Source organism: Bidens hawaiensis, unplaced genomic scaffold (assembly GCF_021521415.1).
Source record: "Bidens hawaiensis isolate Kalapana, Puna unplaced genomic scaffold, B.hawaiensis_p1.1 tig00002572_1, whole genome shotgun sequence".
NCBI classification, from domain to species: Eukaryota; Viridiplantae; Streptophyta; class Magnoliopsida; order Asterales; family Asteraceae; genus Bidens; species Bidens hawaiensis.
This window is the reverse complement of record NW_027491140.1, coordinates 2,592,563-2,664,651: the sequence shown is the minus strand read 5'-3', so window position 1 is coordinate 2,664,651 and position 72,089 is coordinate 2,592,563. Positions and strand designations below refer to the sequence as shown.

At 36.9% G+C, this 72,089-nt stretch overlaps 2 protein-coding genes, 1 non-coding gene and 1 pseudogene across 4 annotated transcripts in view; all 4 read left to right on the top strand.

Annotated features, from left to right (window-relative positions):
• Positions 1-2,477, top strand: part of LOC143620491 (diacylglycerol kinase 1-like) — a 4,055-nt pseudogene extending 1,578 nt beyond the window's left edge. Inside the window, exons 6-13 of the transcript XR_013151343.1 lie at positions 1-66; positions 170-218; positions 325-407; positions 508-575; positions 697-771; positions 1,258-1,345; positions 1,487-1,603; positions 2,148-2,477. The exon at positions 1-66 is cut by the window's left edge and continues 61 nt beyond it. The product of XR_013151343.1 is annotated as a diacylglycerol kinase 1-like (transcript). The remainder of the gene's footprint in view (positions 67-169; positions 219-324; positions 408-507; positions 576-696; positions 772-1,257; positions 1,346-1,486; positions 1,604-2,147) is intronic.
• Positions 2,478-30,450: 27,973 nt separating this feature from the next.
• On the top strand, positions 30,451-32,188 carry LOC143620440 (chlorophyll a-b binding protein 13, chloroplastic-like). Its single transcript, XM_077092142.1, has 3 exons — positions 30,451-30,603; positions 30,735-30,896; positions 31,604-32,188. The coding sequence occupies exons 1-3, from the start codon at positions 30,487-30,489 to the stop codon at positions 32,111-32,113; spliced, it is 789 nt and encodes a 262-aa protein (XP_076948257.1). The 5' UTR covers positions 30,451-30,486; the 3' UTR covers positions 32,114-32,188.
• Positions 32,189-34,808: 2,620 nt separating this feature from the next.
• On the top strand, positions 34,809-34,881 carry TRNAF-GAA (transfer RNA phenylalanine (anticodon GAA)). Its single transcript has one exon. It is a non-coding gene; the product is annotated as a tRNA-Phe (tRNA).
• Positions 34,882-44,438: 9,557 nt separating this feature from the next.
• On the top strand, positions 44,439-45,707 carry LOC143620439 (chlorophyll a-b binding protein 13, chloroplastic-like). The gene is made up of 3 exons (XM_077092141.1): positions 44,439-44,555; positions 44,847-45,008; positions 45,175-45,707. The coding sequence occupies exons 1-3, from the start codon at positions 44,454-44,456 to the stop codon at positions 45,682-45,684; spliced, it is 774 nt and encodes a 257-aa protein (XP_076948256.1). The 5' UTR covers positions 44,439-44,453; the 3' UTR covers positions 45,685-45,707.
• Positions 45,708-72,089: the final 26,382 nt, after the last annotated feature.

Sequence of the window (72,089 nt, the reverse complement as noted above, 5' to 3'; positions counted from 1 at the left end):
CCATTGGAGCTGCCACACTCGTTGCATGAGGTCCAGTGTGTGTCCCAATCAGATGCATTAGATGAGGTGTTTAATGTTTATACTTGTTTTATGACAACAGTGGGAATTTGGTATTTGCTATTTAAGCATTCGATAACTTGCTTTTTTTGTTTTGTTTCTTTTTTTACAGGAAGGTTACCGCACATTTCATGGAGGATTTTGGAACTACTTTAGCATGGGTAAGTGTTTTAAGTTTTTACCGTCTTTGTTTCTTTGCCTCTATTTACTATTCACAAATTCTTGGAATCACTTTCGGCTTCTCTAATAATATTGTTATTTCTGTAGGTATGGATGCACAAGTTTCATACGGGTTTCATAAAGAAAGAAAACTGCACCCTGAAAAATTCAAAAATCAGGCAGCTAACCAGGTGCTGGTTTACTATCATTATTTGTTAAATTCAATAACTTCTTCTGTCTTTTAAGTCATTTACTTACTTTTTTTTTTTGGCATCACTTGTTCATAATCAGAGTGCTTATGCAAAGCTTACATGGTCACAAGGATGGTTTTGGGCTTCACTTTCGCATCCATCTTCATCGTAAGGATTCAAACTAAATGATTTTATTGAAACAGTGAAAGTCTGACTTTTTGTAATAACTGTTTAAAGCTATTTTAAAGATTGGATTTCTTGTATTTAACACTATGCGGCTTTATGACAGGAATATAGCACAACTGGCAAAGATTTGGATCATGAAAAAGCCAGGTCAATGGGAAGTCCTCTCTGTACCTCCCACGTAAGTTCAATAGCATCTTATATGTGCCTTTAATTTGATACTTTTTTTTTAAATGCAATCACAGTTAAGTTGCAGCGTGTCTAAATCAAGTGAAGCACCTAAAGAGGTGGTAAAAATGTTGAATTGGTTTCAGCGCGTGTCTAAATCAAGTGCTTTTAATGGCATTTGCTTTGCTGATTGTGTTGACCCAATACACTTTTTTTGTCAAAAGAATGTTGCCTTTGTTATAAATAATTAGTGTGTCAAATATGATTTCAAAATACAGTATTTCAAAAATAATCTTTTTTTTGTGAATAAAATAATTTTGAAGATTTAAGGTATTAAAAATACACCTTGGTTGACTTCAACCCGTTGGATCTGTTTTTTTGTCAGTTTCTATTTGTATACTTTTTACATGTTTGACCCATTAGAGATCAAATATAACCCAAATTAAACCATACATAATTTTGACTCATTTGATTAACATCTTTGTGATTGTTTATGCAGCATTCGGTCAATTATTTGCCTCAACTTGCCTAGTTTTTCTGGTGGACTCAATCCATGGGGCATACCAACCAAAAGAAGACTTAGTGTGGTTAGTCTTTGACCTTTTGACATTTTTTTCTACAATCATAATGAAATACATACTTTGTTGACCTTTTCAGACACCATGGCTCATAACTAAACTTTATTGTAATCGCTTATGTATGCATATATACTTATTTATATTTAACAGAAAGAATGGACTTGTTCATATGTCGATGATGGATTTCTTGAAGTTGTTGGATTCCGAAACGCTTGGCACGGTGCGGTTTTATATGCTCCAAGTGGACATGGGACCCGTCTTGCACAGGTGGCAGTTTGATACTTATTTAAAATTTTTATAACGAAACTAAAAAGTGGCGTTGCAATATTGACCCACTTACTTATGGGTTGACTCATAATATTTCATTAGTGGTATAAATTTCTGACACGACATGAACCTAACATGGAATTCACGGGTTTGTGTTTGCTACAAACGGGTTTAAGTTAGTTTCAGGTCGAGCAAGCGAGCCCGTTTAGCTGAACTGGTCATGTTCATGTCAACCTGGTGGGTTCGCGGGTTGACCTGTTTAACCCATATTTTTTTTAAATGTGTTTTATGTAATAAATTAAATTGGCTGGGTATTTTACGACAAAATTTGTAACTAAAGTGTAATTGTTTTATATAAATTTTTAATTTTTACTGTAAATATAAAGTATTAATATGTGATAAATAATAAAAAATGAAAAACTTTTGGGTCAAATGGATCTTGTCAGGTTGGACCTGCTAATACGACTTGTTTAGCACCCCTAATTTCATCCATAACATGTTAAACGGGTTATAAATATTTAAAAGAAATGAAAATGGGTTGCAGGCAAGAGGGATCCGATTTGAATTCCAAAAGAGTACAACCGAGCATACATTCATGAGGATGGATGGGGAGCCGTGGAAACAACCACTGCCTAAAGAAAGCGACACTGTTATTATTGAGATTTCATGTTCTGGTCAAGTCAACATGCTAGTGACCGAAAACCACCATTCCAAAAGTGTAAATGATCCTTCTACCCCTCGAACTCCCAAGGATACCGAGAGTGATACTGATGAGGAAGAGGTTGTTGAAGAATTATCTGAAGAAAGAAAAAAGTTTGGTGCTTCTTCTAGTTTACGGTTACTCAAAGACTTTCACATATCTCGAGTTTGTTAGTTGGTTAGTTATATTATCAGTTTCTGTTTTGCTATTCTCGGCGTCCAAATGCTAGTATATTAAAAGTACTGTAAATCACTAGTAAAACTTTTAGCTTATTTAATATTGTGTTAGTACTTTTTAATTCGGACTAATAACTTATGCCTTGCTTAAAACTGGCTTAAGCTAATTTCGAGTTGAAGTGAGCTCGTTCGTTATACCATACTAGCTGGGTGCCCACTTGATGCAACAAGGTGCCCAAGCAACTCGACAGTGAACGCATAATTAGTGTTGGTACATGTGTGGCCTGATGACAGTGCGCACGTAACCCGAAATTCGACGTGTAACTCATGCAAAGCCAGTACACGTGTAACAAAAGATTGAACACGTGTAACCGGCACTGGAATGCACGTTACTGACATTAAACATGCTTAATTGAGTAATTTACGCCGAATACCGGTGTGGGACGCTGGGTTGCAAGCTTAACCAAATTATCCTTTTTTTTTATCAACTCCTTCCAACCCTAATCTGGTTTTGCACATGACCCAAGCTCGCCCGACTAGACCTGCTGGCGTTGGTTGTGTTAACTGGTAATCACGTAACGTGTAAAATATTTAAAACTAAAAAGGTATGGCAATGTCATACTCAAATTAAAGAGAATAAAATGCTCGTTTTTTATGGTTTAATTATTTTTTAAATATTAATGTTTTATAAAAATTATGGCCATTAAAAAGTCATGAGCAGTTGGTTTTGAATTATGGGATATATGTGTAACTATTTTTTAAATTAACAAAAAATAAGTAAAGTTGAGAGACCAAAGTTTTAACTGTATTTTGAAAGAATAAAAAAATTATATAAACTTATAAGTAAAAGACTTAATTACCCCTAAATTATATCCTTGGATACATCATCTGTTGTACCTAAAGCAATGAGTTTAGAAGCTCTTAAAAATTAGGAGGTCCAAACTCTTTGATTTATATATACTGATAAAGATGAATAATTATATAGCATAGACACAAGCACATGACCAAACCTTTAATTACTCATTGTTACTTTTGGGTCTCAAACTTGATTCTCTTAATAATGATCTTATTCATTGTTCTAGTTCTGAGTCGGTCTACAATGAACATTAGAGGTAAAGGTATGATACATTTAAATGGGTAAAATAGAAAGGATCTTACCTATAATGTAAGTGAAAGTCCCTTAATACGAAAATGTATTCATTCACAACTTACATGTGCGTATATTTTTAATAGGGGTGACAAATGTGACCAATGGGTTGAATGAGTTATTATAAAATGTATATAATTGGTCAGAATTGGCCAAATAAAAAAAAGAAAAGGATTGAAATGAGTCAAAATGGGTTGACGTTTTGAGTTTTTTTTTGTTTGGAACGAGAGAAACGAAGGAAACTTTTTAATTTTTTTTTTACTTTTTTAGTTTTTAATTTATATTTTGATTTATGATTTTTTTAATTAGTTTTTTGAATATTTTAGTGATGAGTTTCTGAAATCTCAACCCATTTTGACCAATTTCAAAAATTGCTTATTAAAAAATTCAAAAAAAATAATTAAAAAATCATAACTCAAAATATAAATCAAAAACTAAAAAAGTAAAAAAAAAACTAAAAAATTTCCTCTGTTCTTTTCGTTCCATTAAAAGAAAAGGGGGCATTTACATATTTTCCTTTTCTAAACTTTGAAATTACATATTTCCCCAAACCATGCTTAAAGAGCATTGTACATTTTGCATTAAAAACTTGCATTTTAGGGAAATATGTAATTTCAAAGGGTTAGGAAGGGAAAATATGTAAAAATCCCAAAGAAAAAAACCTCATGAAATGTCAACATATTTTGACCAGTTTCAATTATTTTCTTTTTTTAGCTTAACTCATCCTGACTCATTATATATATTTTATTGCAGCCCATGAGTCACATTTACCACATCTTATTTTTAATGTGGTTATGAATAGTTATCGGTTCTTGTCAAGATAACATGATAAACAAATAAAAATAAATAAATATATATGAGTTGCATTTTGTTGTTTCTTCTATTTTCCACACCACTAGTTTAAGTACCTTTTACGGTTTTATGGCCGTCACATAGATTCCGTTAGATGCTAGCTACGTTAGGTATTTTTTCTTCTTTGTTTCGTATGATGAGTTGTAGGTAAGCTACCTCTAGAAAAATATTTTTTTGTTAATTGTTTTCTCATGATAAAAATTTTGCTTCTTTAAAACCTTTATTTTTTTTAAATTAACCCAATTCAAGCATCATATTATATATATATATATATATATAGGTTTAAGTTCATAAGAGAAATGAAATCACTATGAGAAGTATGATAAATGAATATGGACCATTAGTTTTATGTTAGATTTTAAATGTTTAAAAATAAATGAAAAAAATATAAATGCAACTATAAATGCATTATCTCTTTTCAATTAATACAACTAATATAACCATAATAAATCACTCTCTAATTATGGATATGCATATCCTATACGTGTGTAGGTTATATGTTTTTCGTGTGTAGGTAATATGTTTTCTTATTCTTAGAACAGGTGTATTTTATATGTTTTTGTTTGGGTTACATATTTTTTATTGACATTTAATGCTAACACATGTTAGATAATTTTTTGTATTATTCATCACAATGTACCTACGTGTTGATTGATATTGATATATTGAGTTGGAAGAAATTAGTTTCGGATAGAAAAAAAATTAATATATGAATAAATTGTACTTGTGTAGGATAAAATTTTCGAGTGTAGGTTATATATTTTTCCTGTGTAGGTTATACGTTTTGGTGTGCGTGTGTAGTTTATTGATGCTGAATTTTGTGTGTCGGTTATATGTTTTTCGTGTGTAGGTTATATGTTTTCTTATTATTAGAACAAGTGTAGGTTATATGTTTTTGTGTAGGTTGTGTACTTTTTTGTTGATATTTAATGCAAACACATGTAATATAGTTTTTGTACTATTCATCACAATGTAACTACGTGTTGATGGATATTAATATATTGAGTTGGAAGAAATTGGTTTTGGATAGATAGAAATTTTAATGTATGAATAAATTGTACTTGTGTAGGATAAAAATTCAATAGGAAAAATTAAGTTATAAAAATAAATGAATTCTTATTATTTTTCAATTATAATAATCTGATTAGTTATATTAATTGAATAAATAATTATTATATTTATTAGTTATATTAATTGAAGAGAGAGCATGCATTAATACTTTTCTCATTTATCTTTAAGCATTTAAAACATAAAATAAAACTAGTGGTCCATATTCATTTCTCACAGTAATCTCATTTCTCTCTTGAACCATCCCATATATATATATATATATATATATATATATATATATATATATATATATATATATATATATATAGGGTTAGGTTAGAATAAAAACGCACTTGAGTTGTGAAAACTCTAGAAGCTCATTCTCAACCACATGTTTTTAATTAAAGATTAAATCTTGTAGTCCACAATTCAAGTTAATAAAAAATGTTAAAGTTTTCTTACACTTTCTCTCTCCTGAAAACATATATATAACTTACTAAATAAATGTAAAAAAAATAGCAATACATTTTTTTTATGTTTTCGATGTTTTGTATTAAATGTAACAACATATATTGCTTGTTACAAAAAAAAATGACGTTACATAGGGTTTTCACGAGTTTTCTCAACTCAAAAGGGTTTTCAAACTATACTTCTCCTATATATATATATATATATATATATATATATATATATATGGGTTAGTGGGGGGTGCAAAAAACCGAAAAAATCGATCCGAAACCCAAAAAACCGAATAATCCAAACCAAAAAAACGAACCGTAAACAAAAACCGACGGTTTAGTTTTATATTTTCGTAAAAAACGCACTAACGGTCCGGTTTTGGTTTTGCATGTAAAAAACCTAAAAACCAAACCGAACCGAATTCCTAAATTTTTTGTTTTTTAATATTTTATATTAAGTAATTTATAAGACTTAATAAATATGTAACTCCAATATTTTTGATCAAATAATTGTCTATTATTGTACAATTAACAAAAATTATTTACATAAATTCATTATTTTTTGCCAACTTTTTTTTCGGCCTAGAATTTCCAAGCTCAAATGAAATCGAAAAAACCAAAACCGAACCAAAACCAAAACGAAAACCGAAAAACCGAAATCGTAAAAACTAAAACCTAAAAGTTTCAGAAACTCCAAAAAACAAAGTTTTGGTTTTCGATTTGGTTTTAGCTCAAAATCGCACCGAACCGCACCATGCACACCCCTAAGGGTTGGTATCATTTCAGAACTCCAAAAATATTAAGAAGCTTTAGGAACTCATAACAACCAAACATTTTTTTAAGTTTTTTTCATAAATTAATATTGTTTTAGACTAGTTTTACCATATTTTATATATAACTTTTTGATTACATATATAAATCACAAGTTTACATATGTGTAAAATTTATGTAATAACCAGTTTACATATATGTAAAAAAATTTAGATATGTGTAAAAACTAATTTTTAGATATGTAATATTAAAAATACATATAAAAAGCGATAAAACTATACTCAAATAACGTTAACATTAACCAGTTATATTTATATTTACATTTTTTATTAACTTTAATTGTGAACCATAAGTTTTAAACTTTAATTAAATACATGTGGTTGAGAATGAGTTTATAGAGTTTTCACACCTCAAGTAGGTTTTTATTTTAACCTTACCATATATATATATATATATATAAATATAGAGAGAGAGAGAGATATAGCAAGGTTAGAATAAGAAGTGGTTTTTTCCTAGAAAGTGTAAGAAGTGATATAGACCATTGGACGAAACATAACAAAGGAGGATAGGATGGTTCATAGGTATTTTATTGTTTTTGGAATTAATTTAGGATTTAATATATTTATATTATATATTATATATATCCTTTTGTTCTATCTTTCTGCTATTTATCATTGACGAAGGAGGAGCATCACCGTCATCGTCATCATATCTCTTCTTCCCATCTTCGTTTGGTTCGTCAATAGCTGCAAACCGGTATGTTTTCGTGTATTTGTATTTGAGGTGAAAGGGTTCTATATCGGTAGGAAACAGAGAGATGAATATGCAAGTGGATGATTGAGATCCCGGATAATCGCTCCTTTCTATAGTCCATGCAACCTCCTGACATTTTCTTTCTGTATTCTTGATGATGAAATTGATTGCTAGCGACGGTGTTCAGAGGCGCCAGCGAGGGTGTTTAGATGCGTCGGCGGCGGTGTTCAATGTCATTTTCTTTCTGTCTTCAATGAGAGGATACAGAAGTGATTGTGATATGAGCCTTGGTTGCTGGAAACGTAGGGTTTGAGGGCGGCGGCGGACTGGCTTGGAGACAGGGGAGAATTTTTCAGCCATTGAATGATTTCTTTGGTTGCCAGAAACGTACGGTTTGAGGGCGGCGGTGGCGGACGGGCTTGTAGCCAGGGAGAATTGTTCAGCCATTGAAGGATTTCTTTGGTTGCTGGAAACGGACGGTTTGAGGGCGGCGATGGAGGCGGACAGGCTTGGAGGCAATGTTGCTATTAAAGGTATGTTATTATTTTACAAGTTAGAATATTTTTTTTTATATAAATATTCTAACTTCGGTTTTTTATTTGTTGACAGTTATGCTCCGATGGTGGAATGGATTCGGATTTTGAAGCACGACCTTATTCTTCTAGAAATTGTTTTTTATACTTTTATTTACTTCTTATTTAAGCGAAAAAAGACGGACAAAGATGGCTCCAAGAATCCAAAGAAAGGTGTTGTTTCATCGCCGGAGAACATTGAAGACATGATCGGTTGCTCGGATCGTTGTGTTTTAGTTAATCTCTTTTGTAATCTCAATGTATAGTTATTATGTGTTTAATACTGGTGTGTTTTTTGTTAATGAAAGTGTGTTTTTGTTCTTGTTATTCTTGATGTTGTGTTTTTAATTTGGAAAAAAATCTGGTGTTTTTTTTTTAAATTTTGACTGTTTTGATTTAAAACACACTATTATATATTTTGTTTGTTCTTGGTTGTTGTGTTTTATATTTTGATTAAAAAATGATAATTATGGATTGATAATTTTCCATATATAATATAACACACTTGACGATTATGCCCCTGGAGTGTTATAAAGCAAGTATTAAAATAAAACACACCGCCTAAAAAACACACTTTCCATCTAGACCATCAGATCATCAAATCTAACGCACTAGATTACTTCTTACACTTTTTATAGACACTCCACTTCTTATTGTAATTCCATCCTATACACACACACACACACACACACATATATATATATATATATAGGTGTGATCTAGTGAAAACTCCTCTTAAAAAGAAAATTTAAAAACTCCTAAAAAACTACTTTTAACTTTTTTAATTTTTTTTTTAGTTTCAAATATCCATTAAATGCATCTAAGGTTTACTGATTCAAGTTTTAGGTTTACCGATTCAAGAAAATCGGATGTTGCAGAGGTGCATAACGGAAGTTACGGGTGGCGGCGGCGATGGCAGAGGGTGGGACAGAGGTTGCAGGTGGCGGCGGTGGGCAGCATAGGTGGTTAACGGAGGTTGCAAGTGCTAACGTAGAAGAAAGCTTGAAGGTGAGGCGGTGGCGGCATGGAAGATCTATTGTAGCGACGGTGGTGGTGGAAAGTCTAGTGTGGGGCGGTGGCGGAAAGTCTGGTGTGGCGGCGGAGGCCGGTGGTGGAAGTGGGTGGCCGTGAAGTAAAAAATGTAGAGGAGTTGCAGATGGTGGAGGTAAGGAGATGATGGATTTATTGAGATCTAGGGTGCTACTCCTGCTTATGTTGTTGGGGTTACCACCTAAGCTGCCACACAAACAATTTTTTGACAACTAGGCACGCCACGTCAGCAATCACTAACGGAGTTAGTCATCCGTTAGTTGCGGCTTGTTAAAAACAAACACACCAATAGTGTCAGGACTGAGAGTCAGGTGCACACCTTAGAAAGGTTGACAAGAACACACAGACTCAATAACCTAAAGGCCTATTGAATATCCCTGCGGAATCAGGATATCCAATGGATGGGAATGAAGGTGTGATATAATAATAAATGAAACAATAAAGGATAATAAGATAAGAACAAATATAAAGACAACGATTCACTGTATTAAATGCATCATTCAATGAAACAGTAAATGGAATGTCTAGGGTTTCGTGACGACGGCGGCGGTACGAGGAAACAAAAGGAAATATTCTTTTTGGAATGTTTTCTCGTAATCCGTGTATCGCGTCATTATCCGTGCCCTAAATGGAATCCTAGGACCCTATTTATAGACCCTGACATTTCTTCTAGAATCCCTAAATATTACATAATGAAAGACAAAAACAAATACAAGTGTAAGAGTCTTCGAAAATGATAAGTATCTTGCTCGAGCAAACTCACTATGCTAGGTATGCTCGATGAGTGTCTTCGAGCATACTTTACTTAGAATATCTTCAGTGAAGATATTCTCCTCCAGCAAGCTTCATTCCTCTTGACCAATCCTTGCTTTGCTCGAACTAGTCCATCGATCAATCTCGTTCTTCTTGATGTCTTCAGTCTTGTCTAAAGAGACTTATTGAACAATCTTTAGCATGCTCGGATGTAAATCTTGCTCGGGGGACTGAACCATGCTCGAAGTCCTTGCTTTGAACATATGACATCTTCTTATTGCGTCCATGCTAGTCACCATGTGCTCGAACATCCTGTGCTCGGAATCACTTAGTTGTAACTTGAATGATCAAGTTGTTTGCTTGATTGGCAATCCATACTCGATAGAAGAACACTCTTGCTCATTGAAGTGTAGCTTGCTCGAAGCCTTAACACTTAGAAGAATTAACCACCAAAGGTTCTGAAGACCTTGCTCGAGGTAGTAAACCATGCTTGATCGCCCAAGCTTGCTCGAAATCCATACTTAGCTGATTTCTTGAGGAGGTTGAGAAGATTCCAATCTTCCTTATCAAAAATCCGACTCAACAAATAGTTGGGACTGTCAGAAGGCAAGTATAAAATTGGGACTGATATTTACCAATAGGCCATAGTTGGGATTATTTAAAACCAATATTCCTTTTAGGAAATGATATAACTGATAGATATCCTTAATTGTGTAGATCTGATTTAGGAAAATATATATTGCATCTTTTAACTAGCCACCGCCACCATCCATGTCAACCACCGCTGTTTAACCAGCCACCACTACTAACCATGTCGACCACCGCCATCCAGCCACCAACCCGTTCTGGCACCAACAAACTCCGCCCATATGAAACCACAACACTCCAATTTAGATCCCTACATTGTTGGCTGCAACCGCCTCCTTTTTCTACTTATTACCAGCGGTCACCACTATATATTCCGACCACCGTCTTCAATCGTGATTCTGGCTCACCACGCCCCAACGGTTCCAACAATAACCCACCAAAGCACGCAAAAACCGCTCTGGTAGGGAAGGTGGTGGCGGGCGGAGGTGGTGGACGACTAGAGAAATGGCGGCCGAAGACGGTGGAACCGGTTTCCGGGTTGAATAAAGAGATATCTTAACTTTGACGAGTTCTGGCGGTGGTGATGGTGGTTTCTGGTGGTGGTGAGGTGGCTGCCATGGGGATAAAGAAGATATTGGGTGGGGATGGGGTTATGGTTTATTAGGGGTAGGGGTGTTCACGGTCCGGTTTTTACGGTTTTTAGGTTAAACCGTGAGCCAAACCATTAGTAACGGTTTTTATTATCGAAAACCAAAACCGAACCGTCGAAAATTAAAACCGAACCGTTACTATCGGTTTGGTTTCACGGTTTGGGATTGCCAAGCGTTTAGAAAATATGAAATTAAAAGCTTATTCAAAATGGACTTAATGTATAAAAGTAGAAGAACAATATATAAATGTGTATGTATATGTTAACAGGTAGATGAAGTTTTGGAATTAATAAGCGAAATGATATTAATATTCAGATGTTACATTACTGTGAAACAGTGAAAGTATATGCAGAAATGGTATCAATAAATTTTTATACGAAACTGGAAGTAGATTAAAAAAGTTCATAGAATATAGAATTAGATAAGATTGGAAGCCCATAAATACTTTTATTAAAAGCTTCAATACATATTCTAAAATATTGTTATATATATATATATATATATATATATATATATATATATAAAAGACTAAAATATATAGTGTCAAATCTTACGGTATGAGAACCGAGCCCCGGTGCGTAAGCGTGAATAATTGTCGTTATTAATGGTGGAGCTCGGATCTGAGCTAGGATCGAATCGTATTCGCTCTTGAAATGGGGGGTTTTGGACGGATGAGTGGTGTTTGGGAGAGAGCCTGAATCGATTACAATGAACAATAGACTGGATGAACAAACATATGCAATCGATTCACAAAGATAAAGAGGTGGCAATATGATTTCATTAACCAAAAGATTGTCATATAAAGCACTCATACATACATGCATACATACAGTAAAGATCAGTCACCTCCAGGAGAGCTCATCCTGGAGGCGGCGGCTCTCTCTAAGAGATAAAACCCTATATCTCACACAATACACTCACGCTAGAAAAATTAACAAACACATCTATTTATACTAGTCTAGCATGTCTTGGTCTTCAAGCCATCCACCCTTGGTTGAGACCAAAAATATTAATTATTTTTGACCCACAATAATAATAATTCGATGCGTCGGTCTAAAATATAAGTCCCAACAATCTCCCCCTTAGACCGATGCCATCGAATTTTCTTCCAAGACCACCTCAAAAACTCGTTGTCTTTCGTTGAAATTCTCCCCCTCACATTAAGCTTCTCCTGTTGTTCATTTTAGATCATTTCTCCTATATCACATTCGGATACATTTGTATGGGCATATGAACGAGGTTTTGAACTTCGAAGATCAACTTCAAGTAACAAGGTCATCACAAAAAGAAATAAAATCAATGTGATCATCAAATAATCTTCCATTCTTCAAATATGTTTCTTCCCTTGTAAATCATCTTCAAACCATTCCCTGAATCAATATAGCATTCAAGTCAACCATAACCCGTTCTTGATTGTCAAGTGACTGTTTTCATAGGAGGTTAAACTCTACTGATCATCCGTTCACCATGTTACTAGTGATGACTCTATCTTCTCAACCGTACTAGGAAATCTGAAGACTCACAAGCAATGAAACATCTCTAAAGAATCTTGGATTATTGATCTTGATCAACTTTTCCTTAACTTGAGTCTTTTCACTTGATTTGAAGCAAGCAATTTGCAATGAAATTCAAGAATTTTTACTCCCCCAATTTCGTTGCAATTGTCTTTGAAAATTGCGTCTTCAAATCAAGTATGGGTGAAACAACCTTGACCATCCTTATCAAGATTGTTGATTCTGTAATAAACAAGGATAAACAAAACATTATGTTGGTTGACACTCATAAGGGATGAAATCCGTAAGCTTGGTCAACACTTGTTCTTGTAAAGCTCTTTGATGAAGTTTGTGAAAAATTGATTAGGCTTTGATTTCCTTTTGCTTGTTGATGATTGGATAAAATTTACCAAAATACCCATGGTATATATCTTCCGTAAAGATCAGCTTGGTCAAACGGTCAACGGCACCAAAAATCTCAAGTGTAATTCATTTACGAGCATGGATTCAGTCCACGAGCACACATAAGTCAAAGTCCATTCACGAGCATACTCAGTTTTTACTCAAGCATGCTTGAAAACACTTGTGTTTTTTTTTCATTGAGCATGCTGGGGAGCTTGCTCGAGGGCTTACTCGAAAACACGTGTTTTTCTTTCATCGAGCATGCTTGAGGGCTTGCTCGAAACCTTGCTCGAGAAAATACTTAGTGTTTCTGTGTTGAGCATGCTGGAGAGCATGCTGGAGGGCTTGCTCGAGGCCCTTGCTCGAGAAAACACTTGTATTTTTCTGTTGTTACTCGAGCATGCTTCTGTCTTTACTCGAGCTTGCTCGAGACCTTGCTCGAAAATTACTTAGTTTTTCTTTTCTTTTCCTGAGCATGCACAAAAGCAAAGTGTGCTCGAAGAAGGTTTGCTTGAGTGGAACAAAGTGTGCTCGAGACCAAAAGATAGATTTTGAGATAAACCAGGATGTGCTCGGGGTTCATGTGCTCGAAACCAAACTTGATGTGCTCGATATAAGATATGCTTGAGATAAGTTGTGCTCGAAGCAACACTTAGTCATTTTACATACTTGAGACCATTCTTATCATGCTCGAGACATCCAGACTTCTTTTCTGCATCATCAATCAATGATTTACCAATACAGAACCTGCTTGAATATTCCCTTTGCATCTTCCATCTGCTGCTACAAACAATGATTAGATTGCTCCTGGTACCTGTTCATTCTTGACTTCTGCATATCAGATTGTACCAGCAGCAATGTTCTTCAATATTCCCTTTACTGTTTAAGCAGCACACTCATATCAGAAACAGTCACAAGCACATAAAACCCTAATTTTCAGATCAAGAACCAAGCTTCTACATCTGAAATTAATCGCTGTAGCAATATCACAGTCCTCGATATCAACCATCTATCTTCAATCTATCAACAGCCGTTACAGATCTGAAAATCATCTTCAATAACAGTTTTGCCCCAAAACGAGCTAAAAACACTGTTACATCAGATCTGGACCGATATGACCAAATAAACATGAAATTGATGTTGAATCTCCGAACGAATCATCAACCCAAACATCAATCCACATAAATGTTACCCAAATCATCAAATAATTTCAAAACCCTACAAAATTTTCAAAAAACCTCATCGGTTTAACGTCCATGGTGGATTCAAGAGCGAGATGAATCAGATTCAGCGGTTAGTCTGAATGATTCGGCAACCTGGCTCTGATACCAATTGTGAGAACCGAGCCCCGGTGCGAAAGCGTGAATAATTGTCATTATTAACGGTGGAGCTCGGATCTGAGCTAGGATCGAATCGTATTCGCTCTTGAAAGGGGGTTTTGGACGGATGAGTGGTGTTTGGGAGAGAGCCTGAATCGATTACAATGAACAATAGACTGGATGAACAAACATATGCAATCGATTCACAAAGATAAAGAGGTGGCAGTATGATTTCATTAACCAAAAGATTATCATACAAAGCACTCATACATACACGCATACATACAGTAAAGATCAGCCACCTCCAGGAGAGCTCATCCTGGAGGCGGCGGCTCTCTCTAAGAGATAAAACCCTAGATCTCACACAATACACTCATGCTAGAAATTAACAAACACATCTATTTATACTAGTCTAGCATGTCTTGGTCTTCAAGCCATCCACCCTTGGTTGAGACCAAAAATATTAATTATTTTTCACCCACAATAATAATTCGTTGCGTCGGTCTAAAATATAAGTCCCAACATACGGTCCGGTTCGGTTTTATATGGCTAGTTTTCGGTATAAACCGTAAACCAAACCGTTCGCTACGGTTTGAAATTTTTGAAACCGACCGACCAGAAGCTAAAGAAAAAAACCGACCATGAAACCAAACCGATAACCGGTTTGGACGGTTTCACGGTTTGAAACCTAACCGTGAACACCCCTAACTGGGGGAATGGGTTGAAGAAGATGAAATAAATTGTATTTTATTCATTAGTGTGTTTTAGTTCTTGGTGGTGTGTTTTAAATTTGGATTAAAATATGGTGTTTTTTTTTTAATTTTGATGATTTTGATTTAAAACACACTGTTATATATCTTGTTATGTTATCGGTGGTGCGTTTTAAAATTTGATTAAAAATGGATAATTATAGATTGATAATGTTTCTATATATAATATGGAGTGAACTGTGGTTTTCGTCCTTGTGGTTTGTCCAAATATGCGGTTTTAGCCCAATAGTTTCAAATTTGCGATTTTCGTCCCTATGGTTTCATTTCACTAGCAATTAAACCCGAATTCACTAATCCTGTTAAGTTTGGTCGTTAAATCCATCCGCATGTTCTTCATGTGAGGGGCAGTTTTGTACTCCCCCCCAAAAAAATACACCCCACCCCTCACGTGGGGGGTTTGCAAATTAGGACTGGGCTCATTGAGGGAGAAAAAGGACAAAACTGCCCCTCATGTGAAGGACACGCTGATGGGTCTAACGATCAGATTTAACGAAATTAGTGAATTCGGGTTTAATTGCAAGTGAAATGAAACCACATGGACGAAAATCGCAAATTTGAAACTATTGGACTAAAACCACATATTTGAACAAACCATATGGACGAAAACCACAGTATACTCTATAATATAACACACTAGATGATTATGCCCCTAGAGTGTTATAAAACAAGTATTAAAATAAAACACACAGTCTAAAAAACACACTTTCTATCTAGACGATCAGATCATCAAATCTAACGCACCAGATTACTTCTTAAAGCATTCTCATCCAACCCCTCATTTTTTGTGAGGGGTGTTTTTATAGTTTATAGAGTGATTCAGGTGTTGTGAAAAAAGAGTTTTTATATTTTAGAAAAAGTAGTGATTTTTTTGTATATTTGAAAAGTTACTGTTCATCCCCTATAATTTTTTAATATATTTTAAAAGTGGTTGTGAGTGAAGGAAAGAGAAAAAGTAATGATAAAAGGTATAAAAAGTATTATTTAATTGAAATAAATAGAGAAAATAAAGTGGTTTTAGTGTAATTTTTTGTTTGGAGACAGGGGATGGGATGAGAATGCTCTTACACTTTTTAGACACTCCACCTTATATATATACAAAGGCTAAACTTTTATACTCTATATGGTTTAAACCTACAATTTCCTATTTCACACCTTAACCACCTTATAGCATATGATATCCCAACCCTCGGGGAAGTATACTTTACTCGTTATATGAATATCAAACAATACAATAGTAATATTAATAGGGCGTTTAAGATTGCTTATTTAACTTCAAAAATGTTTTTTGCTAAAAGTGATTACTGACTTATGACATTTTTTAAAAGGAATAACAAAAAAAAAAAATGTTTGGATTAGTTTTTATGGTAGTAAAAGCCAATAAGTTAATAAATTGTTTTTTCTTTAAAAAGTGTTTCACTTAGTTTATTTATGTAAAATGACAAAAAAATGACAAATATTTTAAGGGGTGGTCATGGAGTAAAGGGTGTAGATAGATTAGTAACTTTATGTTCAAAAGCAAGAAGCTATTTAAAAAAAAATCAACTTTTTATTGAAAACCATTTTTACAAAAAAGCAAAATAAAAACCAAGGTTACCCAACATGTGTAAAGAAACAAATAAACCCGTACGTCGTAACACGTGGATATAGAAACTAATATATATATATATATAATATATATATATATAGAGAGAGAGAGAGGGGGAGGACAAAATGGTCTTTTGACCAAAACTCTTAAATTTAGGAGTTTTATAACTCTTCTAGCTTATAGTACAAGTCATTATGCATGCTTTGAATCCCTTCCAAATAAACCCTAATTCTTCCGCGCTTTCAGATTCAACTAATTCAAAATTCAAATTATTGGATCTCATATTCATATTCATATTCCTATGCTCATCCTGCATTCTCTCTCTCTCTCAAATTGTTCCACAAACAGTCATTGAAGACTGCCGAGCACCACCGCCAACGCTGTTGGAGTTCGCCGACCTACCACTGGGTTTCGCCTGCCGTCATTTCTAGCCGACCGCTGTCTATTTGGTGGTTGTGATGGAAAGAAGGAGCACCGAAAGAAGAGTAGATTATGGATCATGGGAAGAAACTGAAGAATATGAATTCACGTTTATTGGATCGAAGTTGTCATGGGTAGTTTCGCCACTAAATCAAGGTCAATCTCTTCACAACACTTCGTTTCGTTTCACTCATAAACTTAATTGGATTAGTTTTGTTCTTGTTAGTTGATTGATATTCAGGTGTGGGTGTGGGGAGTGGATATCATAAGATTATTATTATTATTATAACTTTTAATATTTGTGCTTTGCTAATAGCTTATCTTGTGTAACTTATAGGTCCCTGGAGAAAGAAGTGCCTAGCTGAGTTTGGGACTGTCACACGGTGTATCGCATAATGCGAGTGAACTTGTATTGTTAGGTCAGTTTGCAACTCTTTGATTTATTGATGTTTTGATTATGAAATCATTGTTGTTGTTAATTGGTAAGAATTATGATTGTACCAGGGAGGATTTCGGGAAGCAATACAAAGAAAAGCAGCCGAATAACAAATCATTTTTGGTCGTGAGTTTGCTTTCTCATCATTATTTAATTTTGATCATTTTTGTTCATTTCATATTTCATAATTTGTTGTTAACCCAAAATGTGCTTTTTGGAACCTGTTAATATTGTGTGTTGCAGGTAATCCCCTAATGTTGTTGATGCCAACAAAGTCATTTGTACACAGGTTCAAACGTGTGGTTCTGTATACTCATGCAATCTCAGGGTTTGTTAATATTTGTGTAGCTCCAATGTCAAAAGCAACAATTCTTACAATAAATTGCCTTATATTAAACATAAAAGGTAAATAAACAAGTGAAAAATGGATATCATATGATACCAACAGAACAACTTTGTTTAAGTTTCTTGGTATTGAGTTTTATGATATCTTTAAATGCCGAACGCATTAAATAGATAGCATTAAAGTTGAGTTAAAAGAATGAACTGAAATTAGGCTATGAACTTTTGATTGATATCAACATGGATGCATTTGTTGTCTTCTGCAGCAAGCTACAAACTGTTGTTTGATGTAATAATTTTTTTTTATTTGCAGGTCGGTTCGGTTTTCTTCTCGGTCTACTTCAGAAAGAAGCCCTTAAGAAGTAATATAGTTTATGTTTTATTTTCGGGGGGTGGGTGGTTATATGTATGTATGTGTTCGTAGAGATAAACTTTTAGAGATTAGGCTGCATTATTATTTAGAGTTTTATAAAACTAAATGGTGTTAACATCTTTTTTATTGTATTTGCTTATTTCGGTACAGGTATGTGAACTCACCGCCTATTGAACTTGTGTGGTAAGCTTCTTATGTTTAGGTATAATATCAAGAACTATGTGGGGTCTATAATTTACAAATTGTTTTGGTAATGCATTGCTTGCAGTTAGATGAAAGTGCACTGTTACATACAAAAGTACAACTAAGAGAAAAATAAATGAAGGGAACCATAAGCAGAGCTGCAGGGTAATAGCAGAAGCACAAAATCAGCTAACAAATAGGCTGAAATAAGAAAATAGAAATTATAATTTCAATCAGACGTGGCAATTCAGATTCATTAAACACATGGGAGGCTATGTTTTCATGTAAGCCTTGATTCAAGGTGTATTTGTTTGTTTATTTAACATAACCTAACAAATGAACGAAGACGAAATTTAAATGAACGGATTTTTTTGTTCATGTTCGTTCCGAACATGTACTCAATTTTAAAAAGGTTTTAACTTTAATCGTTCATTTATGTTTGTTTTCTTATATTCTAAACGAATATAAATGAACTTAAACATATTTAAGGAAACAAAAGTAAGCTACATATTTGATTCAAAAAAAAATTGCTCACGTGCAGAGAAGCATATTTGAGTTAATATGGGATTGCAAGATCGTGAAAAGTTAATTTGTTCTTTCTGTTACAGGCTACAAAATCGGGGTCTCAAAGGTTGTTTTTGGTATACGGACGGATTGAAGCAGAAAAAAAAATGCAGGTCAGATTTTTCACTTATTTTACTTATATATATATATATATATATATATATTTGTTTAAGCATTGTTTTTCTTTTCTAGCTCGACGTTTAATAATTGAGCTCGACTCATAAATAATTTGACGAGTTAAGTTTGGTTGCCTTCGGCCCAAAACCGATGACAGACTTGCACAAGATGCGTGACTAAATTAGGAAACACTGACCAAGTACTATATATAATATCAATTTGAAATGAATTTTAGGTTCGGTTCTTGGGTATATTCGGGTTGACCCAAATTCTGCTCATCACAGAGGTAAAAAAATATATATAAATAATTTGTCCAAAATCCATAAGAGAGCTATTCAAAAATGAATATTTCGTTTTTCAGCTTACAAATGAAATAATTTGATTTAATCCTATATAAACATTTTGAGCTAAACGCTTTACCTGATAAACATTTTGAACTAACAATTCATAAATAAAACAATTATGAAAAAAGAAAAAAAAAACAATTTGTTTGTTTCATATTGGGCCTTTTTTAAAGCAAGCAGTGATAATTCATTTCATGGTTAATCTTCTGTACATAGTGTTATCAATGGCATTGGTGATGTGGTCGTCTGCTTCGCGTGTGGTAATGCTGAAGCAATAGTGGTGTCTCAGGTATGCTCAATACAAAATGGTTCACCATGCATATGCTAAGTTGTATTTTTTTAATGTCACACCTTTCACAGTTACACATATTGTCGATGGTTGCAAGATTTATGATTGTTAAATATCTAAAAGATATAGGGTATAATGTGTATTCCATTGTAGTTCTAACAGCTAATGAACTTCTACGGATATTCAAGCTTGCTGCACCAATATTAATGATGATCATGTCAAAGGTTTGACCTTTACGTATGCAAGCTTGAAGTTTATGCATTTTTTAGCTATAGATTATACAACCAACTGAGTGTAAAGATTATAGTATTTTTTTGGTGTAGAATGATTCATTTATTGAACAAGATTCTTGTTTACTTAATCTTTAAAAAGATTTAATTCTTTATACGAGTATATATGTTGTTCACTCGCACATTTGGCTTCACTTTAGCTTGCGTTAACGAGGTTTTATTAAATGTCTTTTTTACTTCATCACATTTATGTATTTCAAGTTATTTTTGGATCCCACCGCATCGCGCGGGTTCCTACTAGTATGTATGTATGTGTGTGTGTGTATATATATATATATATAGGATTATGTTCATTTCAGAAGTGTTTTTTATTGCGAGAAGTGTAAGAAGAGATTCTAACCAATCACATAATTTCTTTTTTATATTTTAATTATTTATATGCAAGGGTATATTAGTGAAACATAAAGTATTTTATTTTGTAACTCATACTCATTAATGATAAGTTACTAGCAAATGGTAAGTTACAAACTATTATTATTATTTTTTATTTCATATAAAATTTGAATCATTGTAATCTATTTGATCTAAAATAATTTTGTTTTGTAAATGACTAATTAATGTTGTTGTTATTATTATTATTATTATTATTATTATTTTATAAGTAATGTAGATGTAGCTACGTAATGTGTTGTAATGTTGTGTAGTTATATTTAGTGTAATGTAGACATATCTAATGTAGTGTATGCACACTTTTAATGTTGTGTAGTCTTAGTTAATGTAGCGTTGACATATCTAATGTAGCGCCGACATATCTAATGTAGTTTAGACAAAACTAATTTTGTGTAGGTAAACTAATATTCTACACATCATATAATGTATCCTACACATCATAAAATATATCCTATACATTAAGCAACACATCTTATACGTCATACAGCATATCCTACATATAAACATATTTACATCTTTTTTACAGTTTATCAACAAACAAATCTACATCTTTTTAATTTTATTTTTAATTTCAAAAATTTTATATAAATTATATATACACACTTCAAAATACCACCTACACAATATATAAATAAACCAACACACGATAAAAAAATTACACATACACAATTCAAAGTATCACCTACACAGTACATATATGAAACTACACATTAGTTAAATGAACCTATACGTGATAAAAGATACACATACATAATTCAAAAAAACCACATATACAGTACATATATGAACCTACAAAATACATAAATGAGCCTACACCCGATAAAAAATAGAACTACACTATTCAAAATACAATTTACATATTACATATATGAACTTAATATTACATAAATGAACCTATATGATAAAAATTACATTTACACAATTCAAAATACCACAAATATAATAAATGTATGAACCTACATAGTACATAAATAAACCTACACACGAAAAAAATACACATACACAATTTGAAATACACATACACTAACAAAATAAATAATGTAACTTTTAACATAATCATTTTTAATTTATGAATTTAATTAGTAAATTAATTAACCGTGAACTAATTAATTCCTAAATAATGTAACTTTAACATATTGTTGGTCAACGTTTTTTTTATGAACATTGAAGAACGTGTTAGCTTGTATAAACTAGAAAACGTATGATGAAACCCACAAATTTATTTGGTAATAAAAAGTTTTGATAATATAATATGATTTTTTTTGTAGGTTGTGATAACTTCTTGCAAGCTTAAATTATTAGAATATTTTATTTGAGAGATAATGTAGTTAAAATTTAGGAGTGTAATAATGAAATGTAAGTTACAAATGTGGCTTCTTTAAAACAAAATACCAACATACCCTTTTTGTTTGAAACTTCATTAATCCATTAAGATGTTGAAACTAATAATTACACTATTACCATTTTGATTGTAGACCATAGATCAATCATCATCAATGGTTATGATTAACTTCTCGTACTTCTCGCTATAAAATTACTTCTCGCAAGATCCATCCCCTTATATATATATACACACATATATATATATAGGGGAGGTTAATGTACAAATGAAATTAACGTGTTAAACATGAGAATCAAGTAGAGTAATTATATATACAAGTAGAGTAATTACTTTATGTTGATCCAAACCCTATATATATATATATTGCAACTTTATGTTGCGTTGCTGGTTGTACAAATTGCATCGCACTTTGTACGTTGATTTCCACTCTCTCCCCTACTCTGTATTTTACCGCTTCCACCTTATTCTCCATCGGCTCCTGATTTTATTTCTAATCGATGCTGATGTTGAATTTGCTTAAGTGTTGAGCTTGCCACAGTCGTGACATTAAACAAGGACGATCTAGCAGCGGAGGGGTATGGAGGGGTTTGAGGGACGTGATTTTTAACAGGTGTTTTCGTTAACGATGCTTTGATTTTTGCTAGAGTAATAATTTTCGTCTAGTTAAAAACAATCTTCAAAATAATCTAATAGTTATTAAAATACAAATAAATGGTTTTAAGTTTTATAATTGTCACATGCACATTAGCAATAAATAAAGTAGCCCAAAAGTACGGATTCCGCCCACATTAGCATCAAAGTCTTCAAAACCAGCAGCCACTTCCCCTTGTTTATTTGGTTTCCCCGCATCCTGTTTTAAGCGTTTCGTCGAACACCTTGTCTACATATATATATATATATACTCAACAAAACCCACTTACTTCCAATTCCAATCAATCTAATTAATTATAAACATGAGCAGTGGAGCCGTGATCAAATCTTGGTTGGTTGCAGCCAGCATCGGTGCGGTTGAAGCGTTGAAAGATCAAGGTGTGGCTCGGTGGAACGGCCCTCTGAAGGCTCTTCACCATCATGCCAAGACCAAGATCGGGTCTTCCAGATCGATAGTTGTTGGGGTGGAAATGGCTTCCGGGAAATACAGATCGAAGAGGACGAAGGCGGAGACTATGAAGAAAGTGATGGATATCAACTGTTTGGGTCCCAATACTGTCAGGTTTTAAGTTATTTGGCCAAGGAAGTTGTAGAGATGAAGAAGATGCCTATGTATTTGTAATTCGCAATTGTAATACATGCGATATTTTTGAATGGAAATCATACTACTATATTGTTATTGTTTCTGTTTCAGAGTTTTGATGTCAGATTTAAGGGATGTGTGTAGGGTTGTCCAAAATACCCGAACCTGGATAAGCAAACTCGGGTCGGGTTAAATAGGGTCAAAAAGTGTTATTCGGGTTAACCCGAATAACCCGAATTATTAATAGGGTCGGGTTTCGGGTTCACTTTTGGAAAAAAGTCGGGTTTCGGGTTAACCCGAATAACCCGATTAGTGGTGATACTTAACTTTAAATACGATGATCAAAAGATGAAATAAGCACTATAAAGGCAATAATGTAAGCTTTATAGAGGAGTTAATTATCTTGTTTGTTCATGAACCGTTCAACGAAAATTTCATTTATGGTGTGTTTATTTATCAAACGAACGACCGTGAACACATGTTTCACTCGTTCATCTATGTTTGTGAACGTTCAATTATGATTGTTCATTTAAGTATTTTTATATTTATTTGTTTGTGTTTATTTAAATGTGTTTATTTATGTTCCGTTAATGTATGTTTGTGTTCGTTAATGTATGTACACATATGTTCCTTCATGTTTGTTTATCTTTGTTTAATTATGTCCATTTATGCTCGTGAACTCTTTGTTTAGATTTTAAATGAACGAACATAAACAAACACGAACATGCTTAGTTTTTAACTAACTAATATGAACACAAATATTTGTTCGATTAAGTGTTCGTGTTCGTTAATGTCACACCCCGACCAAAGGCGGCGGAACATGCCGAGGTGTAACGATTGTCCATAAGCACATGACACTAATTAAAGTGACAGTATTTAATAAACTCATTTCATTTCACAACATCGAAAATATCACATAACAATTATCCATAAAATAACCATAAACAAGATATCACAAAATATGGCAAATTGATATTGTTCATTTTTACTAATATCCTAAGGTCTTTGATGTCGTTTTCTTCACAATCATAAATCAACCAAGATGCAAACCTGCAACATTTCATAAAATAAAGTTTGTCAACACAAAGGTCGGTGAGCAATTCATAAGTTTGATCATATTAGTATATAATAAAGATAGCCACAAAACTTGCATACGAAACGATAAATAAAAGTGGTAATTTGGATAAATAGATATCGCTAAACACATTAGCGACACCTAGCTATAAGGGGATGCCAAATAGTCTAGGATTTTATAGTTATCGTTAATTGCATTACGTTAACGACACCTTGCTATAAGGGGATGCCAAATAGTCTAGGATTTTATAGTTCCACCAACCAAAAGCGATAAACACATAGGCATATAAGCATAGAATACCAAATCGAGCAATTATTTAGGTAAAGTATACAACTAAGTTTGTGGTTTAAGATTAAAATATAAAGCATTTTGTTGAATAAGTATGAAATGTCACCCCCAAAATAAAAGATGGAAAATGGAGTATGAAGTACTCACCTTCAAGTGGTAAACTTGAAAGATGATAATTTGGAGATTTGTCGGAACGACGAGTTTAACGCACAATGCCTAAAAAGAAAAGAAGTCTTGAATTTAAAAAGGTTGTCTTGAAGGTTTTTAAACAAAATAAATGTTGAGAAATGTAAATAATTAAAGTTCAAGGTTTAAAATGTGACTATTTAAGAATTTATAATAATAACCCTTTAAAAATGTAAGTTTGCTCGAAACCGGGTTAAAGTATTTAACCTTAATATTTACTCAACCTATGTTAAGTAATAAGGTGGGTAAAATGCAAGAATGCAAATCCCTTTGGAATAAAGATACTAAAACGGGTTTTTTTTATCGAGTGTTCGGGTTGTCGGTTCGGGTCTTGATAATTGGTCAAACCCAAAGTCAACTTTCCAAAATATTGAATGTTATGAGATAACTCAATAAAATTTAATAAGACTTAACCAAGTATGTAGTTCCATTGTTTTAGAACTAACAACGCACGTTAAGCGAGTGTTCGGTTTTGTCGGTCCAAACTTTGTTATGAGATCAAGTTGGATCCAACATTTCCAAGTACTTAAGAAAATATTTAAAAATCAATTTGTAACTATTTTTAAAGAAATATACAAGTTTTGATGGCTAAAAAAAACACACGCTTGTGTGTCTTAAGCGAGCAAGAATCGGTTTGGTTCGGTTTCCATCTCACAACAAGTTCATAGATGGTTTCCACATGTCTAAACACTAAAGAACTTGTATAATAATGTACAAATAAAAAAATACCAAAAGTTAATAATAAAGTCTTTAAACAAAAGTTTGGTTTTCGGTTCTGATCGTGTTTCGGGTTAAGACCGAGGTAAGATTCTACAAACCCATAACCATAGAATTTGTAAAAATGATTTTAGAAACTTAGATCTAACACTAAGTATGTTTATACAAACAAAACTAGTAACAAAGTTCAGTTTACGGTTTAGAGCTATTTACGGTTAAACCGAAGCATAGACTTTTACAAACCCATAATCATGGAACTTGTAAACATGACCAACAAACTAAAATAAGCAAGATTAATATGTATGAACAAGTTATATAGATGTACATATATCAAGGACACGAAGTCCTCCATGAAGCCTTGCCTTATGGGGTCCGAAACCTCACCGACCGGAATTGAAGAAGTAACTACCAAAGGTAAACAAGGGGTGTATATTATATATATGTTGCACAACCATAAACAAGTATTAATAATGCTACATAAACTAATTAAGATGAAAGACCAAAATCCTTCAAGAACACTTAAGAAGATAACTTTGAATCTTTGATGTTTGAGAGAGTTTTTTTTTTTGGAGTTCTAGCAAGGGAAAATGAAGAGGAAAAGTGGTATATATATAGGGTAATGTTGGTGGTCAAATATGGGTGTGAGACACAAGAGTTTTCATGCAAAATGGATCAAGACAAAAACACAAAACAAAAAAAAAAAAAAAAATAAAAAAATTAATAATAAATAAATAAATAAATAAAAATACAAATAAAAATAGGATGTTTTCAAGACCCAACAAGTGTGAAACAATATTGTAACATAAATCCATCATTTTGATTATAACATAAGCTTCGGTTTACAAATCGGGTCGGTTTACATAATAAACAAATACAAAAACGAATACAAACAAGACCCGAAATTGACGAATGTCACAGTTAAAAGTTAAATGAAAGAACACGGGCATACCTTTTTTCATGTCCGTTTGATTCGTTTACAAGTCTATATATGTAATTATAAGATAATTGTTTGTAAAAGAAAATGAAAATTAAGTGGAATGAGAAATTTTGCGACATACAAGTTACAAACATAAAAAACAACTTAAAATTATAAAGTAACATGGTTAACCCGACTAACCCGACCCGACAAACCCGAAACCCGAATAACCCGAACCCGACTAACCCGAACCTTAATAGGGTCGGGTTGCGGGTTAGATATTTTTTAAGGAAAACCCGACTAACCCGACCCGATTTGTAGAGTGGCAGTAAGGGCGACTTATCTGTCAACTTTTCCACTATCACCCCAAAAAAACCAAACTCTGCCTTACGTAAAGTTGCCAGAGTACGATTAACCTCTGGATTTGAAATCACTGCTTATATACCCGGTATTGGCCATAATTCACAAGAACATTCTGTAGTCTTAGTAAGAGGGGGGAGGGTAAGGATTTACCCGGTGTGAGATATCACATTGTTCGAGGAACCCTAGATGCTGTCGGAGTAAAGGATCGTCAACAAGGGCGTTCTAGTGCGTTGTAGATTCTTATCCAAGACTTGTATCATTTAATGATGCCATGTGAATCGCTAGAAACATGTGAAGTGTATGGCTAACCCAATAACGAAAGTTTCGTAAGGGGACTGGAGCAGGCTACCATGAGACAAAAGATCTTCTTTCTAAAGAGATTCGATTCGGAACTATTATATGTCTAAGGTTCAATATTGAAAAAATTTCAAAGGTTTTCCCTGACTTTGTCCGTGTCAACAAACAATTCGAAATACCTCGACTTTTTAGAACAGGTCCGAGTCAAATAGCAATGATTTGAAGCACTTCTTTTTACACTATTTCGGAAACCCAAGGACTCAATCGTATGGATATGTAAAATACAGGATTTCCAATCCTAGCAAGAAAAGGAGGGAAACGAATACTCAATTTAAAGTGAGTAAACAGAATTCCATACTCGATCTCATAGATACATATAGAATTCTGCAACCCGAAACCCGATCGGGTTAACCCGATGAACACCCCTAGATGTGTGTGTGTTCGGATTGTAAACTGGTTCGAATCCTATGCAATCGGGTCGGTTTGAAACCGATAGGCTGTTTGGGTCAGTTAGAACCGGATTGGCTCAACCCGGTAGGAGTCATAAACCGCTTTGGGTGACGAGCGGGTACAAACCGACTGTTTGGGTCAGGTTGGAGTTGGCTCTAGCACTAGGCTGGGTTCCAAACCCCTTATGAGAGAGCTAGAACATCCCATGTCTCAAAAGCGTTGGGATGATGGTTTTGGGTTGATGTCGTGACACTTTATTTGGTTTTTTTATACGTGCAACAGATGAAGTTTTAGTTTAGTAAACTATATAAGAACACTACTTATTTTAGGAACGAATATCTCGATTATCGGAATTGACCTAACACAATCGATATAGGTATTCATTTATAATGTTTGCCTGTTCGGTATTCATTTATGATGTTTTTGGTGTTGGTACCATTTGATTTCATTATTTTCAACGGTTTCATTTGTTTTTTATCGATACTTTTATTTTCAATAGTTTCGATACCGAACCGATAAATTCGGTACAATATTCGGTTTATACTTTCATTTGTTTTCTATCGATATTTTTCAGTACAGTACATGTTATCATTACAGTAAGTTGTATTATTATAGTACCATTTTATAACCACCAACTTCATCAAATTTTAATGATTTAAAAGCTAACGAATCATTATTTTAAATATTCATGAGTTTGTACATTTGAGATAAATTTAAAGAGTTGAACATATAAAAATTAATTTAGTAACTTTTTATATCTTTTAACAAATAGCTAAACTAAATTAAAATATATTCATTCTTAATATATGGCATATACAAGGTCATAGTATATAGAAATATTTGTGAAACTTTGTAAGGCCGGAGATCTAAGTGGAATCCGCCTAAAAATAAGGTTTGTTCTACGTTCATTCTCATTAGACCATGCTACACTCATTAATAATGATTGAGATTTTAGTGGATATCCTTGTTTGTTGAATATTCGTCAATATCTTTTGACAATAATTCTCATTTCTTTTTCAGTAGATTTATAAATATTATTATGATTTTAAACACAGTTATGGAGGACTAAGCTTGACAATTTTAAAATTGTACTTAAATAATTCTTTAATCATTTTCTGAGACATGAACAAAGGTAATCTTTCAATGTATGCGGGGATAGCTCAGTTGAGAGAGCGTCTGAAGATCTGAAGGTCACGTGTTCGATCCACGTTCACCGCATTGCATTTTTATTATTTTTCACGCTTTTTGTTGCCGACAATATCTTTCCTGAGCTCTTGGGCCTAGGCTTCGTACGGGCTTTGATTTATTCCCAGTTCTTGTTTGCCCAACTAGACCATATAATTACAGATTTACAGAGTCTGTTAATTTTTTCCTATTCAGAACAAAAACAAAGTTTTGATGTTATGCGTAGAACCGAGTTTCAGTCTTGAATCCACACATCAACTTTATTAGGTTCATTAATCTAAACAACCATATTACTTGTAAGTATAAGAAACTTATAAATGATAGTCATGGTATAGACTAAACAGGCCAGACGGGTTTGGACTACTGGTCAAAATGGGTATCGGTAAATTTTGATTTTTAACATAATGAGTTCAGGTGAAAACAAGTCATTTATAATGTAACATCAATTTGATTTAAGATCAAAATAGGTTCTGGTTAAAACGGAGTAAAGCTTAAATGAGTTATAAAAGAAAGTATCAAAAAAGATTCACAAGCTTATATCTACTTATAGCCACCCAACATATCATAAGATTCCCGTTATTGAAAATCCACACTTTTCCAAACTCAGAAAACAGACGGAATTCTAGGATCCCTCCCGATCGCCTGAGAAAAGAAAGATCTTGTTGTTTCTTCAACAATTTCTGATCTCTAGTGGACCTCTCAGTAGGATTCGAACCCAGATGTGACGACGACAATAGAACTGGTTGCCACGATGGTGGTGGGAGCGACAGGGCCTCAGTGGTAGCAATGGCAAAGTGATAAAGGTGGTGGCTACTGTGGCAGTGGAGTGATGACAACAATATTGGTGGTGGCAACATGGTGGTGCCTATGAGAATGAGTTGATGGAGACAAACAAGAGTCATGAGCTGATAACTCATGTGGACTGGGGATGGCAATGAAACCCGAACCCGATGGGAAAACTCGAAACCCGACATAAATGGGACGGGTAATACCTGACCCGTTATGGTTTGGGACGGGTTTGGGAATAGTTTTGAAATTTTTCGCAGGTTTGGGACGGTTTGGGATTTCTAATATACCCAATTACCCGACCCGATTACGCGATAACATTGACCCATTTACCCGATTATATACCCGATGTACCCGATATAGCTTATTATATTTTACATATACTATATTCCAAATATATTATTTGTCGAAACTTGTTTATGTCAATTATTTGAGATATTTAACATTTATGGCAACCATCTTTGTAATCGATTAGTTATATTTTGTCAAAACCCCGGTAGAAACCTGACAGGTTTTGAACCGGATATACTCGACGAGTATTTTGTCAAAACCCGATAGAAAACCCGAAACCCGACGAGTAATTACCCGATTAAAACCCGACGGGTTTGGGATGGACTTTTATAACCGGGTATGGGTTTGGGAATACCTAAACCCGACCCATTGCTATCCCTAATGTGGACCATTTTTAAGTTAACAAGTCTTATAAAAAGTTGTCAATTTTGACTCGTTAACTAATTTGATTATAACCAAAGTAACACATTGACTTATTTGAGGCGACTCTAATAAACCTGTGTACATTTTATTTTGTCACAATCTTGTAAATTTACTCATGAACTAAACTTGAACTTTAGACGTAAAATATAAAAAGAGCTCTCGACTCAACTCAACTTGCTTACACCCCTTACTTCATCAACAAAATAATCCAGTATCATAAGTGAACTTCATTAAAATGAAAAAAAGAAATCCTTGAAGAATTAGTTTTGATTTATAAAAAAATAGCAAACAAAATAAAGTACATGATAAGATATAGATGACATAAGAGATATTAGAAATCTTTTAAAGCAATATGATTGGTGCAAGTGAAATTGCTGATTTGTCAACAAACCACAAAGCAATATGAACCACAAATCTAAAAGATCACAATGCCTATACATACCTCAGTTTGCTCACCTGTGCTTCTCAATCTCTTTGAAGCTTGCTTTAATTAATGGCTGCTAACTCAACCACTGTCGTCCGAGCCACCCCTTTCTTGGGTCAGACCAGAGCCTCCAATGTCAACGCCCTTAGAGATTCTGTCTCCATGGTCAATGGCAAGTACACCATGGTATTCCATCTTTCCATCTCAACTTAAAATTAGTCTGTATTTACGGCACTTCTAGGTGCTTATGTATGTAAATGGAATATAAGCTTTAAAAGTTGTAGGAAACTTATGATATATGTAATGAAATTGATCAGGGAAATGACTTGTGGTATGGACCGGACCGAGTGAAGTACTTGGGACCCTTTTCGGCCCAGACACCATCATACTTGACCGGTGAATTTCCGGGTGACTATGGCTGGGACACCGCCGGTTTATCTGCTGATCCTGAGGCTTTTGCCAAGAACCGGGCTCTTGAGGTAATAATTGAACCTTTCATATTTAGATATTGAGTTGTAGGGACTAGGGAGGTTGGATAACAGACCAAAATGATTAATTTCAACACGAGTGGTTTGTTTTTGTTTGTGATAGGTGTGTGCATGGGTCGGGTTTTCGGTTCAAACCGAACCAAAAACCAAAGTTTTGGTTTTTGAAAAGTGTTCGGTTTCGGTGTCGGTTTGGGTTGAGTTTGGCTTTAATTTTTTTCGATTTGCCATATGGGCTTGTCGTTTTTGGGGTTTAACAAAAGTTGGCCCAATAACAAACTTAGGCCTAAATCTTTCTATTAAATTTTATACAGCCTAAATCTTTCTATTAATAAACAGTTAAATTTTCATTCATTTGGGCTAAAATAATGGGTTCCATTATCTATTTAATTGTTGTAAATTACATAAATTCAAAAAGAAAAAAAACGAAATTCCATAAATTCATTTCGTTTCGGTTTTTGAGTTCTAGTTAAATGCAAAATCGAAACTGAGCTTAAAGTTAAATTTTCGCAGAAACAGAAAACTGAACCCTCGGTTTTCTTTTGGGTTCAGTTATTTTAGTGTTTTCCCCAATTTCTAGTCGTTTTTTTTATTTCATGCATACCCCTAGTTTGTGTGTCATAAGCTACTATATCTTGTATCGTAAACCGCTGTCGTTTGATTAGTGTATAAACACCTAACGCTTGGATAAAAACGTCTAGGTAATCCATGGTAGATGGGCAATGCTAGGAGCATTCGGGTGCATCACTCCCGAAGTCCTAGAAAAATGGGTTAAAGTTGACTTCAAGGAGCCCGTTTGGTTCAAAGCCGGAGCCCAAATCTTCTCTGAAGGCGGGCTAGACTATTTGGGCAACCCAAACCTAGTCCACGCTCAAAGCATATTGGCGGTACTCGGTTTTCAAGTGGTCCTAATGGGCCTCGTCGAAGGGTTCCGTATCAATGGGCTCGAGGGTGTTGGAGAGGGTAACAACCTCTACCCGGGTGGTCAATATTTTGACCCGTTGGGCCTTGCGGATGACCCGGCTACTTTTGCGGAATTGAAGGTGAAGGAGATCAAGAATGGGAGACTAGCCATGTTTTCAATGTTTGGGTTCTTTGTGCAAGCAATTGTGACAGGTAAAGGCCCATTGGAGAACCTTTTGGATCATTTGGACAACCCTGTGGCTAACAATGCTTGGGTCTATGCCACCAAGTTTGTGCCTGGTTCATAAATAGTGTGACTTCTAAATTGTTCTTGTAAAGTATGAGTTGAAGGTGAAAATTAAATAATATATTATTGTTATATAGATTGATTTGGGCATCTTGATGTTCTTGTTTGTCTTTAGTTTTCGTAGCTAAGCTTTCACACCGTCGTTCTTACTGTTGATAACATTGTTGGCAATAATACTAGCGACCCTGTTGGCGACAGTGGTAGTGTCATTGTTAGTGACACTCGGTGGCGGAGCCACGTTGTATACACCGGGTTTGGCCGAACCCGGCGTTTTTTCGAATTTATATATGACCTATGGTATTGAATTAACGACCGAACCCATTATTTATCCGTGAGCGAGCTCAGTATCATTTTAAAAAGAACATTCAGCGTATGATATTGAATTAACAACCGGACACATTATTTTAAAAAACATTCGAACATATTGATTATGAAAAGTTTAGTTAATTTTTTTAGCAATATATATTTTTTATAAATATAAAAAGCTTTAAAAAGCTATGAAATTATTAGCAAACATTACAAATTAGCCAATAATAACTCATATAGATTATTAAAAAAACCCAACACTATTCATAAAATGAGTAAATAAACACAACCCAATTAACATTCTTAATTAAGCATAATATCTAAATAAAAATTAAATACAAAAAGAACGATGATCATTTTCTGTTTCTATCGTCTTCGACCGTTCGCCTGCTCACCTCAGGCTTCAACCATCACCTCACCTTCGAACTTCAACCAGGCAACAATGATCGGTCAACTCTTTCTTTGATTGCTTCAAGACTTTAAGGCATCAATTGATTATTTGAATGGCATTTATTACATTGAACATGAGTTATTTTTCAAAGTCGCGACCATTTTCAAAACAAAAAACACGTAGGGAATAATAATAATATGTAATATCTTTTTTATTTAATATTACTTTGTATTTTATTGAATGTTGACGATATACTTTTGTTATGATAATGATATTGTATTTTATTTATTTGACCGAATGACCGCCCTGACCCATCTAGGTCCGAAAACTCTGACGCCGGATAAAAAAAATTCAAACATAAAAAATTCTCGAGCCCATTGGTAAAAATTCCTTACCCAGGCAACTTAGCACATAGTAGTTAATAGTTGTCCGGTGAGTTTCAAGGCCTCGCTTTCTATAATTATATTTTGGGGTGATGTGCATACTCATGAATTGATTTAAACGTGTAAATGGTTTTGGCTTCTAGCCCACGATCTTAATATTGAATACAATTTTTTTCGGAAGTTTAATATTGATGTCAAAATCTTCGAAACTAACAATGCCATGTATTTACCAACTATGAATAGTGTTAGACAACTTCTTGAAGTAACATGAGTTGCAAGTGACTGATCCATGCTAAATAGTACAAGTTCTTGAAACACAATAGCACAAATGATTAATACATGTAATTTATTTTTTTATATTTTCTTTTATTTTTTAATGCTTTAATATATAACAAGCAAATTTCGAGATTAGTAGTCTATGCTAGTTTATATATACTTGTGTGTACATACCTCTTTACCAGCGGAATTTCTTAAAACTATTCTTATAATCAGTATTATATTCAAACACTCGCGTCATTATATGTTAGGAATGTTCTAGTTTTATAACTTGCCGCTGGGTTTGAGTTCAGATTCATTTAACATATCCCTATTTGTAATTTAAAAGTTATGATTCTTTTTTTATTTTTTTTCGTTTATGTTTTGTTACACATTTAATATTTTGTAATATAGTACATCATGACCATTTACATCATTTTTCATTAACTACATTTTTCAATGGCTATAAATAGTATTGCAATTGTTACATTTGATAATATAAGCTTACAAAGTATCATTTTTCGTTATTTATTTTCTCTGTTATTTTACACTAAAGGTTTTTAGTTTCCTTGGGGTCACGGTGATGATGCTCATAACAAATCTTTTGGTGGAAGTGCATGCCAGTGTGGCGGAACATTGTGACCGGAGCTCAATTTCTGCATGCTTTCCTTTTCTAAACGGTCTTGGATCACCAGCTCTAGATTCAGAGTGTTGCAAAAGTCTCCAAGCCCAAGAGTTTTGTATTTGTGACTTTGAGAAAGTCGGAGGAATTTTTGACATTAATAGACTTGTGCATGATTGTGATGTCAAACAACCTATTTGTCTACTAAATTATTAGATATGTTAATCGATGAGAAGTTTTGTAATTTGTGGTTTTATTAATTATGATTAATTGTTGTTGCGAGCTCATTTTAAAAACATTTTATATATTTTTATATATGTTGGACCCAAAAATACTTCATGTATGCCAAACAAATTCATTACAAAATTAGTTTGATAAATTTCAATTCTTTAAATTCAATTTTTTCATTCTTCTTTTTGGTGCTGTACAACAACCAACCACGCCTGACACAAATTTACAGGCTCCCAATCAGTCATCTTTATAGTCGAAACAAAAATAAAATAACCTCTTTACAGTAACTAAGAACTTTCGAAAAACATATGGAACAGTCACTATAATATCCTTGGTTAAACAATGTTTGACAAGGTTGGGTTTTTTTCTTTTTTTTTTGTTGAGATCATGAGATCAACATATTGGTGTGGTTTATTCCTTAAAAGTCCGGCATTTATGGCTTCTATGAAGTGGCCAGTGAGAGTTGCACGTTTTAATTAGTTATATTAATAAGTACGTTAAATCAAAAGCGGGGATAGCTCAGTTGGGAGAGCGTCAGACTGAAGATCTGAAGGTCACGTGTTCGATCCACGTTCACCGCATTGCATTTTTTGTTTTCATGCATTCGCTTGTGAACTTCATATATGGGCATCTCACACCTGCAACGGGTTTTCGTGAATCCTTGGGTCTAGTATGATTTTTTAACCCAACCTCTTACCACACCGTAATCCGTATATGATTATAATATATCTATAAACTTTTCTCAAACAAAGCTTTGCTTTCCGTCCCGACATGTAAACAAGTCGAGGCGCTCATTAACTATTCAAGATCAATTCATTAAAATACTGAATCAAACGAAATTCGAGTCTTGTACGTGCCATGTTTACTAGTATATTATGTTGGGTTTCCATAGAATTTATAAACTTAGTTAACCATTTAACTAGTCACAATTAAGGCGGAAGCGTGATATTTACAAACTAAACATATGTATCCATGTGTTTATATATGTATATGTTCATGAATAACCTAGTTTATTCATGTTATAAGATTACCAATAATCTATTTACTAGAAACCCGAAGCAAGGATCAAATGATACGGAAAAGCTAAACTATCAAGCTAGTAAACACTTACATTCTTAACCCTTTAAGAGTTTAGTAGATGGTTGAAGAAGATGATGATGTGAATGTTAGACTTTCAAAGGAAAACCCTCAAACGGAATATACCCCGAGCCTCCAACACACACCGAGCTATGCTAGGAAGCTTGAACACGAAAAACCCGAGACCCGAGCCTTTCTTTTTCTTTTTGGCCGTAAACAAGAAAGAAAGAAAGGAAGAAGTTGTGTTTTTTATGTTACTTGAAAGTGTTTATATATTTTTGATCATGATCTTTTCTCATCATCACATACCATCATACTAACATGGTGTTAGGTTTTGGTTAGGTTTTGGTTAAGTAAAATACACTCAACCTTGTGACAAGAAATTGACCAAGATATGGGGTGTGGGGCCCACCCTAAAACCGGCCCCAATAATAATAATAATTTTTTTTTTTTTTTTTTTTTTTTTTTTTTTATTTTATTTATTTTATACTTTATAAAATATATAAACACCCCATCTTTTATAAACCATTTTATAAAAGAATACATAGTTAAATAATCATTCCAATAATAATTATTTGAATAAATAAATTAACCGATTAATTTATTTAACACTTTCAAGTAAATATTCAGAAACCCGAATTTCTGAATGTATCGTGTTCTGTATTTGTCTTATAGATCTTATCTTAACAAATACATAATTGGTGTGTGTCTAACTCGTTATTGGGTATGACCCGACTTGGATCAAACATGACTAGCCACATTAACCTAATTATGTGTCTCGGGCATACGGTATTCCAACAATCTCCCACTTGCACGTGACTCATAAGAAGTTAATGCTAATGGTGAATACCGCCTAACAACAGGTCACCACCCCTAGTGTGTTTGACTAAGTGCCATTCAATAACATCATCCCCTTCAAGTCCATACTTGATATGATATAGGTAAGTCTTATCATTACATCTCTTTGTTACTAGATGTCCTGTCAAATCGAAGAGACACAGAGTGATCATTCTCTCAATGATTTAACTTAACAGGCCTTAGACATCTAAACTCTCAACACATAAGAGGAACAAATCCCATCTTGACTGCATACATCCTTGTTGACATCTCGTATGATATCTGAGCTCTTTCTTTTACGTCATCGTGTTACCGAAAAACAAAGAAGAGAGTCAAGTTATCAGACTTGATGAGAAACCAGATCCAATATGCATCTCAGGTCAAAGGACACAATGATACTCGCCTTTACTCAAGGATTACTTATGATCAGTTGCACTAACTCCATGCAGTGATCCTTGAGAGCGGATCATGTCCAATATTTGTATCCCACAAATATCTATGAACCTTGGTGGCAAACCTATGCCCTATATTCATCACATGAATATCAACCAATCCGGGTTCATAATAGTCTTACCTTCATACTTGTTCCCACAAGCATAATCGACTACGGACGTTTAGAACAACATAAGTCATTCATGGATTAAACATGCAAATATAGAACATAAATCATTGAATAATTAAAACATAATTAATTTTCATGAGATACCCATTACATTCGTTCTTATATAAACACTAAACACAGATCAAATCCACTCACTAGAATACCGAAGTCCTAATGCACAAACATGACCCTCATGCTTTGGCCTATCGAGGAGCTTCGTGAGTGGGTCCGCAATATTTTGATCGGTATGAACTTTATGAATACATATCTTTCTCTTTTCAACTTCATCCCTTATGTAGTTGAATCTGCGCTCAATGTGCCTCGTTTTCTGATGAGCACGAGGCTCCTTGATCTGTGCAATAGCACCCTCATTGTCACAGAATATCTCTAGGGGCTCCTGAATGGAAGAGATAATCCCTAGATCCATGATGAACTTTTTCATCCATGCAGCCTCTTGGGCTGCCATTGAAGCGGCGATGTACTCAGATTCTGTAGTGGATAACGCGACAACATCCTGCTTCGAACTCTTCCAAGAGACAGCGCCTCCATTCAAAATGAAGACATATCCCGACTGTGATCGAGAATCATCTCGGTCAGTTTGGAAACTCGCATCCACGTAACCCTTTACGACGAGTTCCTCCTCACCAGACCCATATATTAAAAACATATCCTTAGTCCTTCTAAGGTATTTTAATATATTCTTGACAGCCATCCAATGACTGTCACCTGGGTTGTGCTGGTATCTACTCGTTATGCTTAAAGCATACGAGACGTCCGGTCTGGTGCATATCATTGCATACATAATAGATCCTATTGCCGAAGCATAAGGAACATGCTTCATCCTATCCTGCTCTTCCTTAGAGCTAGGACTTTGGGATGAGCTTAACACGGTTCCTCTAGGAATAGGTACCAAACCTTTCTTAGAGTTTTCCATCCTGAACCTTTTCAGGATTTTATCAATGTACGCACTTTGATTGAGTCCGATCAATTTCCTTTGTCTATCCCTATAGACCTTTATTCCCAAGATATATGTCGCTTCTCCAAGATCCTTAATTGAGAAACGACTACTTAACCACGCTTTAACGTTTTCCATACTTGGTATATCATTTCCAAATAAAAGTATATCATCGACATACAAAATAAGGAAAATGATTATACTCCCACTAGCCCATTTATACACACACGCCTCATCACCGTTTTGGACGAAACCAAACGCTTTGATTTCTTCATTAAAACGATGATTCCACATCCGTGATGCTTGTTTCAACCCGTAGATTGATTTCTTTAACTTACAAACTTTATCAGGATTAGATGGATCGACAAAACCTTCAGGCTGAACCATATGGACATCTTCCTCAAGATATCCATTTAGAAAAGCGGTCTTGACATCCATTTGCCATATCTCATAATCAAAATGAGCTGCAATGGCAAATAATATCCTGATCGACTTAAGCATCGCGACCGGCGAGAAGGTTTCATCATAATCAATCCCTTGAGTTTGCGTGAAACCTTTTGCTACAAGTCGTGCTTTGTAAGTATCTAAATTTCCATGCATATCAGTTTTCCTTTTGAAGACCCACTTACATCCAACCAGTTTGGAGTTAAGTGGACGATTAACCAATTCCCAAACTTGGTTATCGTGCATGGATTGCATCTCGGCGCTCATGGCTTCAAGCCATTTTTCACAATCAGGTTGTGACATAGCATCTTTGTAGGAGATCGGTTCATCCGAATCGACCAAGTAGCAATCATCCACAAGAAATCCATATTTCTTGGGAGGTCGACTAATCCTATTAGATCTGCGAGCAACGTGTGTATGATCAACCATTTGATCATCTTCAACATCCTCGTGTTGAAAGCTAGTATCGACCAATTGTGTATCATCCAGTGATTCTTGAACCTCTTCAAGTTCCACTCTCCTTTCACTAGGTCCTTCCATAAGGAACCTAGTTTCTAAGAAGTATCCTTTGCGTGAAACAAACACCTTTTGTTCACTAGGATCATAGAATATATATCCTATATCATCCTTTGGGTATCCTATGAAGATACACCTGATGGATCGAGCCTCAAGCTTATTTGGGGTGTCACGTTTAACATAAACTATGCATCCCCATACCCTTAAATATGAAAAGGATGGAACCTTTCCATGCCACACTTCATAGGGTATTCGATCCACCTTTTTGGTCGGGGCCATATTCAAAATACGAGCCGCTGTAAGTAACGCATATCCCCAAAATGATGGCGGTAGTGAGCTTCGTGCCATCATTGATCGAACCATGTCCAACAGTGTTCGATTCCTCCTCTCGGATACTCCGTTATGTTGAGGAGTTCCAGGAGGAGTGAGCTGTGAAATAATTCCACAATCTCTAAGATGACTTTGAAAAGCTTCACTTAGGTATTCGCCTCCTCTATCGGAGCGGAGTACCTTGATTGTTCGGTCGAGCTGATTTTGTACTTCATTTTGAAATTCTTTGAACATTTCAAAGGCTTCATGTTTGTGTTTCATTAGATAAACATACCCATATCGACTAAAATCGTCGGTAAAGGTAATGAAGTACCTTTCACTATTCCTACTAGTTGGCTTGAAAGGTCCGCATACATCCGTATGTATTATACCTAACAAATCCTTAGCCCTTTCATTTGTACCTTTGAAAGGCTCTTTGGTCATCTTGCCTTGAATACAAGATTCACACTCATCAAACGAACCTAACTCGTTTGTTTTCAAAAGACCTTTCTTTTGGAGAGTATTTATACGATTCTTGTTTATGTGTCCAAGGCGACAATGCCAAATGTAGGAATCACTCAAATCCTTTTCGAGTCTTTTAGTAGAAGTTTGATATAATGAGCTATTTAAGGTATTATCATGAACCAATTCATAAATACCGTTGTTTGGTACAGCTTTAAAATAAAAGATACCATTAGATGATACATGCATTTCTGATCTTACAAATTTAAAATCAAAATTACATTGTCTAAGAAGGTGCACAGAAATAATGTTCCTAGTCAAACTAGGAGCATACAAAACATTTCTCAAAACAACTTCCAAACCACTTGGAAGCGATAAAGTGAAGTCTCCTCTAGTGACCACGTGCACCCTTGCACCGTTGCCCATGAAAAGATTCACTTCGCCCTTCTTTAAGTCTTCATTCTTTTTGAACCCCTGCAACCAATTGCAAATATGAGTTCCACATCCGGTATCCAATACCCATGTGTTAGAAGAAATAAGATTTAGCTCAACATTAATCATAAAGACATTACCCGAGGTATGCGCCGCATTCCTCTTGTCTTTTAGCTCTTTTAGGTAGACCGGGCAATTGCGTTTCCAGTGTCCGGTCTCCCCACAACCAAAACAAGGATCATCCTTATGACCCCTCGGTTCCATAACCTTTTGTTTCTTTGCCATAACCGGTGATTTGCCCTTACCCTTAAGATGCATAGGAGGACCCTTTCTTTTGGCTACTTTAGCCTTAAGATTGGGTTGAGATCGATTCTTGGATCTACCTTCATTGATCGCAAACATGGGTAAAACCCTTTTGCCCATGCTCGCCTCGGCTGTTTTAAGCATTGAGTGAAGTTCTCCAATGGTTTTGTCCCATCCGTTCATGTTATAATTTAACACGAATGTGTCGAACCTTTTCGACAAAGAGTTAAGGATCAAATCCGTTGCTAACTCTTTTGAGATGGGACAATTGAGCTTGGCGAGGCGATCAATGTAACTTTTCATCTTAAGTACATAAGTTGAAACTGGTTGATTATCATCCATTCTACATGCATGCAAGGCTCGAACCGTTTCGAACCTTTCAACCCTCGATTGCTTAAGGAACATTTCCTTAAGTTGAGTAATCATGTCGTACGCATTATGGTTTTCGAAATCCTTTTGGATTTCGGGAACCATAGTCGCCAACATGAGGCATGACACTTGAATGGAATCTTCCGTGAGTTTGACCCAATTCATATATTCGACCTCACTACCCTCTTCCGGTTCTTCGGGGATAGGTGTTTCCAAAACATGATATAATTTTTCTTGTTTTAGAACTATCCTTAAATTTCGGAACCAATCCGAAAAGTTATTGTGGTTAAGACGGTCTTTAGCGAGAATAGATCGGAGAGAGACATTTTGGACGTTAGGGATTATGTTGTCGTCGACGTGTGCGGCCATCTGCAGAATTTTAATTAAGTTCATTTTAGTGTTTTACCTTTTTAATTATTAATACCCTTTTATATATATACCAAATATAATTAATAATTAAAATCTAGAATCCAACGATAAACCCGACTCCGGTTAGGTGACCTTTTTCCCATTGTCGATTTATCAAGGTAGTTATTCATAACAATTGCAAACCCTTTTGCAACTTCTAGAGTTTATGGGACCGGTTCGAAATCATATTTCGTGTCGGCATGTTTATCCCATCAACACCTATTAGACCCCATGTTTGGGTGACCCTCTTCACATGGTTCTAATTTAAGTCGTCCTACTTGTATCAACTTGTAATATTAACATACAAACGGTTAGGTGACCTTTTTCCCATTTATATGCCAATATTACCTTAACATATTAATTTACTCTTACGCGGTTAGGTGACCTTTTTCCCACTAAGAGCTTACTAATATGTTAAGCGTTATACAAAAGGATGGTGTTTAACTTATTATCCTTAATTTTAAAAGGGATTTTTAGTTTTAATAATTCTAGTTGTAAAACTTTAAATCATGTTCTAACATGCATTTAGTAACACGATATTTTGAAACCATTTTTCAAAATTCTAATTTATAATAAAGCCATTTTATTATGGGCGTGAGACGGCTAGTTAATAAATCCATTTTATTAAACTATGTGTCACGTAATTACCGATAATTATTAGAACCCATTTTATGCTTTGTTAATTAATTCTATGTGACGAAGTTGATATCCTAATATCTAACAACCACACAATCAAACAATCAATTAACAAGCATACACAATTATACTAGACACGAGCCACTAAATTAGACCACACTTGTTAGCCGAAACAAGTGTGTGTCTTAGGTCCAATCCTAAGGGACACATGACACATGGATGTTGTAGCTCCCACTCGATCCCGCATCCAAATGCTTCGAGCATCTTCTTCAACCCCGTTGTGATCCATTGGGCTTGAACTTGGGCCTTAGCTTCCATAAGCTTCCATTTGGGCTCAATTGGTGGGCTTAGGTCCTTTTGGGTTTGAATCCCTTTAATGGGCTTGTGAGACCCATTATCACCATACCCGGCCCAATTAGGCCCAAACTTCCAATTTTGCAATCTTCTTTATTTTACAAAATAAATGTCCTAATACATTTTTCTATAAAATAAAGATAATACAAATAACCTATTTATTACATACCCATATGAATAAATAATTACAAAATTACAAAATTGCCCCTAATTAATTATTACAAACCGAAACTTGAATAATTAATTACAATCACAACATCAACCACAAACAAACATCCACTTGGTCTACGGCTCGGTCTAGTATTAACAAACATAACCCGTTATGTTTTAATAACCCGTTCCAAAAACCCCTTGACTTTATCGGGCCTAGCCCAACCCAATTTGGGCTTGACCCAATAACGTGATTATGGGCTTCGGCCCACATGTGCAAAACACATGGGCTTCGGCCCAATTAAAAAAACTCATGGGCTTCGGCCCATTTAACCAAAAATGGGCTTCGGCCCATTTAGCTTTTTCCCTTTTATGTCCGGTTAGCCCAATAACCATATCCAAGTGGGCTTCGGCCCAAAATCACCCGATTTGGGCTTCGGCCCATATACTCGGTTTTATATTTTTTTTTTTTTTTTTTTTTTTGAACAAAGCCAAAAACAATAACAAGATTAAATACAAAAAAAAATATCATGCATGTTAATTTTTTTGTATAAAATCTTTCAAGGGGAAAAATATAAAACCGAGAACCCGAAGCTTAGTTTCCCGTATCCCGGCTCTTGATGCCATTTGTTGGGTTTCCATAGAATTTATAAACTTAATTAACCATTTAACTAGTCACAATTAAGGCGGAAGCGTGATATTTACAAACTAAACATATGTATCCATGTGTTTATATATGTATATGTTCATGAATAACCTAGTTTATTCATGTTATAAGATTACCAATAATCTATTTACTAGAAACCCGAAGCAAGGATCAAATGATACGGAAAAGCTAAACTATCAAGCTAGTAAACACTTACATTCTTAACCCTTTAAGAGTTTAGTAGATGGTTGAAGAAGATGATGATGTGAATGTTAGACTTTCAAAGGAAAACCCTCAAACGGAATATACCCCGAGCCTCCAACACACACCGAGCTATGCTAGGAAGCTTGAACACGAAAAACCCGAGACCCGAGCCTTTCTTTTTCTTTTTGGCCGTAAACAAGAAAGAAAGAAAGGAAGAAGTTGTGTTTTTTATGTTACTTGAAAGTGTTTATATATTTTTGATCATGATCTTTTCTCATCATCACATACCATCATACTAACATGGTGTTAGGTTTTGGTTAGGTTTTGGTTAAGTAAAATACACTCAACCTTGTGACAAGAAATTGACCAAGATATGGGGTGTGGGGCCCACCCTAAAACCGGCCCCAATAATAATAATAATTTTTTTTTTTTTTTTTTTTTTTTTTTTTATTTTATTTATTTTATACTTTATAAAATATATAAACACCCCATCTTTTATAAACCATTTTATAAAAGAATACATAGTTAAATAATCATTCCAATAATAATTATTTGAATAAATAAATTAACCGATTAATTTATTTAACACTTTCAAGTAAATATTCAGAAACCCGAATTTCTGAATGTATCGTGTTCTGTATTTGTCTTATAGATCTTATCTTAACAAATACATAATTGGTGTGTGTCTAACTCGTTATTGGGTATGACCCGACTTGGATCAAACATGACTAGCCACATTAACCTAATTATGTGTCTCGGGCATACGGTATTCCAACATATTACTCCTTAAGTATAGAAGTATATTTAATTACGTAATTAAATTAAAAGAAAATGAATAAAAGATGAAGAGGTATCGATGAAACGTTATAGATTTGCTGAAATCGGTTGATAAGGTATTAAAAAACGGAGAACCGTGATTCACCAAGGAAATCATGCGAGTAAATTTGTGAGTTTCAGTTTTATTGTTTTAAGTTACTTAAACAAAATGACGTAACTTTGAAAAATTTTGCAAGCTTAAGCATGTTATGGCTCCGTATACACTTTTTGGTTATATATTAGAGCTAACTTTGTAATTTGTCCCTATGATTTGTCGATTCTAATTAGTTCAGTACCAAGTCTATTTTTTATTTTATTTTTGGTTCAAATCAGTCGTCTATGGTTCCATTTTATACCCCCTCTGTAGCATATTATAGTTTATGTAGTACAGTTAATAAAAAACTGTAGATGAATTCATCTTGATTATAAATAAAAGTATATCAATAATAAAGGAGAAGATAAAATAGAGATGTTAGAAATATTTTAAAGCAATCTGATTGGTGCAAGTGAAATTGGTGATTTGTCACCAAACCTCAAAGCAATATGAACCACAAATCTAAAATATCACAATGCCTATATATACTCCATTTTGCTCACCTTTGCTTTTCAGTCTCTTTCAAGCTTTCATTAATTAATGGCATCCATGGCTAACTCCACCACTGTTGTCAGAGCCACCCCTTTCTTGGGGCAAACCAGAGCCTCCAATGTCAACGCCCTTATGTTTAACTACACCATGGTATTCCATCTTTCCATTCTTATGTTTAACTACATGAATTAATTTTAAGTAGATGCCAGAAAGACAAACACTTATACTCATTATTTTAATTTTAACTGTAATACATAAGACGATTATGTAACCATTTAACTGTACTCCTTTTTCTCTCTCTCTTGTTACATCTAAACTTTATTACGGTTATGTAACCATTTAAGTGTACTTTCTCTCAACTGTTTATTATGGTTCTCGCAGTTCTTTATTTAAAATTAGTTTGCATTGAACACGTATCTCATATGTTGTGAAATTGAACAGGGAAATGACTTGTGGTATGGACCGGACCGAGTGAAGTACTTGGGACCCTTTTCGGCCCAAACACCATCATACTTGACCGGTGAATTCCCAGGTGACTATGGATGGGACACAGCTGGTTTATCTGCTGATCCTGAGGCTTTTGCCAAGAACCGGGCCCTTGAGGTAATTAAATCTTTCAAATTTAGGACATTGGATTATCGGGTGGGTTGGATAACAGAAATGAATCAATGACTCATGTCAAAACAAATACTTCTTTTTTTGTTATGGTATCATGAGCTTAGTGTTGCTTGATCATTAGTGTATAATCGCCTAATGCTAAAATATTTAGGTGATCCACGGGAGATGGGCAATGTTAGGAGCGTTCGGGTGCATCACTCCCGAAGTCCTAGAAAAATGGGTGAAAGTCGATTTCAAGGAGCCCGTTTGGTTCAAAGCCGGAGCCCAAATCTTCTCAGAAGGCGGGCTAGACTATTTGGGCAACCCAAACCTTGTCCATGCCCAAAGTATATTAGCCGTACTCAGTTTCCAAGTGGTCCTAATGGGCCTCGTTGAAGGGTTCCGTATTAATGGGCTTGAGGGTGTTGGTGACGGTAACAACCTCTACCCGGGTGGCCAGTACTTTGACCCATTGGGTCTTGCGGATGACCCGGTTACTTTTGCTGAGTTGAAGGTGAAGGAAATCAAGAATGGAAGACTGGCTATGTTTTCAATGTTCGGGTTCTTTGTGCAAGCAATTGTGACGGGTAAAGGCCCACTAGAGAACCTTTTGGACCATTTAGACAACCCTGTGGCTAACAACGCTTGGGTCTATGCCACCAAGTTTGTGCCTGGTTCATAAATTTTGTGGCTTTTAAATTGTTCTTGTAACTATGAGTTGAAGAAGTAAATTGAATGAGATATTACTTTACAAATTGATTTGGTTATCTTGATCATCTTGTTTGTTGAAGACAAATCATTTCAAACTAAGCGAACGGGATTTCTTGTTCGTGTTTGTTCGTTAAGAAAATGAATGTGTTTGTTTTCGTTTATGTTTGATCGTTAATAGTATTTACACATTGTTCACAGACATAAACGAAAAGCTATAACTAAACATAGATGGCTAAACATAATGGCTGAACATCAATAAAAAATAAACGTGAACATAGCTCTAGTAAGCCTAAAAAATTAATAAACTAGAATAAATTGTAATGAGTGATATTTTAATCTCATAAAATTAAACTAAATTTCAATGGCATAAAAATTAATTGAATAATAAACGAACGAACTTAGAACATAAAAATCTAATTGATATTCAACACACAAATCAAACCAATTGAACCCAATAGGTTTATCTTTGTTTTATAAACGATCTAGCGTAATAAACGAATTGTTACGAACGTAAATGAATAGACAGGAAATGTGTTCATGTTTGTTTACTAAAGTACATTAACAAAAGTAGTACAAAACGTTTTGTTCATGTTTATTCTTTTATTAAATAATCAAATTTATTGTTAATCGTGCAAAATCAGTTGAATAAATGACAAACCGAATAATGTTAATCGTGCGACGAGCATTGGTTTAAAAGAAGAGAGAAAAAGAATTACGGTACTAAACATAACTAAATTATTTTCGTAACTAAAGTAATTATGTAACCAGATATTGTAGGTAAACTATAACTAAAGTAATTGCTTTTATATATAGAGTAATTATGTAAATCTAATTAAACAAATATCAATCATTACTCTAGTTTTTAATTAATTAAGAGAGAAAAATATGTTGTTGGTGGGAATTGAACTCACTACCTTAATTTTAAAATATTTGTGGCTTACCACCTCAACTAGAATGAATTGATGTTAACATTCTCTTTTTCTTAATTGTTATAGATTCACAGCCTTCCATTTTGATTTCTTTTAAAATACAAATACAAAATATTCTTAATAATCTATTCTATGTATTTTAAAAAAAATTTATTTATATCTTAAAAATCCATAAGGTATATTATTATGTATATTACTAACTTTAACTTTTTTGTTTACTTTTTAACCACCCGTGTATCACACAGGCTATATTCTAGTTATTATAAATATAAAACAACCATTATAACAAAAAAAAGAAAAGGAAAAAAGAAAAAAATAAAAAAGAAAAAGAAAGAAGTAGTCTAGTTACACTAGATATTTACTTTACATATAAAGCAAGTAATCAACTATTATGGCAAAGTGTGATTACTTGTGTTGTGCAAAACAAGTCATTATGTAGTGTGTAATCAGTTGTTTATTTTAGAGTAATTATTTTTAACAAGGGTTTTTACTTTTATTAATAGTGTATTTATTTTATAACTAGAGAGAGTAATTAACTTGATGTAATTACTGTTATGCTACTTTCAGTCTATCAAATGAATCTGACCTGATCCATGACGATGTTTCCACGGATTTTCGAGATGAACGAACCACGTCTTGATCTTCTTCTTCGGCTGCTTGAGACCTGGAATGGTTTTTCGGGGGTGTGGAGGTGACTGCTAAGAAATCCTAAGATCTCTTGTTTACAGACACAAAAAAGTGGTGGTGGCTCTTATTGAGCATGACCTGATCCATGACGATGGCGCCAATGTCGAAGCATGAAATGAATCTGACCTGATCCATGACGATGTTTCCACGGATTTTCGAGATGAACGAACCACGTCTTGATCTTCTTCTTCGGCTGCTTGAGACCTGCAATGGTTTTTCGGGGGTGTGGAGGTGACTGCTAAGAAATCCTAAGATCTCTTGTTTACAGACACAAAAAAGTGGTGGTGGCTCTTATTGAGCATGACCCTTTAATAAGGAGGTGGAGACCTCCTTATATAGAGAGTCTCATGGCCACCATCATGGTACCCTAATGGGCCTAGCCCAGTTAGGGTTACCTCCACAAAACCCCCTCAGCCCAATAACATTGTATTAGTCCATATAATAAAATAAGCCAAACATAATAAATTTAGGGTCGTAAAACCGGGTTTAGTACCATACCCCTACAAGCCCCCCCAAGTCCAGCGTTGCTCCTGGGCGCGCAAGCGTCTAGGTGGAGCGCTGGACTTTATGAGGTGTGTTAGGTCATGGGGCGGTTTTTTCCCTTTCCTTCGGCCTTGTCTTTATTGTCTGAGTTTTGGGAGGTTTTCCCCATGACGGTGACATGTTGCGGTCCTTGTGATAATGATGGTGCCCTGGCATAAATAAGATATAGCACGCATCATAGTGGCGCGAGGCCTGATAAAAGATGGAGCGCGCATCTTGATAATAATGTAACATAACTTGCGCGCGAGGCAGCTTATGAGTTATGAGAATAATAAAGACTGCGCGCGAGGCGACTTACGGATCTATGAGAATAATAAAGCCTGCGCGCGAGGCGACTTACGGATGTATAAGAATAATAAAGCTTGCGCTTGAGGCGACTTACGAGCTATAAGAATAATGAAGCTTGCGCGAGTTGCGGCTTACGAGCTATAATAATAATAAAGCTTGCGCGTGAGGCGACTTACGAGCTATAAGAATAATAAAGCTTGCGCGTGAGGCGACTTATGAGCTGTAAGAATAATAAAGCTTGCGCGAGTTGCGGCTTACGAGCTATAATAATAAAAAAGCTGCGCGCGAGGCGACTTACGAGCTGTAAGAATAATGAAGCATGCGCGTGAGGCGACTTACGAGCTGTAAGAATAATAAAGCTTGCGCGAGTTGCGGCTTACGAGCTATAATAATAAAAAAGCTGCGCGCGAGGCGACTTACGAGCTGTAAGAATAATGAAGCTTGCGCGTGAGGCGACTTACGAGCTGTAAGAATAATAAAGCTTGCGCGAGTAGCGGCTTACGAGCTATAGTAATAAAAAAGCTGCGCGCGAGGCGACTTACGAGCTGTAAGAATAATGAAGCTTGCGCGTGAGGCGACTTACGAGCTGTAAGAATAATAAAGCTTGCGCGAGTTGCGGCTTACGAGCTATAATAATAAAAAAGCTGCGCGCGAGGCGACTTACGAGCTGTAAGAATAATGAAGCTTGCGCGAGCGCGTAGACTTTATGTCCCGCGCTACGCGCAGATGTTGCGTGCGCGTGCGCGTAGACTGTGCGCCATGCGCAGATGTTGCGTGCGCGTGCGCGTAGGCTGTGCGCCATGCGCAGATGTTGCGTGCGCATGCGCATAGGCTCTGGCTTTGTGTTATGCGCACGCGCAGATGTTGCATGCGCGTGCGCGTAGACTTGATGTCCCGCGCCACGCCCAGTTGTTGCATGCGCGTGCGCGTAGACTTTATGTCCCGCGCTACGCGCAGATGTTGCGTGCGCGTGCGCGTAGACTGTGCGCCATGCGCAGATGTTGCGTGCGCATGCGCATAGGCTCTGGCTTTGTGTTATGCTCACGCGCCGATGTTGCATGCGCGTGCGCGTAGACTTGATGTCCCGCGCCACGCGCAGTTGTTGCATGCGCGTGCGCGTAGACTTATGTGAGAGCATGTGATGCGTAAGCATATGTAATACGCGTGAGCATATGTGGTGCATGAGCATGTGATATGCGACTGCGCTCAAGCATCATGGTGGTGTGCATGTTGAACGGAGCGGAGCCGCGTTCGGTCTTGTATTCGGCGCGAAGCCGTATGGGTTTATGAGGATTCCCAACCTTTAAGTATGGCGCGTAGCCATATGGGATATTATGAGGATTCCCAACCTTTAAGTTTGGCGCGTAGCCATATGGGATATTATGAGGATTCCCAACCTTTAAGTTTGGCGCGTAGCCATATGGGATATTATGAGGATTCCCAACCTTTAAGTTTGGCGCGTAGCCATATGGGATATTATGAGGATTCCCAACCTTTAAGTTTGGCGCGTAGCCATATGGGATATTATGAGGATTCCCAACATTTAAGTTTGGCGCGTAGCCATATGGGATATTATGAGGATTCCCAACCTTTAAGTTTGGCGCGTAGCCATATGGGATATTATGGGGATTCCCAACCTTTAAGTTTGGCGCGAGGCCTGATGCTCTCATGCACGGCGATGGAGTGGTGACTCGTGAGTGCGCGTGCATGGCGGAGGTCTCTTGCGCAAAGCCCAGATGGTGGTTTCCGCGGCGGCACATGCACGGCTGCGGAGTGAGAATCCGCGGGCGCGCGTACATGGCGGCGGAAGTCTGGTAATTTCTGGATCTGCAATTTTAGAGTCAGATCTGCAACTTTAAACCTAAAATCCAGGCCTGTAATCTAGATCTAGATCTGTAAATCAGATCTAGATAGATCTGAAGCTCGGAGCAGATTTAAAACCATCACAGATCCGGAGACCTGATCATTCGAATCAGGCCGTTTCTCTTTGCACAGATCTGGAAGCCTCTTTTAGATCTATGGATCTTTTTGAGCTTTAATAGAACAAGCCTTGAAGCCTTTTTCTGTAAACTTCCAGATCTGGGTTTTTCTTGGGAGAGATCTGACAGCCGAGATGAAGATCGAAGGGTAGTACGTTGCCGTCCCACGGATGGCGCCAAATGTAGGGGTATGGTACTAAACCCGGTTTTACGACCCTAAATTTATTATGTTTGGCTTATTTTATTATATGGACTAATACAATGTTATTGGGCTGATGGGGTTTTGTGGAGGTAACCCTAACTGGGCTAGGCCCATTAGGGTACCATGATGGTGGCCATGAGACTCTCTATATAAGGAGGTCTCCACCTCCTTATTAAAGGGTCATGCTCAATAAGAGCCACCACCACTTTTTTGTGTCTGTAAACAAGAGATCTTAGGATTTCTTAGCAGTCACCTCCACACCCTCGAAAAACCATTGCAGGTCTCAAGCAGCCGAAGAAGAAGATCAAGACGTGGTTCGTTCATCTCGAAAATCCGTGGAAACATCGTCATGGATCAGGTCAGATTCATTTCATGCTTCGACATTGGCGCCATCGTCATGGATCAGGTCATGCTCAATAAGAGCCACCACCACTTTTTTGTGTCTGTAAACAAGAGATCTTAGGATTTCTTAGCAGTCACCTCCACACCCCCGAAAAACCATTGCAGGTCTCAAGCAGCCGAAGAAGAAGATCAATACGTGGTTCGTTCATCTCGAAAATCCGTGGAAACATCGTCATGGATCAGGTCAGATTCATTTCATGCTTCGACATTGGCGCCATCCGTGGGACGGCAACGTACTACCCTTCGATCTTCATCTCGGCTGTCAGATCTCTCCCAGGAAAAACCCAGATCTGGAAGTTTACAGAAAAAGGCTTCAAGGCTTGTTCTATTAAAGCTCAAAAAGATCCATAGATCTAAAAGAGGCTTCCAGATCTGTGCAAAGAGAAACGGCCTGATTCGAATGATCAGGTCTCCGGAAGGCGCACAGTCTACGCGCACGCAACATCTGCGCATGGCGCACAGTCTACGCGCACGCGCACGCAACATCTGCGCGTAGCGCGGGACATAAAGTCTACGCGCACGCGCATGCAACAACTGCGCGTGGCGCGGGACATCAAGTCTACGCGCACGCGCATGCAACATCTGCGCGTGCGCATAACACAAAGCCAGAGCCTATGCGCATGCGCACGCAACATCTGCGCATGGCGCACAGTCTACGCGCACGCGCACGCAACATCTGCGCATGGCGCACAGTCTACGCGCACGCGCACGCAACATCTGCGCGTAGCGCGGGACATAAAGTCTACGCGCTCGCGCAAGCTTCATTATTCTTACAGCTCGTAAGTCGCCTCGCGCGCAGCTTTTTTATTATTATAGCTCGTGAGCCGCAACTCGCGCAAGCTTTATTATTCTTACAGATCGTAAGTCGCCTCACGCGCAAGCTTCATTATTCTTACAGCTCGTAAGTCGTCTCGCGCGCAGCTTTTTTATTACTATAGCTCGTAAGCCGCAACTCGCGCAAGCTTTATTATTCTTACAGCTCGTAAGTCGCCTCACGCGCAAGCTTCATTATTCTTACAGCTCGTAAGTCGCCTCGCGCGCAGCTTTTTTATTATTATAGCTCGTAAGCCGCAACTCGCGCAAGCTTTATTATTCTTACAGCTCGTAAGTCGCCTCACGCGCAAGCTTCATTATTCTTACAGCTCGTAAGTCGTCTCGCGCGCAGCTTTTTTATTATTATAGCTCGTAAGCCGCAACTCGCGCAAGCTTTATTATTCTTACAGCTCATAAGTCGCCTCACGCGCAAGCTTTATTATTCTTATAGCTCGTAAGTCGCCTCACGGGCAAGCTTTATTATTATTATAGCTCGTAAGCCGCAACTCGCGCAAGCTTCATTATTCTTATAGCTCGTAAGTCGCCTCACGCGCAAGCTTTATTATTCTTATAGATCTGTAAGTCGCCTCGCGCGCAGGCTTTATTATTCTCATAGATCCGTAAGTCGCCTCGCGCGCAGGCTTTATTATTCTCATAACTCATAAGCTGCCTCGCGCGCAAGTTATGTTACATTATTATCAAGATGCGCGCTCCAGATGCGTGCTATATCTTATTTATGCCAGGGCACCATCATTATCACAAGGACCGCAACATGTCACCATCATGGGGAAAACCTCCCAAAACTCAGACAATAAAGACAAGGCCGAAGGAAAGGGAAAAAACCTCCCCATGACCTGACACACCTCATAAAGTCCAGCGCTCCACCTAGACGCTTGCGCGCCCAGGAGCAACGCTGGACTTGGCGGGCTTGTAGGGGTATGGTACTAAACCCGGTTTTACGACCCTAAATTTATTATGTTTGGCTTATTTTATTATATGGACTAATACAATGTTATTGGACTGAGGGGGTTTTGTGGAGGTAACCCTAACTGGGCTAGGCCCATTAGGGTACCATGATGGTGGCCATGAGACTCTCTATATAAGGAGGTCTCCACCTCCTTATTAAAGGGTCATGCTCAATAAGATCCACCACCACTTTTTTGTGTCTGTAAACAAGAGATCTTAGGATTTCTTAGCGGTCACCTCCACACCCCCGAAAAACCATTGCAGGTCTCAAGCAGCCGAAGAAGATCAAGACGTGGTTCGTTCATCTCGAAAATCCGTGGAAACATCGTCATGGATCAGGTCAGATTCATTTCATGCTTCGACATGAACTGACCTGATCCATGACGATGTTTCCACGGATTTTCGAGATGAACGAACCACGTCTTGATCTTCTTCTTCGGCTGCTTGAGACCTGGAATGGTTTTTCGGGGGTGTGGAGGTGACTGCTAAGAAATCCTAAGATCTCTTGTTTACAGACACAAAAAAGTGGTGGTGGCTCTTATTGAGCATGACCTGATCCATGACGATGGCGCCAATGTCGAACCATGAAATGAATCTGACCTGATCCATGACGATGTTTCCACGGATTTTCAAGATGAACGAACCACGTCTTGATCTTCTTCTTCGGCTGCTTGAGACCTGCAATGGTTTTTCGGGGGTGTGGAGGTGACTGCTAAGAAATCCTAAGATCTCTTGTTTACAGACACAAAAAAGTGGTGGTGGCTCTTATTGAGCATGACCCTTTAATAAGGAGGTGGAGACCTCCTTATATAGAGAGTCTCATGGCCACCATCATGGTACCCTAATGGGCCTAGCCCAGTTAGGGTTACCTCCACAAAACCCCCTCAGCCCAATAACATTGTATTAGTCCATATAATAAAATAAGTCAAACATAATAAATTTAGGGTCGTAAAACCGGGTTTAGTACCATACCCCTACACTATCATTCAACAATTACATCATGTAGTTTCGATAGAAGCCCCTTGCCTAAAGCTTGATTAAGAAGATAACAATCTTGTGATCATACACCTGGATATCTTGATATCTTAACAACTTCGTGTAACGCCCGAGTTCAATAAATAAATAAAATATTTTGAGTTTATCTTAGTTGTCGTGTCGAGAGACGTTATTTAGATTAATCAAATAATGTATAGGATATGGATAATATTAGTAGAGGTTATTGGGTGGTTATGGGCCTGAGAACCTTTGGACTTGTCTATTTAAACCCCTAAACCCTAGTTTTATCCTTATCCTCATCATTCACTAGTCATCAAAACACACACACAAACAATCTCATGTACACGAAACATTTCAATCCATTCAATATAGTCAAGATCTAGTTAATCCACCAAAAAGGTAAACGTTATATTTGTTTTTAATTCGTTTTCTCGTTAAAGATTATCAACGCATGAAACGAGTCGAACCGACATAAACGAACCGTGATAAGCAAGCTTCAAGCAACCCAATACACATAACAATAACAGGATATTTAACAAACAATCCAAAATTGCAAAACAAATGATAAGAGCAGCAGGGTGTTGTTAACCTAAGTCCGGTGACCGACGAAACCCAAATCCACGAGAGCTCGGCCCAAAACCGTAAAGCTTGAACCACCGAACCCGTAAAAGTTCCTTATTTTCCACACTAAACACCAACAGCCGAGGTGTGATCTAGATCTGGGTTCCAACGAAAGTGGAACTCGTCTCCGTGGACGGAAAACCTACACGAAACCCGAGGAGACGGATTCAAACCAGAAACAGACCCAACCCGCATGCGAATCCAGATCTGAGAAGGACCCGTGCAAAATTCCGGCCATGCGAAATTCGGGTATGCGAAACCATTAATTCGCACGGCAATGCGAACCACCTCTCATGCGAAATTGATGGATTCGCATCCCGTGCGAATCCCGATGCGACTCCTTCCCGTGCGAACCATTACGATGCGAAGCGACTAGATATAGGCCGGCCAACGCATGGTCTTCGGAGTTGTTGTCTCGATGGCCGGAGGCGGTGGAAGTAGCCGTGAGGTAAGAAAGAAAGAAGAAGGAAGAGAAGGATGGGGGTTGGGTTGTTAAATAGGTAGGGTATGGAGGGGTATTTTGATAATTGAACAATATTTTTAAATTATAATAATACTTAATTTTTTTTTTTGAAAGGCAAACAAAATATATTATAGAGAGAAAAAGCTAGCGAGAGGGTAGGCGAATATACATCAGAAGGCAAAAGACATTGCACATGCAGCCACCCAAAACAGACAAACTTACCAAAAACAACAAACCATCCGAACATAAAATTTACAATTTAAAACCACGCCAATCATTCTATGTGAGACCCCTCTTCCTCCTTCTATTCTTAATCTAAAGGAAGCCCAAAACTTTTATCTCTTCCACCAAGCCCGAGACTTGAGTCGGAATACCCCTATGAACAAGAGCATTCCTCCTTTTTCATAGGCACCACACCGCGATTAAGCACACCGCATGAAGCACAATAGCTTTTTCCTTCTCAAACGTTGAGAACTTGTGAAGCTCTAACACGTCACGGAAGCTAAATAAAAATATTGAAGGCATCTTGCACCATTGAGCCAACACACTCCACATAGATTGTGCCAAACCACATGAGACCAACACATGCTCCACCGTTTCTTCAACCTCACCGCAGAACGGGCACTCGTTCGAGGCGACCGGAATATTTCTTTTTCCCAATGCATCAAAAGTCGGCAACCGGCCCATCATCGCCCTCCAAGCGACAAAAGTAACTTTTTTTGGAACCAATCGGTTCCATTCAAACTTAAATTCTGGGGCTACTAAGTTGTTCCTTACCAACCTATATTTAACTAATTTAACCAAGAACCCACCGGACATGTCAAACTCCACCTCATCCTCCTCATCCTCAGTGAGTAGCATCCTTTGACAAAGTTGAAGCAACTCTCTTAACTCCCCTATCTCTTCAAACCCCCCCCCCCCCCCCCCCGGCGATCTAGACCAGTCCCATTGACCACAAATCCACCCATCTTGCATAAACAACCGCTCTGCCACAAAACACCCTTTTGACTTCTCTAGACCAAACAGTTTTGGGAACCGAGCACCCAACGGTACCGAACAAACCCAATTGTCTAACCAAAACCATGTCGACTGCCCACTTTTCACCAAATTATGGAAGAAACTTTTCAACTCAACTCCAGCCTTAGACAAAACCGAGTCAAGTCTGACAATACGACTCCATGGACCCGAGCTAGTTAATTTTGCTGGAAAGTCCGACAAAGATCTCGAGGAGTGGTGTAAAGCCCAAATGACCTTCCACCATAACCTACCTTTCTCAGTTTTGAACCGCCACCACCACTTCGATAAAAGAGACATGTTTACATCTTTCAACCGCCCAATTCCCAACCCACCAAATTCTACCAGAGCCACCACTTTATCCCAAGCCACCCAATTGATTTTTGCCTTTTCTTCCGATCCTCCCCAAAAAAACACCCTCCTCAACCTTTCAAGTTTATCTAAAACGCCCTCGGGAGCCTTAAAAAGAGAGAAGTAATAGGTTGGTAAAGAATTGAGAACCGACTTTATGATCGTAATACGCCCCCCCCCCCCCCCCAACGACAGTTGCTTAGCTTTCCAACTTGCCAATCTCTTCTTAAATACCTCTACCACCGGATCCCAAGCGCTAATACCGGTCATATGCCTTCCAACTTAGAGACCAAGGTGTATAAATGGCAATTCTCCAACCCTGCAATGAAGAGAACATGACATTTGATTCACCTAAGTACCACTCACCTTAGTGCCAAAAATCCAGCTTTTAGAGAGATTAATGCGCAGCCCCAAAATCATATAGAAACACCTCAAAATTCTGCCCAAATTACGCACATTCAAAGTATCCCATTTGCCAATGAAAACCACATCATCCGCATATAGCAAATGTGACAAAATCGGGCCTTCCGACCCACACTTTAGCCCCTTAAACCGACCTTTCTCGACCGCCTTCTTCAACAAGCTCGTTAGAGCTTCCATGGCAATTACAAAAAGAAACGGTGATAAAGGATCGCCTTGTCTAAGACCACGGGAACACCGAAATTCACGTGTTGGAGATCCGTTTAAAAGAACTGAAGCCCGACTAGCCGATAGAATGGCTGATATCCACCTACGCCACCTCTTCGGGAAGTTCATTTGATGCATAACCGAGTCCAAAAAGTCCCAGTTTAGCGAATCATAAGCTTTCTCTATGTCCACTTTAAAAAACATACCTCTTTTATCGGACCTATTCAACCACGACAAGGATTCATTTAGAATTAGCGGACCATCAAGGATGCTTCGATTTGCAATAAAAGCCGATTGTTCTTCAGATATTATTCTCCCAACCACCTTTTTAAGTCTCCTCACCAACACCTTGGAGATAACCTTATTCAAACAACCAACAAGGCTGATTGGTCTAAACTCATTTAATGAAACCGGATCTTTAATCGTCGGAGCCAAGGCAATAAAAGATGACAAGCAACCGAAACTAAAAGAACCTGCAAAAAAGAAATCTTCAAATACTTTGAGCATATCACCTTGAAAACAATACCAAAACCTTTTCAAGAACTTAAAATTGAAACCATCCGGGCCCGGAGCCCGGTCCCCCTCACAATCCCACACAGCTTCCTTTATTTCTGATAAAGTAAACGGAGCGACCAACGATTCTGCCTCAGAGACATTTAACCTTTTAATGTCGGAGAGAACCGGAATCGGCCTATTATGAATCGTTTCCCGGAACCGGGCTTCAAAAAAGCTGAACGAAATCTCCTTTAATAATACCGGCTTTGACACCCACGCCCCATCCACCCGTAAACCATGCAGACAACTACTACTTAAATTAGCATTAATGACACTATGGAAGTATTTGGAATTTTCATCTCCATACACCGCCCACCGTACCCTCGACTTTTGCTTAAGATCCTGTTGTTCCAACTCGTCCACCCTTTTCACAAAGGCTAGACATTCCAACTTTACCTCCATCTCTAACTCCGAGAGAGGCCTCCTCTCCCATACCAAATCAAGTTTGTGGATAGTTTCCTTTTTCAATGCATAAACCATAGCCTTCTGCTTCTTATATTCATTCACCCATGCCCTTATATTACTTTTCAGCCACCTAATCTTAGTCGAGAACGCCAAATCTGCTTGTCCCTCGAACACAAATCGACTGCAAAGCTCCTTAACAAAACCCTCCAACTCCAGCCAAGAGTTAAACAACCGGAAAGGAATATGACCAAAGTAAGAGGCAACGGAAGACAATAAAATTGGACGGTGGTCCGAGCATTCCTTAGACAACAAGTAAGAGACGCAAGCGGCCACACGGCTAAGAAATCTTTGCATACCAACATACGGTCGAGTTTACTATACTTGTCGCCTTTATCGGAAATATACGTAAACGAACCACCCCCCATTTGATATTCTACGAGTTCCGCCCTATCTATAAATTCATTAAACGCCGCTGCGTTCGCCGCTAGGAACTCAGAATTTCTCCTCTCTTCTGGACACCGGACCTCGTTAAAATCCCCCATGAACACGCAAAGGCCCGACAATGATCTCCTAACCTCCAACAATTCATACCATAGATTCCTTCGCTCGGCAGGGTCATTCGAAGCATATACGTTAACAATGCTCACACAACAACCCAACGGTTTAATAATCCCACTCGTGACCAAAAACCGACGGTGTTTAAACGAATTTGTTATGGCAAAGTACGTTGGATCCCATAAGCTAAGGATCCCCCCCGACCTACCGACCGCATCCACCGAGTCAAATTCACAAATTGAACGTCCCCAAAACCTGTTAATAGAGAAAGAAGACAACCCAACCACTTTCGTCTCTTGGATGGCTAAAAAGTGAACCCCATTGCAAGTCTTTATTCCACGAATCCAATCGGAATTCTTGGAATCACGCAACCCCCTAACATTTACTGATAAATAATTCATGCGGAACCATTTAAACCACCCTCGCCTTGAATTACCGATCTAGCAAGTTCACGATGCTCATGTAAATCCACCCCCAGATCAGAACCGACAGCAATTGTTTCTTCAATCTCACAATCCATCTGCGTGATTGCATCTCCTCCCACCGAGTCCACACCAAAATCTAAATCCTCACCCACCGACATCCCTTTCTCAATCCTCTCCGAAGCTAACACATCTCCAAGAATAGCATACGAAGTCCCAGATGTCGACAAATCTGCCTCATTGTCTAAATTAGGGAAATTGATTCCCTTAATTCCGCCCTCACAATTACCTGTAGAGTCCAGAGGACTCTCCACACTTGGGATGCGTAAATTTCTAGGCCTCTTCCTAGAAGCAGGTGTAAACCCCTGACCCATATTTGGGCCCCCATCCAAAACCCCATCTCCTGGCTTACCCGGACCCACTCCCTTCGACACAAAAGGACTATCGCGGTCAGGAATAACTCCATTCCTATTTCCCACACCATTGGAATCCCTACCCCCATCTACAGCAGCCAAATTGTCCACAGACCTTTCTCGATTCTCGTGTAACCCCACCTCCGTCCGAACTTCCGGCTCCCGTCTTAGCCGACGAGGAACCTATAAACTCCCCTTCCTCCAAGTCAACCACCCTGTTACCTGAGGCCTCCTCACCACCTGACGAATCACTAGACCAGGCAGAGGACGTATCCCCATAGAAGTTCGGTACCCAAGTCTTCAATTCCTCGACTACCCAGACCGAATATTTCTTCCTTTGCCAGTTGACCACAATTTCTTCCTCTATTCGACCCCCAATCTTAGTTAGAACGAAGCACTCTCCAAAAGAATTATCCGATTTTTGCCACGAAAAGTCCGAAGGACATATTTTAGACCCAAATAACTCCCCGATCTTGTTGAAGACTGAGCCCTCCTGGAGCATAATCGGTAATCCAATCACCTTTAGGCCAGCCACCCGATCAAAAGGACCTTCTTGACCATTCCAAATTGTTGCTACCTTCAAGTATTTCTCCCACACATAAGCTTTAGAGGTTAAAAGGTCGCTAGCTTGTGCACGATTGTTAAACACAAACAACACCGATAACCCACCAACATATGATAAAGCCGCATCCACAAATCCGCCTTCCTTCAACAACGTTTTTGCCCCACACGCCGCCTCACACTCTTGGCCAGTCCAAGAACAGCCCTTCCAACAATTTGCCCTGGATAACACAGACCAGGACATTCTAAAGAGATTTCTTTTTTTGGTGCAACAACCTTCTCCACACCCCCCCTTCTCGACCACACTTTTATACGACACTCCCGGCTGCTTGAATGAATGGGGCGAAACCCTCTGTTCATTTCCCATTACCGGCACAGCCTGAGTCCGCCTATTAGAGTCTATGGCAGCCCCTCTCCTGTCATAAAGGGCAACCGAGACCGATAGCACAGACCCATAAATCTTGGTATCATTTAGCTCCTGCGCGAACTTTTCAATGCCTTTTATTCCTTTGAACCGAATGAAACCAAACCCAGATCCTTCTTCCTCGCCACATATGCGTCAGACATGACTCCTTTATGTCCAAAAACCTCCCACAAATCTGGCCTATTCACCCCCTCTGGAACATTCGAAACATAAAAGGAGTACTCTTTGCTCTGATCTCGACTCCTCCGACCCTCACCGGACAATCGCCGACCCCTCATAACTAGTTCTTATAATAATAATAATAAGTTATTAATAAATACTAATATAATAATAATAAAGCATAATACTAATAAATGAACAAATGAGTCCAAGAACTTAAACGAACCCGAATTCGAGACTTGACTCGTCTAGAAACCGTAACCCGTCTTACGACAAACTAATGGTTTATGTGACTCGTTCAGAAACAGTTAAACGTAAGAGCTCGTTATAAATGAAGGAATTGGAAGGAACGTACGAACGAAGGACAACTTGTAGAATATATAAATATATAATATAATAATAACAAGTGTAAAGGTGGAAACTTAAGGTAAAGATAAGAAGGTAAATTAATAATAATGAAGTAAATATAATAATAAACACATATATATAACAACTATCGTTAAGGATGTAAACTAATGAAGTTAGCTCATTAATAAGATAAGGTCAAGTATATTAAGTTAATAAGATTGGTTTAGGAAGGATGCATGTCGGTTCGGTTAACTTAAAAGTAACCCCGTTAACTTAAGAAAATAAATAGCAAGAGATTAATACGTGTATGTTATTAACAGTTAGTCAGGCACAGCTAAAGAAAGATATTACTATTAATTCGGAGAGGAATCGTCTACAGGTGAGTTCTAGCCCCCTTTTTTTTCCTTAAACGTTTTGGGGTTGTATGCGTACTCCAGAAAGAAGATAAAGACGAACGAAATATGTTTTTAAGAGAAGTAAACGTGTATATTAGTAGTAAATTTATTTAACTACAAATATTAAGAATGTGTTATGAACGTGAGTAAGTCATGATGGGGACATTAGGGGGTGGTAGTACCTTATACCTGTCCACATCATGAAGTACTCGTGAGCGATGTGCAGACGTGTACACAATAGACAGATGCTTTATTTAGGGAAACAACATAGCTCTATGAACGGGAAAGCACATGCACGAATACAATAAAGGACTAAAAGCCTATATTGTGTTCGGCACGTGTTGTGACAGTAATGTGTTCTAGTTATAAATACAATGAGCTGATTGATTTAGGATAATATGTGTACTATGGTCTAGTTATGGACACAATGACTGGGGAGTCCAGTTATGGATACAATGAATAAGCGGTCCAGATATGGATACAATGAATAGACAGTCTAGATATGGATACAATGAAAAGGCGGTCCAGCTATGGATACAATGAATATGCGGTCCAGATATGGATACAATGAATAGGCAGTCTAGATACGGATACTAAGTATAGTAGCTATTAATTATGTGTGTAGATGTAGTACGGTTGCATGGTACGATAATTTTAAATGCATAGACATACGTTGTGTGAATGTATGGCCCAGCTATGGATACTATTTGTATGGGTAAAAGTCTGTGGATAGAACAGAAAGAAGGTAGGGGACAAGTCCTATTAGATACCTGCATAGAATAACAATATGTATATTGATGTGAATGAATAATTGCATGTTCGTGCGTAGAGCCTTTGGGCCTCATCCATGCGCAGCAAGTTGGGATGGCAAATCCCTTTAATTTGATATGGTCGATTACGAGTAAGAATAAAAGGCTCAGTTATGAGCAAGGACGTACGGGACTAGTTATAGACGAGTGTTACGTCGCGTATAAATAAAGAATGTGATTTAATTATAATTCGAAATTTAATTTAAAGAAAGAAATGTTAGAACTCACTCAGTGTGTAGCTGACTTTTAGTATGCATGCAGGTATTATTGGTGACGTGGCAAGCTTGAGGCGCATACGAGGCTATCTATATTGAAGAATAGTTAGAGAATAAGATTGTTATATAAAAAGTTTAAATTTCCGCTGCGATTTGTATAGACTTCCGCTGTAACAAACTGAGTTATGAGTAAATCCAACACCGACTGTAAGGTTACCGGGATCGGGGACTTACACCTCGCTTATGTGTGTTAGATTTTTTAATCATCTCAAGTTGTCTGATCATTGATTCTTTTTCACCAATCTGAAAACTCAATAACACATCATGTTGATCGCTGATTTGAGTATATTGTATAAGATCAGGGGCGGATCTATTTACAAAATGGGTGGTTCCTCGGAATTAATGTATCGATATATAGAAAATATTAGAGGAACCACCTTAAAAATTAGGAAGGAACCACTCTATTCACACTGCAAGTGCTGGACTAGCTGGTAAGTTACTGGTTTTGTAAATAGAAGGTCACAGGTTCGATTCTATGCAGCAAGCTTTTTTTTTTTAAAGTTGCTGTCTCTCTCTCTTCCTCATACTCACCTTTGCCATTCTTCCTAAAATTCTCCCACTGTAAAGGTATAGGTTTAAATTAATTTGTTAGATATTTAATTGTTCTTGATGTTGTTAATTGTTAAGTTATTTGTTAAATTTTAGTTTAATTTCTTAGATTGTTAGTTTTGTTAGTTTTAATTTGTTACTTTGTTAGTTTTTAATTTGTTAGTTTGTAATGAACTTTGCCCGAACCATTGAACCGACCCGAACCGAACCTCGAATCAGCCCAGAATTTTTTTATACCCGATTCTATGAAATTGAAATATATAAAAGTAGTGCACCACCTGAAAAAAATTCTTAGATCCACCACTGAACAAGATGTAATTGAAGGGTTGCAATATGTATTATGATAAACCTCATCCTTTTTGGTGAATCCTTCTAAAACTCTAGAGATTGAATTTATTTTTGAGTTAAGTGCAAATGCACCCCTCTAGTTGACACCCCAATGCAGTTTGAGCAATTGTGATGGCCCTTTTGCACGGTAGGTGTTAGTATTTTAGTGTAATTGGATTAACTGGTCGATCAATTTAATCATAATAAACATTAAGCAAGTTCGGAATGTGCGAAGTGCACGCTTTCTTTAGTTTAGTATGATGTTAACGAACGGGGGTCCGGGGGCAGCACCCCCGGTTGCGGGGTTCTAGGGGCGGCAGCCCCTAGCAGGGTCCAAAGGGCAGTGCCCCTGGCTGGGGTTAAGCTGCCAGGTCAGCTTGAAAAATTTTATTTTATGTTACTTCATTAAAATTTCATTAGAAAAATGAATTTTATGATTATGTCACACATAATCATAAGTTTAATTTGGAGTTTATTTATTAACGAATTTTGAATTTTGAATAGATAACTGCTTAAAGCAGTTATTTAACTTGGAAACTGCCTTAGGGTTAATATATCGTTCATTCTTTGATTGACGCTTCTTCTGGTTTATCTTCCTCACAAATTCCATACGAAATTCTTGTTTCAATTTAGAGTTTTATCTGATTAAAGTATTTTGGAGAACCACCAAAATAACTTTTAATCTGAAAGTTATCACACGACTCTCTAAATAATCCAGGTTGCTATTTTGAATCCCCAACAGTGGGCACATGCGCTCAACAGCAAATTGTTTTGTGGTATAGTTATTGAATACACTATACTCGGTATTTGCTTTATGTTTGGTGAATGGTAATGATAAAGCGACGAAAGAGATTTATAGATTAGAGACCGATGATGTGTCTAGAGTACTGACGGGAGATCCGGGATCCTTCTTGGTGTTTGTCACTTTCATTTGAAGGTTAAAACATAAAAAAGGAGACTTGTCAAAAAAACATGAAATTTTGTCACAAATTTTGTTTTTTCTTTTTCATCTTTTTTTCCTTATATTATTTACGTTAATAAATTTTCATATGTAAGTAAATATCTATGATGCTCATTGATATTTTTTATTTTACAAAAAGTGGTGAGTTTAAATTCTTTATTATAGGGGAAATATTAATTTGTAAAAAGACAATGGCTATTTCATTTATTGTGATGACTATTATGGGGATTAAAATAATTCACCTTATTTAAACTTTGATCTTTTCAATACTTTTTTTTGGTGTGATAATCCGTCGGTTGATGGTTTATTAAAATTGGGAAGGAAAAAAATAAGAGATTTAGTAGCAAACAGATAGTCTAATTCAAAAGTTTTTATTGGTGTTTGTTGAGGTCACCATATTCAAACTCGGAAGTCTCAAAGTTGGTTCCTTGCATTGATATGCGCATGAGATTGCAGAAAACGTGTGGTCAGGATATGGTTGTGGTGCGGCGATGACTCAAGTAGGGATGAGCAAATTCGGTACCGGTACCGAAATCGGTAGGGGTGTGCATAACTAGGTCCAGACCAAAAAAATCCAAACAACCAGCCCGAAAAAACCCGATCCCGAACCGACCTTAATTTTAAGGTATTAAAATCGGTCTTTAAAATCTAGTGAAATCGGTTTCGGGTCGGTTCGGTATTTTGCGCGTGCAAATCTAAAAAAACCCAAAGACGATATTATTATCCCTAAAAAATTGCAACGTGGGATCATGGCCATATAAATTATAATCCTAAAAAACCCATGCCCCTGTAACTTGTAAAATCTAATTTAACTTCTATTGCAATCTGTTCGATCATTCGAATTTTGGTTCTCCGTTCTATCATATCAAACTGCTAGTGTATCAAATCACCATGTAACATTAATCGATCAAACATATAATTACCAAGAAGTACATTCAGTCAATTCATCAAACAATTGGCGGGCAAATTAAATCAAACGATAAGTCTAAGCTTTTACTTATCAATTAACCCCCAAAATTGAGCAATCGAATTATCCTAAATAATTAAATAAGAAGATTCATGGACCTAATTGAACATAAACTTCAAAATTACACTGAAATGCTAATCGAGCATGAAAACAATTGCAATAAAAACATGAAAACTTACTGTGTTATTTGCGGATTAATCTGTTAATCGTTCATAAGATGAATTTGAATGGTATCCAATCGTTTCTTGCATGGTTTAGATCGTATCAAACCCTGCAATTTTGAGCTTTGGAAGATGGAATATCGGTCTCGGTTATCTGCTGTAAAACTGATGAACTGACCACAGGTAAGACTGAACCCGATTATCCCCAACTGGTCCAGTATTCAGTCTTCATAATCCAAATGTGTCGGTCCTCGGGTCGGGTCGAGCTTCTCCCGGGTCGGGTCGGGTCGGGTTTTGTATTCTGTGCATCCCTAGAAATCGGTACTGATTTGGTACCGAATCAGTGCCAAAGTTTTAAGTTTCGGTATGTACTCAGTACCGGTACCGGTACAAAAAATTTGCGACTTTTGGGACCGGGACCGATCGGTACTGGTACGGTACCAATCTTATCCCTATCCTCTGGTACGTTCTCCGTTAAGTCTGTCAAGTTTCAAATAGCAAGTGCTATTTCCACTTGTAACGTGTTGTTTGATTGGGTAATTGGATCCAAAAAATATTGAATGTCTTTTGCTTCATGTGTGGGGATTGGAAGAATTCCAGCTAAGACGGAATTGGGCAAACGGAATGTGGTGATCTCATAGATGTTGCACTAAATTGGATCGAGCAACACGAACACCACCGATAATTTTGTAAGAACTCCTATCCTCACGACTCTTTTAATGTTATTAAGAACGAAAACAACACAAAATACAATAAACCTAAACCATCTCCCAGTCTCATTTAATAAGGGGAGGGGAAGGAAAAGAAAGGAAAATATTAAAAAGCCATGTTTCACAGATTTTTTAAGAAGAGGTGGGGAGGGGAAGGGAGGGAAAATGTTGGAAAATTTTATCATTCTTTCAAATTGGAGAGATTAGAAGAGAAAATATTTATATCTTATAATAACTTCCAATTAATTCCTAAATCACCCTCATATCTAACTCCATAATATAGTTTACTTAAAGGATATAATAGGAAAATTATATCTTTTCTTTCATTTCCTCTTAACTCGGGAACACCTAAAATGTTTAATTTCCCTTCTCTTCCTTTCATCTTCATTAAACTCAGGAACACGAAATAAAGTCACACATTTTCTTTCCCCTACCTTTCTTTCTTGTCCTGATTCTCCTTCCTTCCCCTCCCCTCTTTAAATAAGACTCGGGAACACAGTGTAAAACTCTAACTTGCTCAATGAGACTACTAACTAGACTTAAACTAAAAAACCGAATAAACTAAATAAAATAAATTTTATCTCTAACTCTAATAGTTATCTCATAACAATAAAAAAACTATTTAATTTATTCTCTAATGTTTATCTTTTTTTTTATCTCTATCTAGGGTGTTCATGGTTCGGCTTGAACCGTGAAACCGCCCAAACCGGTCATCGGTTTGGTTTCACGGTCGGTTTTTTTCTTTTATTTTCGGTCGGTTGGTTTTAAAATTTTCAAACCGTAATAAACGATTTGGTTTACGGTTTGGTTTACGGTTTATATAAAAAAACTGGTCATATAAAACCGGACCGAACCGTGAGAATGGATGTGTATTTATTCTTTTGAGTATGCCTTACTAAGTATTATTAATTGTCTATTTTGAAACATTTAGGTATAGTTTTGAAGCACTTGGGTGGATCTTCACCTAAATAGATTACATGTTTGGATTTGATTAATTCTCTTAACTTCTGTTTCATTTTTTTACTCCTTTTCTTTTGTTTTCATTTGGCACATCGTGTTTTATGATTAGATTGTTTTCATGTAGCTTGATTTGTATATTTCTAGAGAACAATTTTAGCATATAATGCACTTTTAAAAGAAGAGGCCTAACAAAACCTAAACCGTGAAACCAAACCGTTAGTGACGGTTCGGTTTTGTTCTTCAACGGTTTGGTTTTGGTTTTGATAACTAAAAACCGTTAGTAACGGTTTGACCTAAAAACCGCGAAAACTGGACCGTGAACACCCCGATCTCTATCTGCTTCTTGGTTGGCTCATATTTAACCCTCATTCATATGCTAAATCAAGATTATATTCTTCAGATGTTTCTAGTGTTGCTCTAAAACTGGGAATCACCTTGTAGTTTCTTGTAATTTTGCTAATGAGGTATTGAAACAGGTCAAACGCTGGAGTAGAACGGATGTTGAAAGAAGGGACTCAATTAAACTAAGAATGTAATTCAAACATATCACTCGAGGTTCAAAAGTCGATAACAAACTGAATATGGACTCAGTCTTCAGTTCGACTGAAGATTACAAATTGTATCTTACTAGCTCCGAGTTAATGTCGACTGAAACCTATTACTTCAAAGAGAAACTAAAGGTTAGTTTATTACCACGTTTCAATAAATTTAATGACGAAAAAAAGAGACTTGAACTCAAATGACCACACGAACTAAATTCTCTAACTTGTCCTATTAATATTTGAGGATGACATATATCTACACTCCATATGAGTCACTTTCATGTTTGATTCTCATCGATTTTAATTCTTTATTTTTTAATTCTTTGTCTATTGCCAACTATCATGTAAAATAAAGCAGAAAAATAAATAATGACGGTAAACATGAAACAACAAAAGTTAATAAGTATGTAAAATGAAAAACCGCTCGTTTTATGAAAACGATAAATGATATGAAGTAGACTGCAATAATATCCATAAGTTCCGTGTTGACTACCAATTCTAGCTCGTGGGCCCGACTTTCATTCAACGAAAACCAATATGACTCAAAAAGCAATGAGAGGCCGATTTAGTTGTATACTAATAATATTATATTGGTTACGATTTTTATGATAGATAACATGATGCATGGTTAACTAATGTGAATGTGAATGGGATATCGTGTAATATTGTAACATCCCCTAGTCCAAGGTTGAAGAGGTAGGTCCCAGCAGAGCCCAGTTGGACCCGCAAGACTCACCTTAAACAGGGACGTCTGCGCAGAGACCAACTGGATCCGCAGGACCAACCATGCTCAGAGAAGTGACGTCCTTACGCGCAGTATGCAAGCTGGTCCCGCAGGAAATGCCTCCCATGGTGAAGGACTCCGCCTGTTCCCGCAGCCTCGGATACAAGCCATGAGGGAAGGCCACCCGCGCAGCATGGCTACACGCACTAGGCACTTAACTCTCCCCAGTGTCACCTGAAGGAATGAGCAAAGGCGGGAGGGGGAAAACTCCCGCCTAAATGAGCCAGTCCGTATGATGGAGGATCTTTTGTGTGATACCTGACGAGGTACAGACAAAAGATCTGACCAAGAATGCGACAGCTCACTGACAGCAGCATGGCAGACAGCACGCCACAGCACTGTGACCAATAGCCGCCGCCTACCCACCAACTCCTGCCATACCACGTGCCTAGCCTGTAGTTGGCAGAAGAGGAAGAGTGCACGACACGCCTGCTCTGTGTCAGCCGCTACCTATCCACCACTCACAGGCAGGGCACGTGCATAGGTTACAGTTGGTAGCGTGTTGGGCCGGCTAAACCCCTTGGAAACCTACCTTCGGCTATAAATACCACAAATGGTATGATCATCTGATCTTATCATATCTTATCATATTATACCTGATATCTGCTCTAGCAATCTCTTAATATACTTTTATATTTAAAGAGCAATCTAGTCTGATTCTCACGCCGGAGGGTGGTCACAAGGAGGAACCCCCCCCCTTCTCAGTGACAAGCTCACGGTGTCTGTTTTGCAGGTTATCAGAAGAACCATCTTCCAAGGGTTTAACCCCTCGTGGGAAACAGCTCTCCAACCCCCAGGTTTCCAGTAATCTGCCCGGGGTCGGGTTAGTGTTTCTTCAAAGGTGTAGCTCTCGACAACTCTGGAGACTACCCATTCTTGATGAGGTTTGCCCCACCATCCCGAACAGATCAAGAGCGGATTTGATACAATTTGTAACATGACTAACATCCTCTCTCTCGTGCCACCAAGGCACCAATATTGTCCACTTTGCCCACAAAGAGCTTACGGATTTATTTTTGGTTGCCCGAGTGGAGACTTCTCGGGAGGCCACCCATCCTAATAATGCTCCCACCTAACACGCTTAACCGTGGAGCTCTTATCTCATCCACTGGCAATGGCATTAAGCCCAAAATGCATTGTTGATTTAAGAGACGATTTATTCCTTATGAACCAAGAATCTCTCGTCCACGGCTAATGCGGGATTCGCCTAGGGTGTTACATATACATGAAATAGAAATTGTAATTGCTCACGTAATCAATTGAAAAAATCGGTTACACCTGGATGACAAAGTTGGATTTGACTTTCAGAATTCCAACACAAAATAAAATCACAAATTTCACTTAATCTCAATAGTTGTTAATCCTACTTAGTTGAGTCCTTTGCAAAACTGCAACCCAAATTTCTTATCGACGTCCCCATATAAGTCTCATAGTCTTTGATCCTGCCGAGTTCTATACAAAACCATAATCACAATTTTTTATATACAATTAAGAAAAGCCCGATTGCCTTCACCATTTAAACTCTGAACACACTCCTACACAGAATACATATAACCTACACAATTACACTATAAACTTACATATCCTACACATAATCAAGAAAGAATAAAAGAGAAATTGCATGTTAAAAAATAACAGTAAAAAATATGCCACTTACACAAAGAAAATCTGAAAATAATATGAAAATTTACATACACAGAATAAATTATAACTACACAGGGAATGATATATACCTACATGATATAAGACTAAATATATATAAATCCCTTATATATTTAATATAATATTTTATTAGTTTTCATTCGGTTTTTATTAAAATTTGTATGTTACTAATTTATTTAAATATTTTAGGTTCCGGGTTTCAATCATGTTGAAAAGAGGGCGAAAAACAAACGAAAACAAGCAAAATGGGAGAAGGTCTGTCGCGCGGCACTTTGGGCTTAGTTTTCTAGAATCTTCTACAAATATTAAGTTTATAGGCTCAGATTTTCAGAATCTTCTACTAATTTTAAGTTTATGGGCCTTGAAAGTCTATATAAACACCCATAAACTTAACCCTAATCATAACCTGAATACCCTAGTGTAACATCCCGAAATTTCCAAAATAATATCAATTATATTACCTAATAATAGAGGGAAAGTTTACTCGGGTTATCAGGAAATAAATAAAAGAATAGGAGTTGGTATGGGTCGGGCTAGTGTCGGGTAATGGATGTGGGTTATGGACTTGGATTAATAGAGATGGGTTAAATGAGAATGGGCCTTAGGTCCATGGGATTTCAGGGATATAAATACCCTAACACCCCAAAATATCTTCATTTCTATCATTATCCAAACACACACACACCCACACACACACGCCACAACTTCGCCGGCCGAGCCAAGGGAAGAATCGGGCAGGTCCGAGAGAGGGCGATTAGTGTGCTAGCAAGTTAAACGAGATCCAAACAAGCTCAAAAAGGTATGATTCTTGATCTTTGAGGTTTAAAGATCCAAGCTTTTTAGTGTATAAGCGACCAAAAATGGTCGGGAAGCGTAGTGGGTGATATTGAACCATAGCAAGGGTGTTAAAATCGCTCAAAATGCTGAAAAGAAACCGAACAGCGGCTGTCTGGGCAACTTCGCCTGCATCTGGGCAACTTCGCCTTCAACGCGATGAACTTCGCCTGCAAGCTAAGTTCGCCTGATGGCAACTTCGCTGTAAAGTTAAGTTCGCCTAACTGGTAACTTCGCCTGAGGCCAAGTTCGCCTGATGGCAACTTCGCTGTAAAGCTAAGTTCGCCTAGAGCTAAGTTCGCCCGAGGGTTAACTTCGCCTAAAGTCAAGTTCGTTTAGAAAATAAATTAAAAATCTAATGAAAAATGTGTTAAGACAGTTACTGGAAATAAAATTTTTCCAAGCTGACCTGGCAGCTCGACCCCAGCCAGGGGCTCTGCCCCTTGGACCCTGCTAGGGGCTGCCGCCCCTAGACCCCGCTGCCAGGGGCGCTGCCCCCGGACCCCCGTTCGTTGTGGGTCATATAAAGATAGAAATACATTATGAGAAGTGATAGTTAATTGATACGTATACTTGTTATACAGTCAGCCGTGCACAACTGAAGAAAGGGATTACGATTAACGGTGAACGTAACCGTGTTCAGGTGAGTTTCTAGCCCCATTCCTTGTTATGTTTTCGGGGCTGTGTGCATACTCAATGTGATAGTTAATACACTTATCCTAAGAGATAAGTGTATGCCTTATGTGGATAATGTGAAATGTATGAATGATTGCTTGATGGTACGTGAACGATCTTCGGATATTGCACGTACTGTCAGGTTGTAACGCTATGTATAAGGTAAGTATGTTAGGTATGTTTATGTGTATGAACATGATGGAGATAATAGAAGAAAGAAATGATAATGTATGGTTGTATGGTTACGAAAAGGGTACCGAGCCCTACTAAAACTCGAGGTATGATGTATGGTTGTATGGTAACGAAGAGGGAATCGAACCCTACTAATATTTGGGAACTAGGGAACCGAACCATACCAATATCCGAGAAAAGAGGTGTATGCCGTGTATGACATATGTGATAGATACGATTGATTGTCTGACGGTACGTGAATGATCTTCGGATATTGCACGTACTGTCAGGATATAAATAAAGATATTAATATTGCATGTAATGTAAGGATGATGTATGAACATTATGAATGAAAGCTTGTCGGTACGTGAACGATCTTCGGATATTGCACGTATCGTCAAGGGAAGTGATTAGCTCCTTACATGGATATTAAATAATAACGTATAGATAGTGTTCATTTTATGGAAAGTATAGTGTTCCTTTTATGGAAAGTATAGTATTCCTTTTATGGAAAGTATAGTGTTCCTTTTATGGAAAGTATAGTGTTCCTTCTATGGATAGTAAAGTGTTCCTTCTATGGAAAGTATAAAGAGTGTTCCTCCTATGGAAATTATATATAGTATGGTAATGGTAATGGTTCTTTTAATAGATATTACGTGACGATCCTCCTATGGATATTTATACGAGGTTAAGATAGTAATATGTGTCTTCGGATACGGGAAGAAATATATGGGAATAAATTGTATGTATGGTAGCAAGTATGTAGGTAGAACAGAAGGGCAACTAGTGAAGTATGGATATGTATCTACAGATATGTATGTATGTGTATGTATTGTATGGCATTCGATTAACTAGAACTCACTCAGCGTAG

Bases quoted from the DNA above. Each gene is read 5' to 3' on its own strand.
- LOC143620440 (XM_077092142.1), top strand. From the start codon at position 30,487: ATGGCTGCTAACTCAACCACTGTCGTCCGAGCCACCCCTTTCTTGGGT. The intron at 30,604-30,734 runs GTATTCCATCTT...GAAATTGATCAG, and splicing joins TCAATGGCAAGTACACCATG to GGAAATGACTTGTGGTATGG. The intron at 30,897-31,603 runs GTAATAATTGAA...AAAAACGTCTAG, and splicing joins CCAAGAACCGGGCTCTTGAG to GTAATCCATGGTAGATGGGC.
- LOC143620439 (XM_077092141.1), top strand. From the start codon at position 44,454: ATGGCATCCATGGCTAACTCCACCACTGTTGTCAGAGCCACCCCTTTC. The intron at 44,556-44,846 runs GTATTCCATCTT...GAAATTGAACAG, and splicing joins TTATGTTTAACTACACCATG to GGAAATGACTTGTGGTATGG. The intron at 45,009-45,174 runs GTAATTAAATCT...TAAAATATTTAG, and splicing joins CCAAGAACCGGGCCCTTGAG to GTGATCCACGGGAGATGGGC.